This window comes from Nicotiana tabacum, chromosome 24 (genome assembly GCF_000715075.1).
Source record: "Nicotiana tabacum cultivar K326 chromosome 24, ASM71507v2, whole genome shotgun sequence".
NCBI classification, from domain to species: domain Eukaryota; kingdom Viridiplantae; phylum Streptophyta; class Magnoliopsida; order Solanales; family Solanaceae; genus Nicotiana; species Nicotiana tabacum.
In genome coordinates this window covers 36,513,944-36,581,978 of record NC_134103.1, presented here as the reverse complement: position 1 = coordinate 36,581,978, position 68,035 = coordinate 36,513,944, and the positions used below count along the sequence as shown (strand labels likewise).

At 39.3% G+C, this 68,035-nt stretch overlaps 1 protein-coding gene across 3 annotated transcripts; it reads left to right on the top strand.

The window, feature by feature from the left end:
* The first annotated feature begins 12,823 nt into the window (after nucleotides 1-12,823).
* Nucleotides 12,824-35,495, top strand: LOC107777178 (serpin-ZX). 3 transcript variants are annotated; one of them, XR_012706517.1, is made up of 11 exons: nucleotides 12,824-13,509; nucleotides 13,610-13,666; nucleotides 20,266-20,376; nucleotides 20,459-20,572; nucleotides 20,700-20,918; nucleotides 21,006-21,121; nucleotides 21,207-21,467; nucleotides 21,567-21,713; nucleotides 31,370-31,458; nucleotides 32,207-32,316; nucleotides 32,427-32,529. XR_012706517.1 is itself a non-coding variant. In XM_016597168.2 (8 exons), the coding sequence occupies exons 1-8, from the start codon at nucleotides 27,494-27,496 to the stop codon at nucleotides 35,397-35,399; spliced, it is 1,977 nt and encodes a 658-aa protein (XP_016452654.1). In that variant the 5' UTR covers nucleotides 26,899-27,493; the 3' UTR covers nucleotides 35,400-35,495. The 3 variants fall into 3 exon arrangements, 2 of the variants coding, with proteins under 2 accessions (XP_016452654.1, XP_016452655.1); XM_016597168.2 differs by lacking the exons at nucleotides 12,824-13,509; nucleotides 13,610-13,666; nucleotides 20,266-20,376; ... (3 more) ...; nucleotides 21,207-21,467; nucleotides 21,567-21,713 and adding exons at nucleotides 26,899-27,770; nucleotides 32,612-32,675; nucleotides 33,425-33,513; nucleotides 33,668-34,066; nucleotides 34,554-35,495; XM_016597169.2 differs by lacking the exons at nucleotides 12,824-13,509; nucleotides 13,610-13,666; nucleotides 20,266-20,376; ... (3 more) ...; nucleotides 21,207-21,467; nucleotides 21,567-21,713 and adding exons at nucleotides 30,822-30,961; nucleotides 32,612-32,675; nucleotides 33,425-33,513; nucleotides 33,668-34,066; nucleotides 34,554-35,495.
* Nucleotides 35,496-68,035: the final 32,540 nt, after the last annotated feature.

The following is a 68,035-nucleotide window of genomic DNA, read 5'->3' as shown; positions in this document are numbered from 1 at the left end:
GATGGATGTAATATCAGCTTTACAGAACATCAATAGGTCATCTGCAAAACATATGTGGATCACTCCTAGCTTTTTACATCTGGGATGGAATTTAAAATTTCTGTTCTTTGTCAGTTGTGCAAGTTCTCTCTGCAAATACTCCATGGCAATGACAAACAAGTAAGGGGACATAGGGTCCCCTTGTCGAATGCCTCTTCTCCCTTGAAATAGTTCCGTCAGTCGTCCATTCATGTTGGGGAAGTAAGTCACTGTGGTGATGCATTCCATTATCCATCTAACAAATTTATATGGGAATCCAAACTCTAACAACATTTTTTCCAGAAAGTTCCAATCAAGAGTGTCATAAGCCTTCCTTAAATCCACCTTTAATACACACCTTGGGAAAATCCCTTTCCTATTATATCCTTTGAATAGCTCATGAGTAAACAAGATATTATCTGTAATGCTTCTTCGTTCAATAAAGGCTGACTGTGACTCCCCAATGAGATCCCCTATTACACTCTTTATTCCATTGGTGATAACTTTGGTTATTATCTTGTATAATATGGTGCAACATGCTATAGGTCTATATTCTTTGACTTGGATAGGGTTGGGCACTTTTGGAATTACAATGACTACAGTACAATTCATCCCTTTATGCATCTTACCTGTCCCAAAGAATTGCTTGACAACATCACATACTTCAGAGCCGACTACATTCCATTGTGTTGTGAAGAACTAAATGGGAAAGCCATCCACCCCTGGGGCCTTGTCATGAGGCATATCTTTTATGGCAGCTAGTATCTCCTCAGTTATTACCTGCTTAATCAGTACCACCTTCTGTTGTTGGCCAAGGCATTTCTCTTGTTTCACCACTTCAACATTTGGACATCTATGAGCATCTCCACTTTCTCCCATGAGCTTGGTGAAAAATGATATAAACTCATTTTCTACTTGGAGAGGATCTTTTAACTTTATACCACACTCAGTGTATATGGATGCAATGTGGTTTTTGCTAGTCCTCATCTTCCATTGAGCATGAAAGTACTTGGTATTAGAGTCACTACATTTAATTCAAGTAGCCCTAGACTTCTGTTTCAATACATGTTCTTCTATATGACTCCATTTTGCCGTTTCTGTCAAGATTTCCTTTTCCTGGTTGAACATGCTCTGGTCTAGAGGAGAGTTTTTGAGTTCCCCCTGTATTATCTCCAGTTTCTGTCTAGCATGTTCAATTCTCTGTTGGTAGGAAGCCATATATTTATTTAGATCTTTAAGGCCATTTTTGAGCTTCTTCAATATCATCCAGATTATATTCATGGGATCTTCTTGCATCTCCTGCTGCCATACATGTTGCACTATGTTCTTGAAATCTGGATGCTCCATAACATTATTGTATAACTTGAAAGGTTTAGGATGCACGCCTCTCTTACTTTGGCTAATATGCATTAGGATTGGAGAGTGATCAGACACTTCAGGATTCATGAATTCAGCTTCTATGTGGCTATATTGCTGCAGCCACACATAATTTCCTATTGCCCAATCAATCTTGTTGTACACTCTTTTATCTTCCTGTTGCTTGTTACACCATGTAAAGAACCATCCAATACTTTTTAAGGGGGTCAGTTGCAACACATAAACTAGAGTCTGAAAACCTCGTGTTTCTGATTGAGTGACAGGTGCTCCTATTCTGTCTTCAGTATTTAGCACATTGTTGAAGTCCCCACTTAGCAACCAAGCATTTTGTACATTGATTCCCACTTGTATAAGTTTGTTCCATAGCTGATGTCTAAGGTTTGTATCATTTCTGGCATACACCACTATGAGTATTGTTTTGAAACTATCCCTCTGCACCTCACAATGGATGTATTGGTCTGTAGTCTCAATAATATGGATGTTTTCATTGTTTCACCACAATATCCATATTCTACCATTTAGGTGGTCTTTGTAATTGCAGCAACCATTCCACTCTATAGCCATCTTCTTCATGATTCTTGAAGTTTTTTTCTCCTTTACTCTTGTCTCCAAACAACCAATTACATCAATTTTGTACTTATTCAGAAAGAGTTTCAGCTCTTTCTGTTTAAAGAGCTTATTATGCCCTCTAATGTTCCAAGTACAAATGTTCATTAATGGGAAGAGCTGGTTGGCCCAACATCCCCTAGCTCTTTGTCTATGAGTTGTGTTTGTAAGATTGCAAACCTATTGCTAGAGGCAGTGGCAACATCTGTTGAGCTTTGTTGCATAAGGTTGCCATCTTCTGGATTGGCTCTAGCAATGGTATTCTGTTGTGCTTGCCCTGCTCCATTTATCATGCTATGTGATTTCCTTTGATCATCTATAATAGCTTTGTTAGTTATGGGCTATGCAGTACCCATATTATGCATTTCTAATTGCTTTTCATGTTGAACTCCAAATGGTTCTGCATCATTTGAAGTAGAGGGAATATGCTCCTTCTGCACCCATCGTTGGGTAATCTTGTTCCTTCTTCTTCTTCTTCTTCTTCTTCTCGGTTGCTACTTAAATTCCTCCTCATTTTCATGCTTCTCCTTTATCCAGCATTCTATTGTATCATGACCAAATCTAATGCAATCACAACAGAATTCGGGCCTCCAATCATAGACAATATGTTGATGTATGACTCCCTTAGGTGTTTGTATTTCAAAACTCTTAGGGAGTGGATGTGATACATCAGTTTCCACCAGCACTCTGGCATAAGAAGCCTTCTCCATTTATGCCTTTACCCTGTCTGTGTATAGAGGTTTCCCTAATACGCTTGAAAGTTTACCCAATGCTTCTGTGGACCAGTACCCTAACGGAAGGCCAGGAAACTTAACCCACAAAGGAATGATGCTCAAACATTCTGGGTTAAAAGTATAAGTCGATTTTCCAATGCTACAGAATGAATGGTTTGTTGTGGTAGGTGTAAGACCCTGCATGAAGTACTAGATCTCTATCTTCTATGCTCTGAAATTAGAAGATGTAGTAGCCCTCATCGTGATACAGAATTTTAGGTTTCACTACAAAGTTCCATACATTGGTCACATAGTTATCCATAGATTTCTCATATGGATTATCACCAAGGACTTACCCAATTAGGGCATTTTTAGAGATTCTTCCTGAACCCTAGTGTCCTTCTCCTCTATTTGTATCACAAAAGTGCCATCTCGCATAGCAGGGGGAATATAGGTTAGGGGCTTACCCATTTGGGAGCTTCTATTTTCTTGCACAATCCTTGCTTTTGCTCGTTCCTATTTGTCATCCTCTGTCTTATCCTTCACAATTGGTGCTATCTGAGTCGAGGTACTTGTTGCCGAGAATTGCAGCCTTCGGTGTACCAAGGAATCCTCCATTCTCAGAGTTTTTTGTTGTGTATGCGGTTCAGTTCCTTTGTTTGATGCCTCTTCATTGTCAATTTTCTCCAGAATAGGTTGAAATTTCAGTGGTAGAAAGCTACCAAAAGTTAGTGGTTGTAGCTTTTGTCGAATTCCTGTGTCCCGGGTGACCTTCAATCCCTCTATCTCCGTCGGTGGTTGATGCTGAAAGATCGTAGGTGCACTTCCCATGCCCGTTAACCATCGCCCCACTTGAGATGGGGCAGATGTTTCCATAGTTTCTTCGTTCCCCTTAGAATTAGGGTTAGGAAGCTTCTTCCATTGCCTTGTCACGGCGGCTGTCACGACCCGAAATTTTACCTTCGGACCGTGATGGCGCCTAACATTTTATTTGCTAGACAAATTAACGTTAGAATAATATTATCTATTTTTAAAATAATTTTTAAATTTAGTAATAATCAAAGAACAAATGCGGAAGTAAAGTTTGAAATATAGTGAATAATCCATAAAAATCACAGTGTCTAAATACCATCTCAGAATTGGTGTCACAAGTGCACGAGCTTCTAGAATAATACAAATAAAGGTCTGGATAAAATAAAGCTGTCTGGAAGTAAACACACAGCTAAAGTAAAATAGACGGGGACTTCAGAACTGCGGACGCCATACAATTATACCTCAAGTCTCCTCCGAGTAGCTGAAATCCGAGCAAGTCTATGGCACGCCACTAAGACCAACTCCGAAATCTGTACAAGAAGTGCAGAGTGTAGTATGAGTACAACCGACCCCATGTACTGGTAAGTGCTGAGCCTAACCTCGACGAAGTAGTGACGAGGCTAAGGCGGGTCACTTACATTACCTGTACGCAGTATTAGTAACAACAGCAATAATAGAAATAAATCAGGTAACTCGTTTATAATAATTGAAGCCAACTCAGCAGTCATAACCAATTATCATTTCCATCAATTCTGTTGCATCGTGCAACCCGCTCTCACAATATATTCACATTCAGTTCTGTTGCGGCGTGCAACCTGCTTCATTTTAATCAAGTCTGTTGCGGCGTGCAACCCGATCCCCCAATATATATATATATGTATGTCGACTTTTAAATAAGTCTGTTGCGGCGTGCAACCCGATCCTCCAATATGGACTTTTAATAAGTCTGTTGCGGCGTGCAACCCGATCCTCCAATATATTCATTATAATTAATTCTGTTGCGGCGTGCAACCCGATCCTCCAATATATTCATTATAATAAATTCTGTTGCGGCGTGCAACCCGATGCAACCCGATCCTCCAACATATCCATTTACCAATTCTTATAGAAGGAATTTTTCCAATAAATGCAACAATTAATATAAAATTATAAGACAACAAGCATACAATAATTATGACTTAATTATGAAACAAACAAGGCAAATAGCAAATTATTATAAAAATCATAGAGAAAATATGTAGTTTAATATTTAATATGCTAAATGTCAAATAATATTAAGCCACATAATTCAAATAGCATGTAACAATTAATGCAGGAATTCAAGAATTAATATTTGACAAAGAATAGGAGAGAAACAATTATTATAATAATTAATTCATGATTTAAAATAATTTGTGATTTTTCAAGTAATCAGGAAAATAATTAATTTGACGCCGTATAGACACTCGTCACCTCGCCTATACGTCGTTCACATGCAATTCACATAACAATTAATTTAAGGGTTCCATTCTCTCAAGTCAGGGTTAACCACGACACATACCTCGCTTTGCAAATTCCAATCAATTAGTCAACCACATCTTTTCTTTTTAAATTTGTCTCCGAAAGCTTCAAATCTATTCACAAATAATACAATATACTCAATACGAATCATAGGAATTAATTCCATATGAATTTACTAATTTTCCGGATAAAATTCAAAATTTATTAAAATATTCGACGGTAGGACCCACGTCTCAAATCTCGAAAATACTTACGAAATCCGAACACCCATTCCGAGACGAGTCCAATCATATAAAATTTATCCAATTCCGATATCAAATGGACCTTCAAATCTTAAATTTTTGTTTTTGGAAGAATTTATAAAAATCTGATTTTTCTTTCATAAATTTACGGATTCATGATATAAATGAGTATGAAATCATGACATATAATCAATATAGGATAAGGAACACTTACCCCAATGTTTTCCCGTAAAAATCGCCCAAAAATTGCCTCTTGAGGTTTAGGGTTCGAAAAATTGAAGAATGAATGAAAAATCCCGTCTAAGTCCAAAGTTATCAGCTGCGGATATCGTATTTGCAACCTGAGCTTCGCAATTGCGAGAACCTTCACATTTTCGCTGCCTTCGCAAATGCGAAGATTATGTCGCATTTGCGACAATTGGCCCTTCGCAATTGCGAAGATAAACTCGCAATTGCGAGAACTGCTTGCCTAGGCTTTCTTCGCAATTGCGATAAAAATCTCGCAATTGCCATATCTATTTGGTTCGCATTTGCGACAGATCAGAGGCCTGCAACAGGTTCAGTTATACCAGCAAAAATTTTCTAAATTCAAAACATCATGTGGCCTATCCGAAACTCACCCGAGCCCTCGGAGCTCCAAACCAAACATGCACGCAAGTCTAAAAATATCATACGAACTTGCTCGTGCGATCAAATCACAAAAATAACACCTAAAACTATGGATTTAGCACCCAAACTCATGAATTCCTCAAGAACATTTCAAAACTACTATCTTCTCAACCGGACGTCTGAGTCACGTCAAATCAATTCCGATTTCTACCAAATTTTACAAACATGACTTATATATTATATTAAACCTGTACCGGGCTCCGGAACCAAAATACGGGCCCGATACCAACGAGATCAAACATTAATCAATTTCTTTAAATCCATAGAATTTTAGTCTTACAATTTTCATCAAAAATTCATTTCTCGAGTTAGGGACCTCAGAATTCGATTTGAGGCATACGCCCAATTCCCATATTTTACTACGGACCTTACGGGAATGTCGGAACACGGATTCGAGTCCGTTTACTCAAAACGTTGACCAAAGTCAATTAAAAATTAATTTTAAATCCCAAAAATTATTACTTCATAAATTTTCACATAAAGGCTTTCTGGATTTACGCCCGGACTGTGCACGAAAATCGAGATAAGTGAAAATAAGATTTTTAAGGCTAACGGGCCCGAAATAGAGTCTTAATTTACAAGATGACCCTTTGGGTCATCACAGCGGCTGGCGTACATTAGCTAACCTCGCTAATCATGCGCCTTGGGTAGAATCTCAGCAATCGAAAAACTTCAAAATGGGCCCTTCAGTATCAGCTAAAAGTTTAGGACTTTAAAATCAACTAAAATTTGTTTATTAAATCTTTCCTTATTAAACTAGGAAGCAAATCCTAATATTTAGCACTTTAAATTATTAAACTTTTTTACCTTATATGAATGTCCTTATTTGACGTCTGTTAATATTAACGCTTTAAGACCTTATATGAATGTCCTTATTTGATGTCTATTAATATTAAAGCTTTAAAACTATATTAAACTATAAGATTTTCTTATTATTCAGAACTTTAGAAATTATGCGTAATATTTTCTAGAAGTAAAAAGCACAATAATTCTGGAAGCACAACAACGAATCAAAATTGACATACTAATGAACAATGATTTTGGAAGCACTAAAACGAATCAAAATTGACATACTAATGATTTTTAACTATTTGAAATAAAAAATTCTATTGAACAAAGTTCTAATTATAGTTAAATTTTAAAATTGGGATGAACTATCACTAAGAATTTGATAATAAAAGTTAATTTATATTCTTTAATGTTGAGAATAAATAATTAAAATTTTGAATTAACTAATGCAAAAGAGTTCAAGTTAATATTTTTTTAAAATTCATTATATAAGTAAGTTTATTTGTCACGTGGACAACTCTTTAAGGTATATAAATTAATTTTTGTAGGAAGAGCATTAATGGTGAAAGAAATTTAAAAGGTCAATTTATGATATAAAATTAAGAGTGAAATTGATAATAATATGAATTTGAAGCAATAAAGATGAAATAGTAGAATACCAAATATATTATAAATGAGTTATCGTTTTTTTTTTCTTTCTTGCATTCGGTTATTCAGACTTATAGGTGACAATGTCTCACTATATTATCTTTTTAAATTAAGTTAGTTGTAGTAAAATACTATTCAACATTAGTTATTTTTTAAACTTTATATTGTCACTATTACTTTTTAGGAAGTATAATGTCAACTTTCATCCTAAATATTTAGAAGACCAAAAGATTTAATTTTAATTTTCAAATTTTCATAAAAATCCCTTTTAAATCACAAATAAGGCATCTGAAAAACTTTTATGGTATATGGTATCTTTATTTATTGAGCTAGCTAAATGAGAACAATATTTATTATGTTAAAAAAATATCTTTATTTCTTTAACGTTTATTTTATAATTTTATATAACTCAAATAAATTCTATTCAGTCACAATTCAAAAAGTGATAAATCTTTTAAGAAGATATTATTGTCGGAAATACATATATAGCAGCTACATAAAGCTCTAATTCATGGCCAAAAAAGAAAAACTGAATTTAAATTCAATCCGCTATTTATCAAGATCTAATGGTTTGAATTGATTTCCTTACGAAAATATGTTGGTGTAATTTTAATTTTTAACATTCGAATGTAGTAAATTTTATTTTGACAGAAAAGTTGGAAAAAAAATACAATAAGTACATATTTGACTGCCCGTAGGACTACAATCTGAAATCAAATTACCTATTGATTTCATGTTTAGAAACCTCTTTTTTCTTTTTTTCGGTTTAAAACTTTCAATTATTTCTATACATGTATTGTTATTTCAATATTTTGTTTGTTCGTAAGCTTCCATGGTTAGTTATTAATTGTTGAATAAGCTTTTGAAAGTTATTTAGTTCTCTTTCTGATAAGTTAATACATAAAAGTTCGATTTTCTTCTATTATATATTTATATTTGATATTTATTTATCTGATGAACATAGTATTCATTTGATTTTGGGACGAGATTAGGAAGAATGAATTCTTTTAGTCTTTTAATTTTTTTTAATGTGTCATGTATTTCATAGTTCTTGTAAATTTTTTATTGGCATGATAACATAATACTATTAATTTATGATCTAAGCTTTAATTATTGATTTAAACTTCATGCCGCTTAGTATTTTTTATGTCCGTCTGTAACTTTATTCTCATATGTGATATTTATTTATATATTGTTCTCGTGCCAGTTTTGGTTGTACAAACTTTTATTAGATCAGAATAACCGGATGACTCAAAAGAAGGGAATAAAATAGTGAGAATAACCCTAAATTTTTTTAGATGACTAGATTCATTTTTCTTATTCCAAAACTCTAATTTTCCAGATTGTTTTCTAATTTTTCCCCCCTTGAAATTATAACAATTAAAAATGTAGTACAGGCTAAGGTTAGTATATATGAAAATTATCACAAATATATCAATGCTAAATTGATATGAAAAAATATAAAATCGAGATGAAGCATTTATAGTCAAACATATTGTTTTTGTACATATATTTACTTGACGCGAGACACACGTGTAACACACGTACACTAAACTAGTATATGTAAAAGGGACAACTGTTGTGATTTTTGTCTGATCTTACATATGCTTTCTCGTTTGGTAGGTTACTATATGTACCTGACCACGCACTTATTTCTATTTCTCCTCATTTAGTGCCTGGTAATAAGATAAGATGTCGTTGTAATATTTAACTTCTGGAGTGTATGTGTCACATTGTAAAAAGCAAGGAGGGTTTGTGTGATTTGGCTTCAGTTTGTATTATTTTTAACGAATAGTATAAGAGCATCTTTTGAGAATCTTTGAATGGGTCAAATGGTTGATTATCTTGGTGAATTAATTAGCTTTTTGGGTTAAAGCTAATTCTTTGTCATCTATATTGATATCATAAGGGGCGGATCTAGCCACCCGGTCGCTCGAATAAAATCTTATATATGTACTAGTATTTTTCTCAAAAATCCTATATAATGAATAAGTGGCACCCACGGCACTAAATGGATATAGATGTCATGGTTGAAGTGCTGATATTCCATTAAAAGGACCCTGGATTGAGACTCTCCGTGATTTGTTCCTAGTTATTCCTTTTGTTACCTTTTACCCTTTCCTTTCTTTTCTTTATGCTCCTTTTGTTAATTTTTCTTATTTTCTTCGTCTTTGTTATTCACTTTTTTGTGCAATCTCATTATTATTATTTATTTATATTGTTTATTTGCTTCCTTTATCTTTTTCTGGATCTTTAAATTTTATTTGAATGTAATTTAATTATTTTCTCTTTTTATCCATTTGTTGTTATTATATTAATTTTAGAGATTTTTTAGAGTGATTGAAGGGGCGTATGATATATTCGTTTATACATAATTTAATTTCTTTTAAATTGGATTGAATAAATTCAAAATGGACCGAACCGAACCGAACCGAAATAATTCAGAACGGATCGAATCGACTAAATATGCATCTTAATTTAATCTTCTTCGCCAGTGATCGTTTTGCATTTAATAGTGACACCATTAACTATCAAATCATGAATCCGCCTCTAGCTACCATCATATTATTTCACAATGTTGTGCCACACCTTGTCATCTTAGTGAGCTTTTCAGCGTAAAAATGTCACTGTGAAATGGTCATTTGGCTATCACATATGCTTAAATATACTGTTGTTTATATTTCTTTTCAAATATATTATGCTTGCGAATTAAATGTCCAAACTATTATCAACTTTTAATTTTTAGAAAAAATTGCATACAACTTGTCTATTCTTCTATTTCTACTTTTATTTAGAAAACACTAATATAGCTAATTTTCAAATTTTATTTTGAACATTAAAGTGAATGACTAAGAGTACATGATCATTCTCGGCGATTTCTTTCACATAAACAATTGCAAAACGGCAATGAGCTTTCATTTTATATAATGAATTTAAGTTATATGTATTAAAACTATAAATAACTTTTACACTATCAATGCAATATGTAACTAATTATAACATATTATTAGTCTAATTTGTAGTTTACCATATCAAGCTTGCGATGAAGAGTTATTTCCAATCTTTTTGATGTTAAAAAGTTTATACACTATCATTGTACATAATTAAGCTTTACAAAGATAAAGAAATACGATTATAGAAAATACAAATGATAGCTTGCTAACCAACAGGGTTATAGTGAAGTGGTAAATATTCCTTTATCCTTAACCAAATGTCTTAAGATCAAGTGTGGATATGGAGTCGCCTTTGTTAGGAAGCGTTTTACCCTCAATGTGGTACTTTTCGGTGGGAATTCGGATTTAATCGTGCCCCAATGAAGGTACCAGACACCGGGTGAAAAACAAAAAAGAACAATATAGCGGAATGGCTCTCAAAGCGAAGCAGCTCAAGCCAAACATGGACTCCGAAGTTAAGCTTAAAATAAAAAATGGCTATATTTGTAACATTTTTTTAAACTGTGGCTAATATTTTAAAGGCATGCCTTTGACTATACCATGTAATGTTTCCCAATCCTTAAGTTACATATGAGATCTGCAATTGGAGCATTATAGCAGCCCAGAGCCCCAGACCCACTTGTTGCAGGATCTACAATAGTTTCATTTCGAAAACAACCTCTCTACCGTCATTTGATAGGGTTAAGATCTGCGTACACTTTACCCTCCCCAAACCCCACTTGTGGAATTTCACTGGGCTTGTTTTTGTTGTTGTTGTTGCTACCTAAGAAGTTTAGTTAGAGTCTTTTCCCAGTCACTGAACTTTCCAAACGAGTTCTTAGGTGGTTTTTACACCAAATCAAATATTTATTTTTAAAGAGTTTCAAATTAAAGTCAAAATGCATATCGCTTGACTATGGTTAAGTAATAAAAGTTCATACCGAATGCACATAACTTGCATTTAGTGGGTTAATATAAACACCGGGTGTATGTAAATTTTTCGTTTGTTATCCCTTCCCACATGTCTTAATTCTTTGGAAATAAATTAGGTAAAATTCCATCAAATAGGCCCCCAGAAAATAAAAATAATGGAAAATACAATGTCAATGCCGGAATAGATCCATGTAGAATTGAATTTTCAGCATAAAGTGCCCTACGTGCAAGACGAATGCAGGTTCATGTATTAAACATTCATTCTCATAATAAATAAATAAGATATTACATTTAAGGAGCAGGTTCTTCTTTAAACTTCTTTATTTGTCCCAAAGACTGTTCTATGATCCACCATTATACTTTATGTACTACTCTATTTCACTTGTAAAAACAAGTTAGTTGACCACTCCTCTGTAAGTACATAAATTTTCACTAATTAAAGTTAACACATCTTATTCCATATATCTAAAATAAGGAAAGCAAATTAAAATGAAGTACTATGATTAATTAAAATCATGACAGACTCAATGTTTCTTTAGTATATAACTAGAGGATTGCTTGCATTTTTTAATTTTCTTTCGGTTTATGTTTTTTATTTCCAGTCTTTTTCCGTTTAGCAACAAAACATTGTATAACCATGGAAGAAGGAAAGAGAACGGAAGAAAAAACAATAAAACGGAGAGTGTGTTTGGTCTGACCCAAGTGCTTTTTTATGAAAAATATTTGATTGATAAGTGGATTTTTTTTGCTGGAAAAAGTATACTAAAAATTAAAACTGTATTAGTAAATGAAAGAATGTTTGAATGAAAATTTTGAATTTATTAATAATAATATCTAAGTGTTAACGGGAGCAAATAATATAAAATTTAAAATTTAGATAGTTGAGGAAAATGAATTCCGTCATTGGTGAAGGAAGGCATTTTCCCCTCTTATAGAAAATACTTTTCTTGAAAAATATATTCTGGTAAATAATCACCAGAAGATGACTTTCTCATGCAAAATATTTTTTTAAAAGATAACTTTTGCCATACCAAACATATATGGAGGCCGGAGCATTTTCCTTTTTATTTCTTTTATTTCTTTTATTTCTTTTAATCTTTTAAATGCAAAATGATTATTGCTTTGCTTCTAAGTTCTAACTATCAAATAAATATAATGCTTAACTAGTTTAGTTGTTGCTAGAACAATTGATTTATTTTTTCCGGTGTAAGATTGAGTCCTTCGTCAACCAAACACTACAACACAAGGTGACATCAAATTTCAATATTTTCCTGATTTTGCCATGTCCGGCATTTGTCTTTTATCGTATCTTACTTAATGTTACGAATCTACAAATGCTAAAATCAACAAATTATCTTAGATTTTAAATGAACTTTTCCAAAAAAAAGAAAGAAAGTTGTCTTATGTCATCTAATGATGGATTAAATAATGTTATGCTCTACAATTGGAAACAAGAAAAAGACCCTTATTAGCCAGCCATTTGGCTTCTCTTTGTTACTTGAACTTTTCTCCTTTTTTCTTTATGAAGAAACATTATATAGCCTACATTGATTGTGTCAATATATGAGCAAATGTTTAATGGTTCCACCCTTAATTTAGAGTACCCTTTAGCATTTCAAGAAATGAATTGCTTCAAAGTACCAGTGTTAATTATGTACATCATGGTTTTCTCCATATCTTTGGACTTAGTTTTTTCTGAGACTAGTAGCTCCAATAACTGTGTCCTGAGTATTAACATTTCTTCATCATCTGGGGAGGATTGTACTACTTTGGACAGAAATTGGGATGGTTTCTTGACCCAACCTTGTTGTGGATTACCTTTCAATAGATATTTACAAGCATTGGCACGCTGGACAAACCAAACAGGACATATCTTTCTTAATTCCACACAACAGATGGACTGCTTAACTTCGATGAAGAACACTAGTTCTGATACTTTTAGCTGTGGCATTGAAAAGCTGACTAGTGGTGCAGGGGGCTGCTCTGATTATTCAGAGATCGACGTAGTGAACGAGTTAGGAAGCAGATTGAAAAGTCTGAGAGATGATTGCAGTCTAATGGATTCAGAAGGAGGACTCGCTAAAGGCTGCAATCAGTGTTTGAGGACATGGAGAGCATTAGCTTCACCATCGAAAAATAATTCGATGAAACTTGAAGCTGACATTTGTAGATTTAGTATGCTGATTTTATTAACAAGCCAAAGAATATCTGATGAGAGTTGGATTGATGAACTCTTTCATTGCCTAGGAGATAACTCTCTCCCTTTAGGTAATACTTGTCTACTTTCTATTATAAGAAGATTTATGTTTTTCTCTTCCAAGTTTTTGAATATTAAATTTTGATATTGACATATCATTGTACGGTGCAGTGTCTTCTGCAGATGAGACTAGAAGTGAAACTAGACATAGAACTAAGTTTAAAAGAGGTAAAATCTTGAATCCATATTCACAATGATTATTGCTATTGCTGAGTTTCAGGACAAAAGAATGTTCATATGGTTAAGCATGTTGAGGTTTTATTTTTAAGATGTAATATTCTTAAAATGAGGGTGAATGGGAAATGGAGGGAAAATGAAATTTTGAGTAAAATTTTAAGTTTCCCCCTCTTAACAATGAGACATTGTCCCATATTGGAAGTGGAAGACATTTTTGGTGGGTATATATATAATTGCTCTTCTTGTAGCTCTTAAAGAGTTAAGAAGAAAGCAAGGCTCGCGCCGTCGTCGTCGTCGCTCGGCTTCGGCTTCGGCTTCGGCTTCGGATATTGATTAATTTTTTTGGACCAAATTTATTTGTTAATAGTAAATATTAACGTAAGATTATCCGTATTTGTAAACGGATATTTTCCGGATAATGGTCTTCCCACCATGAAGTGCTTGCTCCACAAATATGTAATGCTTGATCCACCATGAAGGGTGGACGTTTGGTCTTGCACTCCTTCTTGGCTGCTATATATATGAGCAGCAAATGTTGAAGAAAAATACTCAACTCAACATACAATTCGCTCAACAAATTGGCTATACATTGCACTCCTTCCTCTCAGAACTTCCATACGTTTTTCTGAGTATATACTCCTTCGTTCTGCATTGTTTTTAACTTCAAACAAAGCAACTGTAAGTGTGATTTGCTACCGAACTTTGTGTTCGCCGAAACACTGGGGTTTGAAGTACCGCTACACCAGTGTGTTATTCGTTCTATCCTGGGAGGAAATAATCCATTACCTTGGGTACTAGGAGGGGATTAAATTCCTTAAGGAAACACTGTGAATTCAGTGAGCTCGAATTTATTATTATTGTTTCATTACGTTAACTTATATTTTGCAGAATTAATATTTACAAATACAGCAATATTGACCGGGAATAACAATCTTAAGGAATTTAATATTTATTTCTGTACTTGTGTTATTCTTATTATTCTGCAAACTAAAACCTTTGTGGTTTGTGTACTCCCGTTTTGGAGAGTTAAGCCTTCGTGGCGTTTTGTTGGATATTAAAATCTACGTGATTTTTACTCCAGTTTGAAAACGTGTATTAAACGTTTGTTTGTGTCATTCTTTTCTGAAAAAGATGATGACTGAAAACGAAAACCAAGCTGTTCCGATGGCGACTGCCAACGCAACGACAAGCCGAACACCGGCGTTGGCACCGGCAGAAAAACCCGAAAAATTTTCCGGGATTGATTTCAAACGCTGGCAGCAGAAGATGTTCTTCTACTTAACTACGTTATGTCTACAGAAGTTCATCAAGGAAGATGTTCCTGATCTGCCGGATAAAACTCCAGATAATGAACGCTTTCTCGTGATTGAAGCGTGGAAGCATTCTGATTTTTTATGCAAGAATTATATTCTTAGCGGACTGGATGATAATCTGTATAATGTATACAGTAGCATGGAGACATCCAAAGAATTGTGGAATGCGCTTGAAAAGAAATATAAGACTGAAGATGCCGGGATGAAGAAATTCGTTGCCGCAAAATTTCTGGACTACAAAATGATAGATAGCAAGTCTGTTATTACTCAAGTCCAAGAATTGCAAGTGATTATTCATGATCTACTTGCTGAAGGTCTTGTAATCAACGAAGCATTCCAAGTAGCAGCAATGATTGAGAAGTTGCCTCCGTTGTGGAAGGACTTCAAAAATTATTTGAAACACAAACGAAAGGAAATGTCCCTTGAAGATCTCATTGTTCGGTTGAGAATCGAAGAGGACAATAAAGCTGCTGAAAGGAGAGGCCGTGGAAATTTAACAATAATGGGAGCAAATATTGTTGAAGCTAACAAAAAGAGGAAGAAGGCTTCTGGTCCGAAATACAACCCAAGTAAGAAGCGGTTCAGTGGAAACTGCTACAACTGTGGGAAAACCGAACACAAATCTACGGAGTGTCGTGCTCCGAAGAAAGACAAGAAAAGGGGTCAAGCAAATATGGTAGTAAACCATGATGATGTTGATAACTTGTGTGCCATGCTCTCTGAATGTAACTTGGTGGGAAATCCTAAACTGTGGTGGTTTGATTCAGGAGCCACTCGCCATATTTGTGCAGTTAGAGAGGCTTTTGCTACCTATGCTCTTGCTGAACCCGGAGAGACAGTTTATATGGGAAATGCTTCAACAGCAAAAGTTGAAGGATATGGGAAGGTATTTCTAAAAATGACTTCTGGCAAGGTCATGACTTTGAACAATGTCCTTCATGTTCCCGAAATGAGAAAGAATTTAGTCTCTACTGGACTTCTTGTTAAGCACGGTTTTAAGTGCGTTTTTGTATCCAACAAGGTTGTAATTAGTAAGAATGAAATATTTGTGGGAAAAGGTTACCTCACCGAGGGCCTTTTCAATCTAAATGTAATGGTTGTTGAAAATAATAATAATATTTCAGCTTCTTCTTACTTACTTGAGTCAAATGATTTATGGCATGTACGTTTGGGTCATGTCAATTATAAAACCTTGCGGAAAATAATTAACTTGGAAGTACTGCCCAAGTTTGAATGCGAAAAATCAAAATGTCAAATATGTGTGGAATGTAAGTATGTTAAACATCCTTATAAGTCAGTTGAAAGGAATTCAAATCCTTTAGACTTAATTCACACAGATATTTGTGACATGAAGTCAATACCATCTCGCGGTGAAAAGAAGTATTTCATAACTTTTATTGACGATGGTACTCGATATTGCTATGTTTACTTACTGAATAGTAAAGATGAAGCAATAGACGTATTCAGGCAATACAAAAATGAAGTTGAAACGCAACTTAACAAGAAAGTAAAAATGATAAGAAGTGATAGGGGTGGTGAATATGAATCTCCTTTTGAAGAAATATGTTTAGAATATGGAATTATTCATCAAACAACAGCCCCTTACACGCCCCAATCTAATGGGATTGCGGAAAGAAAGAATCGCACATTAAAGGAGATGATGAATGCGTTGTTGATAAGTTCTGGTTTGCCACAGAACTTGTGGGGGAAGCCATTCTTACGGCTAATCGAATATTAAATCGAGTGCCCCATAGCAAAACACAATCCATTCCTTATGAACAATGGAAAGGAAGGAAGCCCAACTTGAATTATTTTAAAGTGTGGGGGTGTTTGGCAAAAGTGCAAGTTCCTAAACCCAAAAGGGTAAAGATAGGACCGAAAACCGTTGATTGTGTTTTCATAGGATATGCGACAAATAGTAAAGCATATCGATTTCTGGTTCATAAATCAGAAAATCCCGACATTCATAATAATACGGTTATAGAATCAGATAATGCTGAGTTTTTTGAAAATATATATCCGTATAAAAAGGAATGTGAGTCGTTTGGTGAAGGATCTAAACGACCTCGGGAAGAAACAAAAGAAAGTAGATGTAATCAGGAGAATCCAAGACGTAGTAAACGTCAAAGAACGTCTACTTCATTTGGACCAGATTTTGTGACTTTCTTATTGGAGAATGAGCCTCAAACATTTAAAGAAGCTATGACTTCTTCGGAATCATTGTTTTGGAAAGAGGCAGTCAATAGTGAAATAGAATCCATATTGAACAACCATACATGGGAATTGGTTGATCTTCCTCCTGGAAATAAACCTTTGGGTTCTAAATGGATTTTTAAGAGAAAAATCAAAGATGATGGCACTATTGATAAATTCAAGGCAAGGCTCGTAGTCAAAGGGTATAGACAACGAGAAGGTCTAGACTACTTTGATACATACTCTCCAGTTACAAGAATTACGTCCATACGGATGTTAATAGCATTAGTTGCAGTGTATGGTCTTGAAATTCATCAAATGGATGTTAAGACGGCCTTCTTAAATGGAGAGTTGGAGGAAGAAATTTACATGGAACAACCTGAAGGGTTTGTGGTTCCAGGTAAAGAAAAGAAGGTATGTAGACTTGTTAAGTCTCTTTACGGACTAAAACAAGCACCCAAACAATGGCATGCGAAATTTGACCAAACAATGTTGTCAAATGGTTTTAAGATAAATGAATGTGATAAATGCGTGTACATTAAAAATGTTCCAAATCACATAGTCATTGTTTGCCTATATGTGGATGATATGTTGATAATGAGTAATGACATTGCCAACATAAATGCTACTAAGCGTATGCTCAATAGCAAGTTTGATATGAAAGACTTGGGAGTTGCTGATTTAATTCTGGGAATTAAGATCAATAAGACTCCTCAAGGTCTGGCATTGTCACAATCTCATTATATTAAGACAGTACTTGAAAAATTCAAGCACTTGGGCTTTAAAGTTGCAAAGACTCCAATTGACGTGAATCTTGCATTAGCAAAGAACAAAGGCCAAAGCATATCACAATTGGATTATGCTCGTATATTGGGATGCTTAATGTATATCATGAATTGTACACGACCAGACATAGCTTGTGCTATAAGTAAACTGAGTCGATATACGAGCAATCCAGGCCAATCTCATTGGATGGCAATGAAACGAGTTTTGGGATATTTAGAACATACCCAGAACTTTGAATTGCACTACAGTAATTTTCCTGCGGTGATTGAGGGATACTGTGATGCAAATTGGATCACCGGTTCAACTGATTCTAAGTCCACGAGTGGATTTGTATTCACTATTGGTGGAGGAGCGGTATCTTGGAAGTCGTCCAAACAAACATGTATTGCCCGCTCTACAATGGAGGCTGAATTCATAGCCTTAGATAAAGCCGGTGAAGAAGCTGAATGACTCCGGAATTTCTTGGAAGACATTCCATTTTGGCCCAAACCGTTGGCACCAATATGCATACATTGTGATAGTCAAGCGGCAATTGGAAGGGCTGGGAGCGTCATGTATAACGGTAAATCTCGTCATATACGACGAAGACATAAAACCGTTAGGCAATTACTCTCTAGAGGAATTATCACAATTGACTATGTAAAGTCAAGTGATAATGTGTCGGATCCACTTACAAAAGGCCTAACTAGAGAGGTAGTTGAGAAATCATCAAGGGGAATGGGGCTATGGCCGAGAACAAGTCATTGTGGCGGTAACTCTACCTAGAAGACTGGAGATCCCAAGATCTAGGTTCAAAGAGATCAAACAAAGTCATTAATGACGGTTCAACATTGTCAAATAAAATTTTAGTCCATTCTCGTGATGAGACAATGTTCAGTACCAAGGATAAAGCATTAAGGCTTTTTAATGATTTCTAAATTTGATACGGGGTATATCAAATAGTGTATCTACAGGATGACACGTTTAGGAATCACCTATTTAAGTGTGAAGTGTGAGCCGCTTCAAGGAGAACTTTGTAAGGCCAGTTCTCTACGCACTTATGAAACCAGGCGGTGTTCATGGCTGAAACGAACACAACAATGAGAACCAAAGACGGTTAAGGGTTGATTGTGTGACTTATGGTTGTCTAGGTATACACCAAAGATCGACGGTTCAAAGATATCAAATCTACCGATTGACCGAGTATATCCGACATAAGTTTACTACGGAAAGTTCAAAGGGAAACCTACTTATCCAGATGCAATTAATCCTTGCTTGTAAATCACACAGTTTTTCATGCATACTTCCGTGATATAGCCATTCCCCATTCATGTGGGGGATTGTTGAGGTTTTATTTTTAAGATGTAATATTCTTAAAATGAGGGTGAATGGGAAATGGAGGAAAAATGAAATTTTGAGTAAAATTTTAAGTTTCCCCTCTTAACAATGAGACATTGTCCCATATTGGAAGTGGAAGACATTTTTGGTGGGTATATATATAATTGCTCTTCTTGTAGCTCTTAAAGAGTTAAGAAGAAAGCAAGCCTCGCGCCGTCGTCGTCGTCGCTCGCTTGGCTCGACTTCGGCTACGGCTACGGCTTCGGCTTCGGATTTGGATTTGGATTTGGATTTGGTCAAATGATCGATTGATTGATTAATTTTTTTGGACCAAATTTATTTGTTAATAGTAAATATTAACGTAAGATTATCCGTATTTGTAAACGGATATTTTCCAATCCGTGTATTGATAATTTGGCAGCCGGATAATGGTCTTCCCACCATGAAGTGCTTGCTCCACAAATATGAAGTGCTTGCTCCACAAATATGTAATGCTTGATCCACCATGAAGGGTGGACGTTTGGTCTTGCACTCCTTCTTGGCTGCTATATATATGAGCAGCAAATGTTGAAGAAAAACTCAACTCAACATACAATTCGCTCAACAAATTGGCTATACATTGCACTCCTTCCTCTCAGAACTTCCATACGTTTTTCTGAGTATATACTCCTTCGTTCTGCATTGTTTTTAACTTCAAACAAAGCAACTGTAAGTGTGATTTGCTACCGAACTTTGTGTTCGCCGAAACACTGGGGTTTGAAGTACCGCTACACCAGTGTGTTATTCGTTCTATCCTGGGAGGAAATAATCCATTACCTTGGGTACTAGGAGGGGATTAAATTCCTTAAGGAAACACTGTGAATTCAGTGGGCTCGAATTTATTATTATTGTTTCATTACGTTAACTTATATTTTGCAGAATTAATATTTACAAATACAGCAATATTGACCGGGAATAACAAAGCATTGCTTAAATATGCAGATCTTGAGATTCTAATTGGTGCTATAGTGGGGCTTGTGGCAATAATAATCATTGCGGTGTGGATCTTATTGAAAAGGAAGGCTGAAATTAAACCCTCAAGTGGAAGATATAGTAAGCTCTCTACACAACAATCATAGAAAAGATCATTGTTCTGAATGTTTTAGCTTATACTAATTCTGTTTCCTGTTAGTAGTATCAGATGGATCTTACTCTGAAGAATCAAGCTATCGTAAACTATCACTTAAAGAAATTTACTCTGCGACTGACAATCTCAGTATGTCTAACTTCATAGGTCAAGGCATAGCTGGTAAGAACAAAATCGAATTATGTACTAGTTGGTTTAGTCTACTTATCGTTTATCTGTTAAAGGCACTCACTTGTATATAGATCGATTCCTTTTGAAAGCTAAATTTTGAAATGATCATGTTCTACAGGAAAAGTATACAAAGGAATTTTGGCAGATAGACAACATGTAGCAATTAAGCACATAATCAAGGATGAACAGATGGAAACATTTGTTAGAGAAGTTACAAGCCTCTCACATATCAAACATCCGAACCTTGTATCCTTGCTAGGCCACTATGATGGACCAAATGAGTGTTTTCTAGTTTATGAGCTATGCTACAATGGAAATCTTTCTGAATGGCTTTTTGGTAAATTTTTTTTTACTCTTTGAACATTTCTGCTCTCTTTTGACCTGAATTGTACTGTGTCCTGATTTCTACACACTAATTGAGCAGGTAAAAGTAAATATCTTTCGTGGAGACGAAGACTAGAAATTGCACTTGATTGTGCCCGCGGTCTCCTGTTTCTCCACTCGTATCCTCAAGGCTCCATCGTTCACCGGGATATCAAGGTAAAATCCTATTTTACATCCATAATCTGTTCTCCATTTTCTAAATATTCTCAGTTATGTTTCTCTTTTTTGGTGAAATTTGCAGCCAGCAAACATTCTTCTATCTGCCAGCTTTGAAGCCAAACTCTCAGACTTTGGTTTGTCCAAAATTATTAGCATTGGCCACTCTTATGCTAGCTCAGAAGTGAGAGGAACCTTTGGTTATGTTGATCCTGAGTACCAAAAGAACCGACACGTTAATTCTTATGGTGATGTCTATAGCTTTGGGATAGTGCTGCTACAACTATTATCTGGACAAAGGGTTATCAACTTGGATTTGCAGAATCCAATGCCTCTAAGTAAAATGGTAAAAAATAAATACTCTCTCCTCCATCCTCCCAGAAAGTTATCTTCTCTTGTATTTTTTTCAACCTTCCTTAATTTAACATATCGTTTTGAATCTTAGGCGAAAAACTTGACTAAAGGTGGGAACATCAAAGAATTTGCTGATCCCAAAATGCAGGGGAAATTCTCAATGGAGGCTTTTGAACTTGTACTTAAGCTAGCTTTGGTTAGCATAGGGCTTAAGCAGCAACGGCCATCCATGGAACAGGTGGTTGTTAAACTCGAAGAGGCTCTTGATTTATCAACAAGAATTGAGTCAGACCATCTTTAGTGCATATACACTTTATCTGGTTAAGTCCAGATTGAATCTGATGAACATAATAGCTTACGTACAATTCACTTTTATTTAAAAGCCTACCCAAGATCAAAGGCGAATCAAGCTTTTATAGTCAGTGAATTCAAAATGAGTTTAATACACGAGTATATATTTTTTCCGCATATGTACTGTCATGGGCTGCTTTCCATCATCGACCCATGACCCCTTGGACGCGCCCCGTGGCGTCCCGGCAAGCCTACCAACGCCTAGCGCCACGGTCGGCCCCGTGGTCTCGGCAGCGCCAAGTGACAAGCGAGCATGCGCCTCTGTCGCCCCACCAATAATCAATGCCAGCGCCCAGCGGCTGGCCAATGCCATCAGCGCCGCGCGCACCGACAATGCCGCGCGCACAAATCATCATGTTGCCAACAGCGCCGCACACCCAGACAGTGCCCCGCGCGCAGACCCAATGCCAAGCACCAGCGCCCAGCCGCTGGCAGATCCAAATAGTGCCGCGCGCGCCCACAGCAATGCGCGCGCAGACCCTGCTGCTCAAGACAAAGTTGCTGCCATCGGACTTGCTTCCATAGAAGACTAAGTCCTTTTCATTGTAATTATAGAGTAGTTTTACTTCATTCATTTTCAGTGTGCTTCTACAGCTTTCTTAGGTCAACTCATGTAACTTTGGTTTATTTTTTTAAAGCATTATTAAGGGGGACCAAAGCATTCAAACATTCAAGCATTCAAACAATTCTCTGTACTGGTGTCTCTCCCCCCCGACACCGCATTGTATCTTATAATAGCTTTCATCATCATCATCATCAATACAATCATTAGCTTTCATCATCAGTTGCTCATTTTCCGCTGCTCAATTGCTCACGACATTGGTTTTCCCGTACGACACTGACAATCTAGTCTAGCGTACGGCGAAGACCTCAGTTGGCGCATAGCAACCGCACTGACATCGGTTGCTTAGCCTTACGTCGCCCTTCCAAGGAACTTCAGGGAGGCGCCGCGTAACAGTTGGTATCAGAGCCTAGGCTCGACATCGGACGATGGAACTCATTGGCTTCATCATCACCATTTCCGACCATGGTGAATTACGGGGATCGCATCACGACCCTAGAAGAGACGGTTGACGCATTACGGCCCATCGTGGATATGTTGCATGATCTAAAAACCAGCCTAGTGCAAAGGTTGGATGACCTGGGCCGCAGAATGCGGCAGGCAGAAATTGACATAGTAAACATCAGTCAAGACTTTGAGGAAGACCGGGAAACGGCTGCCGTCGAGGCAACCAAAATTCATGGCCAATTCGAGGACCTCCAACAGGAGCGTGCCGGGGATTTAGCCCATCGGGAACTAGAGGCAGACAGACTGACCGTCATGCAGCAAACCATAGACAACTTGACAGGCCAGCTCAATGTTGTCAATGCTGCCCTTCAAAGCCTGCTCAAAGGAGGCGAAAACCACATCAGGGGTGCCATGAACATTGTCCCCATTCCACAAAAGCTGAAAATTCCGGAGCCCAAGCCATACAACGGAGCCCGGGATGCTAAAGAAGTGGAAAACTTCATCTTCGACATCGAACAATACTTCGATGCCGTTGGACAGTTGGAGGAATCCAAGAAGGTAGCAACTGCTGCCATGTATCTTGAAGGCGATGCAAATCTCTGGTGGCGAGTCAAATACGAAGCCATCAGGGCCGGTGAAGATACTCTCCAGACATGGGCAGAACTGAAGGCCGCCATACGCCTACAGTTCTTCCCCGAAAATGTGGAATACAATGCACGAAGAAAGTTGCGTGAACTTCGCCACACCAGGTCGGTGCGGGACTACGTGCGTGAATTTTCCGCACTCATGCTAAACATACGGGATATGGGGGACAAAGACAAACTGTTCGCATTCATAGAAGGTTTGAAACCTCATGCTCGTATGGAACTGCAAAGACAACGGGTAGATACCCTACCCAAGGCCATTCAAGCTGCTGAGTGCCTTGGGGATTATCAGTTGGAAACTCAGAAGGATAGGCCCCAGCCGCCTGTCCGAGGGGGATACAACGGGAGCCAACCTAGCAACGGTGGCCCCAACAGAAACGGAGGAGATCGAGGTGCATCCAAATCCAAGACTCCTTCCTCAAGCAGTAACACTACTGCATCAGTCAACAACCATCAGGGGAGAAAGCCCCCATCAGAATGCCGTCATTGCGGCGGGGAACATTGGAACAATCAATGCCCAATACACAAATCAATGCTCAACAAACTGTTGACGATGACAAGTCAGATACCGACGACTCAGACGGCGCCGATCAAGTAGGTGCCTTCAATGCATTTGTCGGCTCCATTCATGAAACCTTGGCGGGAACCAGTGCTGGCAACCCCAAGAAGAAGGCATTCCCAATCGACAAGAAAGGGAAAGGAAAGGCGGACGAGAGGCCTCCCACATCACAAAAGAGGACCTTAATGTTCGTTGACATGAAAGTAAACGGCAGACCTATTCGGGCATTGATAGACACGGGTGCTAGCCACAACTACCTGGCCTCAACTCAGGTGCAACGCCTCGGTCTAGCAGTGCAAAAATGCAAGGGTCGTGTCAAGGTTATCAACTCTCCATCTCAGCAAGTGAGTGGAATAGCCAAAGAAGCGCCAATCCAGCTTGGCCCATACAAGGGAATATTCGACCTACGCATAGCTATCATCGATGACTTCGAACTGATAGTGGGATTGGAATTCCTCAGGTAGACCAACACCATCTCGGTACCATATGCCAACATGCTACTAATGATGGGAGACAACGGGGCCAAACCCCACACCATATCATGCATATCCAGGAAGATGGCCGCTGGAAACATCACGGCCATGCAGTTTAAGGAGGGAACCAACAGACATGAACTCACGGTTCCGGCTGCCCTCAACATCATCAAACAGGCATCACATCATCGGGGTCCAACAACTCATGGCGCCCCTCATTGTGTGAAGACTTGTCAAGCATTCCCAAAGGACAAGTCGGATCACCCAGCACAAGCGGGACTCTTGGAGCCGCTACCTGTCCCACAGAGACCTTGGGAAAGTATTTCCCTGAATTTCATCACAGGATTACCCAAGGTCGGAAATCATGCAACCATCATGGTGGTAGTAGACCAGTTTTCCAAGTATGCTACCTTCATCGCAGCCCCACAGAACATATCAGCAGAAGATACAGCTCGACTCTTCTTCTCTCATGTTGTCAAACATTGGGGTATGCCCAGCAACATCATTAGTGACTGCGACCCACGCTTCACTAGCAAGTTTTGGACCCAACTCTTCAGTTGCCTCGGATCCAAATTGAGTTACAACTCAAGCCATCATCATCGGCAAACACATGATCAAACAGACCGGTTCAATGACATGCTGGAGGAATATCTCCGCCAATTTGCTACCGGGTCACAAACACATTGGGTGAAGCTTCTGGATGCTGCTCAGCTGTGTTTCAATTCACAAAAGTGCGCCCATACAAACAAAAGCGCTTTTGAAATTGTTACCGGATAGCAACCACTACTCCCACATAATGTGAATGCACCAAACATGCCATCATCTCATCGAGCTGCCAGTTTCTCGACAGAATGGGAACAAACTTTGAAGATAGTGCGGAGCTATCTTGTCAGTGCCCAAGACAGGGCAACGAGGCATGCCAAACAAAACCGTCGCTTTGCCCAACATCAAGCAGAGGACAAAGTGATGGTAAGAACCCCGAGGCGGAACTTGTTTGCAAAGAGGACCCAAGATCCTCGCCTATTGCCAAGCTACATCGGGCCTTTTTCCATTGAAAGGCGCATCGGGAAATCCACATACCAGCTGAACACACCAGCCTGGTGGAAAATCCATCCAGTCTTCCATGTCAGCCGCCTCAGGCCATTTCAGAAATGCATGGAAGATCATTTAGAAAGACATCTCACAACACCGAGGGGAACAGACCTCCCAGCTAACAAAAGCCTGACCAATCATTATCATCTTGCAGGTAAGGCTCCGAGGACGTCGCCAACTCAAGTGGGGGAGAATGTCATGGGCTGCTTTCCATCATCGACCCATGACCCCTTGGACGCGCCCCGTGGCGTCCCGGCAAGCCTCCCAACGCCTAGCGCCACGGTCGGCCCCGTGGTCTCGGCAGCGCCAAGTGACAAGCGAGCATGCGCCTCTGTCGCCCCACCGATAATCAATGCCAGCGCCCAGCGGCTGGCCAATGCCATCAGCGCCGCGCGCACCGACAATGCCGCGCGCACAAATTATCATGTTGCCAACAGCGCCGCACACCCAGACAGTGCCCCGCGCGCAGACCCAATGCCAAGCACCAGCGCCCCGCCGCTGGCAGATCCAAATAGTGCCGCGCCCGCCCACAGCAATGCGCGCGCAGACCCTGCTGCTCAAGACAAAGTTGCTGCCATCGGACTTGCTTCCATAGAAGACTAAGTCCTTTTCATTGTAATTATAGAGTAGTTTTACTTCATTCATTTTCAGTGTGCTTCTACAGCTTTCTTAGGTCAACTCATGTAACTTTGGTTTATTTTTTTTAAGCATTATTAAGGGGGACCAAAGCATTCAAACATTCAAGCATTCAAACAATTCTCTGTACTGGTGTCTCTCCCCCCGACACCGCATTGCATCTTGTAATAGCTTTCATCATCATCAATACAATCAATACAATCATCAGCTTTCATCATCAGTTGCTCATTTTCCGCTGCTCAATTGCTCACGACATTGGTTTTCCCGTACAGCACTGACAATCTAGTCTAGCGTACGGCGAGGACCTCAGTTGGCGCATAGCAACCGCACTGACATCGGTTGCTTAGCCTTACGTCGCCCTTCCAAGGAACTTCAGGGAGGCGCCGCGTAACAGTACTTATGGATCAAGTGGAAAGCAATGGTTTCCATTTAACTCACTGAAGATCTGCCTCTGCCTAAGATTGTATAATGATATAACTTTCCTCTAATACACAGTTTGATCTTAATTAGGTGCCTACATGGGGATTGTAACAGAACAATCAAGTTAAAACAAGTATACTGATTGTGCCAACTGAATCAGATAAAACAAGACTTATTATTTAGTCAAAGAGTGCAAGCTCTTTTATTCACTTGAAGAGTACAAAGATTGATGTTTACATACTAACAATTCACATTAACATCACAAAGTGTAAAGATACAAGTAAAGTTATACAAAGCTTCATTCAAAAAACAGAAGCTGCAGAAGCGTACTGACTAGCTCTTAATAACTTGAGCCAAGATCACCGGTCAAGGAAAATACAGCATCCTACACCATGGTGTACATATACATGATGGATGCTTGTAAAAATCGAAATAAACAAAAAAAAAAGAAGGAAAAAATATAATAATTACCACACATTGATGAATTGATCCTCTATAAAAACTGGAGAGATCAAGCCACTAGAAGAGGTCTCTTGCTTGCTCTAGAGGTGCCATCGGCGAGGAGGGAATATAAAGGTCCCATAAGAGATGAGTTCTTTACTAAAACAGGAACTGCATCTGCCCCACCATTAATGCACAAAACCAGCAACAATGAGACACAATGCTCCTTTGCTGTCCTTGAATCGCACGAATTCAAAACATCGATAATAATAGGTAAAGCTCCAGCATAAACAACAGCCATTGCTCCGTCAAGCCTTTCACAAAGACCTGATAAAACCGCTAAAGAAGAAATTATCACTTTTCTTCTTCTTCTTCTTCTTCTTCTTCATCTTCATGGCTGAAGGAATCGGTATACCCTATAATTGGCCAGATGAACCAGATGAACCACAACAACATCAAATCTGGTTACCCTGGCGAGTAATAGACGGTGTCCCTCCCGCTATTCCCATTTCCTCTTTAGACGAACTGAATGACTGCATAGAGAGATTGGGGAATTCTTTTATTGTTCTAATAGACTCTGAATTCCCTCCGCCCGTAAATGTAAAGTTGAAGCTGCTCATCGCCGCAAGAGCCCATGACCTCACCGTCATTTCGGAGTTGCCTCCAGTCGGTAATAAAATATCTCCTTTATTAGGGTGGTCTTTTTTTTGGGGGGGGTTTCGGCGGTGGGGGGTTAAGGGTAAAATGGTGTAATGGATGGGGCTATAGACTAAGTTTTATTATTTGTAGTTTGACCCTCCTTAGTTTACTAGTATTTGTTTAGCCTTAGTTTATAACCTATTTTCATTATTACCCCTGATAGCTTGCTTTATATTTTATCGATGTTGACTGAAAAATCTGAATTTTTATCTTTCGATTTCTTTTCTTTTTCTCTTAATTTCTCTTTCACGTTTCAATGGCGAATCCACCGTGGTGTGGATGACTGCCGCTGGGTTGGATCACTTGTTGAACTCTGGTGCTAAGTATGTGGAGAACAATTTCTCGCAGACGGATTTTCAACTATTTAAAGCACCTCTAGAATCAATGGGTGGAATTGAAATGGGTTATGATCATTTGGAGACTAGTCATCCTCCAATGGAAGATGAAGATTCAGTAAAGGAACATACAGAAAATAGTGAGTACCAGATGTTCGACAAATTGCCCCAAAAGAACGAAACAGAATCGCTGGTTAACCTTCAGTCAGCAAACGAGGAGAGAGAGATAATGGTGGATGTGGTAGGTTCTGATTTGTTTATTGATGGGGTCTGTGGTGACGGTAGTGACTTGAGGCAAGAGTCGGGAAAAGGAGCCAACGCTATACACGAGAATATGGATATTCAATCAAAGGATGCTGAGGAATCTTCTGATCGAGCTAGTCAAAAGGATTCGCCAATGGAAGTGAAAAATGAAAAGGGACCTGCAGGAAATGAAGCAGGTAAGATGTTTGACGTTGGTCCCGAAAAGAATTGGAAGACTCCTTTATATGATTCTTGTTCTGCTCATGAGGATAGGGAAGGTTCAAAGAGCGATGGAGGAACAATTGTTGATAAATCCATGCGAGAGGAATTGAACGAAATTAAACGGCTCAAGGTAATTACTCACAGGAACTTCAACAACAATTTGAAAAGTTGGTTCGAGATAATTAAGCTGGTTCTTGAGAAGTTAGTTTATGAGATTTGTGACAGTGTGGTAAGTCGAAAAGAAGCTATAGCTAAGGATTCAAGTCTAGGAGAAATCTTTGAAGAAGTGTCCAGTGATAATCCATACATTTGGTGGCTCCAACGTGATTTCGACATGTTTAAATGTAATTTTTTTGACACAGGGCAAGAAATAATAATACCAGTGAATGTAGATAGCGATTTGCTTGACACAGTGCAAGAAACAAAGTTACTGGTGAATGTTTGGAGGGATGAGATTGTGGCGTTGCCAGTGGCAAATCTGGTTATCAACTATATTGCAACTTCTGGGGTTGGTTCTCAAAGTAATTTTGTTATTGAATTTTTTCCTTCATGTCTAGGGAGATATCCCTTACCTGTTGTTTGAAGTAAAGTATTCAATCATAATGAACGCCGAAGTTGGAGTTGCAAGAAATATTGACAATGGAGCAATCTTGGAGCAGTCGAATGCCCTAGTTGAACACTGGAATCCTTCATATCCTGATGGCCTTAACTATAATGGCAAAATCTTTTTGGTGCATAAAGGCCTTCGAAGTGACGGGATGAAGCTTGTCAGCATTGCGTGGGAACTTGTTATGAGATCACATGTTTACATTATACATGAACTTGTTTATCAACTTGACAATGTTTCTACACTACTGATCGTTACTTCCATTAGGCAAGGAATCCTCTGGTGCAGCTTAACTTTAATGTCCCGGCTCGTGATATTGATGATTTCTACAGGGGTTTTAAGAATAAGAAGTGCTATGCCAGAGACCAAGAAACATGGGCATCATTTGATTGAAATCACAGAGATATATTGTGGTATTCAACCTCACGTAGCTCACTGTGATTTCATGTTTTATCTCCTTGGTAGAGCTAGTTGTTTAAGAGATGCTTTCGAGCTCATTAAGGTTATGTCAGTTTGCTTGACTACTGTTGAGGTGTCATGTGCTGTTGGGGAAGATGATCACGGAAAGGTAGTAGCTGAAGCTATTGCCTTTAGGTTGGATGGGGAACAAGTTTTCACATTTGATCCTGGAAAATGCTATGGACTTTTGAGTGAGAATGCTATTGTTAGCCAATTTTTAAGGCGGAACATAAGATATGAGAGCCATGGATTTGCGTATGGTAGTAACTTAATAGTTGAAGATGTTGCTACAGTAGATATGCAATCAGGTGCTTATTGGAATATTTTCAATGAAGAAGGAACTACTACCCGTTCATTCCTTAGAGGATGTGTTCAAAATACCTTTGTGGAACTCTTGTGTGAAGGCCTGTAAGTGTGCGAGCTACACAATGGGCAGTACTGCATTCCTTAGGTGTTCAAAGAAGATTTTCATTGATAAAGAAGTGCTTATACTAGAGGCACCTTATGTTATTGCAATTACTCCAAATTGTGCAGCATCTCGACAATCAAATGCATTTTGAAGCTACTGGCAGGACCTGAATCGTGCCAAGAACTTTTATCTTCAGAGGTGGCCTATCCTGAGATTGAAGTTAAGGGCAATTCTGGACCAATTCTGCGGGTGCAAATGGAAGGCTTGGTTAAATAAGTGTATCCACATTGTGATTACCCGAAGAAGGCTATATTCCTTGCTGAAGAGATGGTGGAAAACAAGCAGCTATCGATTGGTTCTGTTTCTTTTCTCAGTCATTATGTATTAGTTCAAGAAAGAAAAATTTATTGGTTTGTTCAGAAACATTCAAGAGGGATCTGTGTTCTCCTATTTGCAAATGGGGTAATAATTCAATCAAAGCTTTTGAACTAGTTAAAGCTGGAGAATTGGTGGTGGAGTTTGCTGTTCTACTGGTTTGTTCATTGTTCATTGGTGGTGGAAGCACAATTGTCTTGGTAGTTGTTGGTTATACTCACCCTAAAAGTGGGTGGCAGATAGCTTCACTAGAAGGAACTTATAGTGCTGCTATTCAAGATGCTCGACTTTGCAAAGAAGTTAGTGGAGACGTTGCAAGACTATCTGCTCTTAGCTCCTTATTAGTGATATTTTGTGCAAAAGCAAACCATGGCGTTGTTACTTTCTTGACTGATGGATTCAAACAAAAACTTGAGGAAACAATTTTGATTTTTGACCCGGGATATGGCACATTAATTGTTGGGTCTCCTATGGGGTCAAGAATATTGCCTATGAAGTGTCTTCAGCTCCATGTAATGCCAAATTGCTGCAGTACCTTTCTCTTCTTTTGTGGGTTGTCCGGCATTTACTTTTCCAACCTTGAGGACAAGGTTGTTATAAGGGGGATGGAATGTAATGGATGGAGCTATAGACTAAGTTTTATTATTTGTAGTTTGACCCTCCTTAGTTTTACTATTACAGTTTAGCCTTAGTTTATAACCTATTTTCATTATTACCCCTGATAGGCTTGCTTTATATTCTTTATAAGCAGAGAATTATCGAGGCATGTTGAATGAAAAATCTGAATTTTATCTTTCAATTTCTTTTCTCTTTCTCTTAATTTCTCTTTCACGTTACAATGGCGAATCCACCGTGGGATTTGCTACAATTGGTGATTTCATAATGTTTGTTTAATATTGTATTTTCCTTTTCCGAAGCAGAATCTGAATCATCGCAAGAATCATATTCATCATCTCCAGAAAACCTACACTACGCTCCATCAGATGACGAAGATCACTCATCTCCCAAGGTTTTTCTTTCTTCTTCTTCTTCTTCTCCCCATTCCCATTTCATAATTTTTGGTATTTTTCATGGAGAAAATCAAAATATACCCCTTGATATTGTCAGCAAAAATCAAAGAGTTATGAACAAAAAACTTTTTTTAGGCTTTGTTAGAATAGGCTTTTGGACCAAATTGATCACCTTTTTCATACATTAAGGACTATATCAATCAAGGGCTATAAATCAAGGACCAAAATAAAGCACCCACTATACATTAACAGCTTGTTTGGATGGTTGCTATGTATCATTTCGTAATGTATCATATAGTATTGTATTGTATTTTACTGTATCGTTTTGATGTATACAATGTTTAGTTAGATTGTATTGTTTGCCGTCGTTTCATGATGTCATGCACCAACAATATGAAGAATAAATTTGCAATATTATAAAGAAAAAGTAAGGTACGAGGTAATATTATTATATAAAAAGGTAGGATAAAGAATAAAATAGGATTATTTAATAATAAAAAAAGGCAAGATGAGAGAAAAAATAAGGAAACGACGCGACCAAACCAAATTGGTCGTTCCATAAAGTGGCACTTTTTGTCGTTACGTAACGACAGATTTGAACGATACAATACAATAAAATTTAAGTAACAATCAAAACAAACATTGTATATAATACGACAGGTAACAACCATCTAAACAAGCTGTAAGGACCATTTTGATCGTTTTCTCGTATTTCATGCGTGATTTTGATTTTTATACTTAATTCAGAATCAGACACTAAGCGAGATGGCATGCAATCGACTCCATACAGAGCTAGGGAACTGGCAGGTCAATCCCCCGTCTGGCTTCAATCTTGAACCCTCCGATTATCTTCAAAGGTCTTCATTTTTCCTGTTTGTTGTTAAGTTTTTTGTCGTTTTCCAATAAATTTCTAATATTGAATTCGAAGTCCCATGCTATTATTACTGAACTTTTGATTTTTGAAAAGGTGGTTAATTGAAGTGAATGGTGCTCCTGGGACGCTGTATGCTAATGAAACTTATCAGCTTCAAGCCGAATTCCCTGAACATTATCCTATTAAAGCTCCCCAGGTGGATATAAGATGTGGTTTCTTGTTAAAGTTCTTGATTGAAATTCCTATCATACTAATTAGGGCTGACTACATTGATGCAGGTGATATTTTTGCCTCCAGCTCCTTTGCACCCTGATATCTATAGGGACGGGCACATTTGTTTAGGTATTTATTCAACAGCTCAAGTCTCCTCTATTTCTTATCACCAACAGAAATTTATTTATTTGGTTACTCTTCGAGCTTAATGGCTTGATTTAGAATGCATTAGATGAAGCATTTAACGAAAATCCTTGGCAATTATGGATGATTTGTGATATGAACTCTTAATAAAGATTAGATGACAGGTATTATAGTTTTGGAAATGCTCTATGCCAACTTAGTTGATGATGGGTATGATGGTAGATTGTCTCGCTATATCCGTGAGCTTTTTACTTGGTCTTGGTGTTTTTGTTATTGATTCTTTTCCCCTTTCATGTCCCGATAATATTTGTTGATTCGTATCTAATTATGGAGTAATAGTCAATGATGGTTGACGGATGATTAAAAAACACAGTTGTTTACTGATTCAGAACTCTTAGCCCTAGTAGAATAAACTTTGGATCTGTTTTTTGTTTGTCTGTGGGTCTCGTCAAATTTGTCATTTCATCTAAGAATTGCAGAGATCATACTAGTTTCTTTTCCTGCATAATTTTGGTTTCTGCTCTATGCCTATGGCTTGCTTATTAATCTCTTAAACTTTCTATAGTTACCTGCCTAATAAAGTGAAAGCAAAACGCCTTTCATTCACAGTTATTCCTCTCATCTTCCAGAATAAGTTTTTTTTTTTAATAATTAAGATTTTCTACCGGACTCATGAAAAAAGTTAGAATGCATCTAATAAAAGCAGCAGTTGACAACTATTTTCTGTCTTGCAGATATTCTGTATGACTCGTGGTCGCCTACCATGACTGTTAGTTCTATATGCATCAGCATTCTCTCCATGCTGTCAAGTTCAACTGTGAAGGTACCTTAGTTTCCCTCGTCAGAAATTATGGATTTCCGTTCTCCGTTTCAGTTTCAGTTTCAGTTCCCCTCATCAGAAATTATGGATTTCTGTTCTCCGTTTCAGTTTCAGTCTCCCTCATCTTATGGATTTACGTTCTCTGTTTCAATTTTAGTTTCCCTCATCAGAAATGATGGATGTTCCATTGATTCTTTCAAAGCATGTATTCTTCAGCAAGTTTAAAGCCGACGAGGACGAGTCCAACAACGCAAACATGGTGTTTTCCCCGGTCTCCATTCAAATAATTTTTGCTCTTATTGCAGCAGGCTCCAGTGGTTCCACATTGGATCAACTGTTGGCTTTTCTCAAATTCAACTCTGTTGAAGAACTTAACTCTGTTTATTCTCGGGTCATCACCGACGTCTTAGCCGATGGCAGCCCCATGGGAGGTCCTCGTTTGTCTGTCACTAATTGGGCCTGGGTTGACCAATCTTTGTCTTTTAAGCATTCTTTCAAACAGGTTATGGACAATGTTTATAAGGCTGCTTCGGCTTCTGTTGATTTTCGGAACAAGGTTAGTCTTAATCCTTCACTCACTAGAAAAGAAATTGATGTTTGAAATTACATGATACTCCCTCCATCCCAATTTATGTGACACCTTTTGGATTTCGAGAGTCGAGTTTTTCTTGACTGCGATTTTTCTTATATTCCTTATAAATGACTTATATTACTTTTACAGTCTCTAAATATGTGACTTTTATGTCAAAAATTAAAATTTCATGTTCGAATTCACGGTTAAAATTGAAAAGTTTGACCCTCGAAGTACGAAACAAAGGGAGTATTATAATGTATAACAAAATATTATGGGCATGTTGGTAAACAGAATATTTTCAAATTAGTAAGCACATTAGAAACGTTTATTATGCTTTTCGAATAAGATTACAAACAAACGAATCTAATGTCATATAGGACATCTTTTTTGTTTCTTTTACTTTCAACTCTATCCTGTTACTAGCCTGCTGATTCTATGTTCTCTGTTTGTTTTAATTTTTCTTATGTAGGGTGATGAGGTTACTGGTGAAGTCAATAAGTGGGCTGAAGAGAAAACGAATGGTCTTATCAAACAAATTCTTCCTCCTGTTGCAGTCAATAGCGGTACAAGTCTGATCTTAGCGAATGCACTATATTTCAAAGGAGCATGGACTGAAAAGTTGAATGCTTCAGATACAAAAGACCATGAGTTCCATCTCCTTAATGGAGGATCTGTTCAAGCACCCTTAATGACCAGCAAAAAAAGGCAATACGTGAAGGCCTTTGATGGTTTCCAAGTGTTAAGGCTTCGTTATAAACAGGGCGAGGACAAGCGATTTCTCAACATGTATGTGTATCTCCCAAATGCCCGTGATGGATTACCAACTTTACTGGAGAAAATTAGTTCGGAACCTGGATTTTTGGATCGCCATGTTCCATATGAAAAAGTTAAAGTGCACGAGTTTCTTATCCCTAAGTTCAAAATATCTTTGGGGATTGAAGCTTTAGAAGTTCTAAAAGGACTCGAGCTCACATTACCTTTTAAAGGTGGTCTCACTGAGATGGTGGGCGAGAATTATCCTCTGGCAGTTGCAAACGTTTTTCACAAGGCCTTTATTGAAGTAAATGAGGAAGGTGCAGAAGCTCCAGCTGCAAAAGCTTTTCACAAGGCCTTTATCGAAGTAAATGAGGAGGCTCCAGTAGCTCCAGCTGTTACTGTTGCTACAATGATGTTCGGGTGCTCGATGATGAAGGTTGAAGAGGAGATAGACTTTGTTGCTGATCATCCCTTCATGTTCCTTGTGAAAGATGAGACTGCTGGTGTTGTTTTGTTCGTGGGCACTTTGTTGAATCCTCTTGCTGTTTCGCCTTCCTGAGCTTTAATTGATATAATAGCAGTTGAGCCAAGTGTGAGTTGACAAACTACCCCGAATACCGCTTTTATAAAATGTGAAAGATAAAAATTTGCGTGTTTACACCAAGCCATTCATAATACTTTCTCCGTTTTTACTTGTCCATATTTGACTTGGCACACTCCTTAAGAAGTAATTAGTTTAATATATCATCCTTTGAATATAATATTCACTGCTTTGAGAAATACATTAGAAATGATTAAAGTAATTAATAAGGATAAATTAGGAATTAAGTGATACATTATGTCTTGGTTTTTCAAATTGAACAAGTAAAACTGGACATCTACGTATGTGTTTACACAAAAAAACATAACTAGGCAATATTTTAAAAAAATTACAAAATTATAGCAACATTAGTTAATTATCATCCAAGGCAACTAAATATCAATATATCATAATAGCTTTCAAATAAATATTCGTAAAATTCAGCGGAACAAAAATCAACCCCATAGAAAACTGTTTCTATTTTTTCTCTCAAACTAGTGTTAGAACCTGCGCAATGCACGGATAATTTGACAGAATATTAATCTTATAAAATTGTGATCTAATATATCATATTATTTAAATAAAAATATTTTAGTTTTTATTTTATTATTTAATGCAGTATGCAGAAATATAACAAAATCTATACAAAATCAAAGGATACACATCATATAGTAATCAAATAAATTATTTGTTCCTTATTTATTCTTTATTAAATTAGCAAGTACTTAGTACTATATATTTACTAATGTGACTTTTACACACACACACACACACACACACACACACACACACACACACACACACACACACACACACACACACACACACACACACACACACACACACACACACACACATATATATATATATATATATATATATATATATATATATATATATATATATATATATATATATATATATATATATATATATATATATTATTCTTACTCTAAAATATTTTTTTAAAACTTATGTTATACTGTTCAAAATTCTTCAATTGTCTAAATTTATCAATAATTTTCTTCAGTGTTATTTATCTATCTTTTGTTTTTAAATTAATTCAAAATATAATTATCGTAAAATTATTTTATCCCCCTAATTTCGTACATTCTTTTCTGTTGTAATATTTGATTAATTTTCTCATTTTGTAGTTTATTAAAAATTTAAATAATGTAATATTTTTTACTAAATTATAATTTTAAATTTATCAAAAGTATAAAGAGCTAATTCTTTTATTATTTTTATAAAAAACCTACCAATATTTTTAATAATTATTAATTTGTGTTATATATATAATAAGCCTATCTTATGTATAATATCCTAATAGTATCTTTATATTTTTGTATTTTTCATTTTACATTATGAGTTCTATTTATTAATTAAAATTTCCTACATGAGAAATTTAATTAGTATGTACATTTTTACGCTATCGCTTGAAACTCTTTTTTCATTATTTTTTATTTTTAATATATTAGTATTCTTTCTTTATAAGCCTCTCTACTCCCTCAGGGTAGGGGTAATGTCTGCGTACACACTACTGTAACGATCCTACCGGTCGTTTTGAGAGTAATAGCCCCGATCCCCTATTTACTGCTTCTCCCATATCTATTTCTGCTAATGTGACTTGCCGGGAGGTTTCGTTTTGGTTTTTGGAGTGTTTTAGGACACTTAGTCCCTAAAACGGGAGCTTAAGTCTTAGGATTTTGACCATAGTTGGAACTGTGTGAAGACGACTCCAGAATGGAGTTCTTTCGATTCCATTAGCTCCGTTGGGTGATTTTGGACTTAGGAGCGTGTCCAGATTGTATTTTAGAGGTCCGTAGCTCATTTAGGTTGGAAATGGCGAAAGTCGAATTTTTGGAGTTTTTGGGCCGGTAGTAGAATTTTTGATATCGGGGTCGGATTCCGATTCTAGAAGTTGGAGTAGGTCCGTAATGTTGAATATGACTTGTGTGTAAAATTTGGGGTCAATCGGACGTGGTTTGATAGGTTTCGGCATCAGTTGTAGAATTTTAAAGTTTGAAGTTCTTTAAGTTTGAATTGGAGGGTGATTCATGATTTTAGCGTTATTTGATGTGATTTGAGGGATCGACTAAGTTCATATGGTGTTTTAGGACTTGTTGGTATGTTTGGTTGAGGTCCCGGGAGCCTCGGGTGTGTTCCAGATGCTTAACGGATTGAATTTGGACTTAGGCTAGTTGCTGAAGATTTTCTGGTTTCTGGTGTTTTCGCACCCGCGGAGAGGAGACCGCAGGTGCGGGATCGCATGTGCGAAGGAGGAGCCGCAGATGCAGTCAAGATGGAGTTGGGCAGGAACCGCAGGTATGAAGATTTCCCCCACCTGCGAGAGTCGCAGATGCAGGCAGCTAGGGCGCAGGTGCGAAGGGAAGCCGCAAGTGCGATGCATTTCTGCACCTGCGATAGTCGCAGATGTGACAGAGAGTCCGCATGTGCGAAATGTCTGAACAGAACACTTAAATGCAAGTGTTCGCGATTTTTGCTCATTTTCAACATTTTAAGCTCGGGTTTGGCGATTTCTTGAGAGTATTTTGAGGGGTTGCTTGAGGTAAGTCCCTTGTGCTTATTTTTGATCAATAATCTTACTTCCCCATGTATTTTCCCACCTAGTTAGTGTGTATTTAAGGTGAAAATTGGGAATTGGAGGTTAGAGATTTGGAAGTTTGATTTGTGGATTTGGAGGACCATTTGGTGTCAGATTTTAGTAAATTTGATATGGTTAGACTCGTGAGTGAACGTGCTTTCGTATTTTATGACTTCTACCTGATTCCGAGACGTGGGCCCCACGAGCGATTTTTGAGTTAATTTTGAAATTTTCTTTAAAATGTTTATTTCGTTAATTAGATGAGTCTATTATTGTTGTATTTATGATATGTAATTACTTTTGGCTAGATTTGGACCATTCAGAGCTGGATATTCATGGGAAAGGCATTGTGACCGATTGATTGAGCTTGGTTCGAGGTAAGTGACTTGCCTAACTTTATGTGAGAGAAATCCCCTTAAGATTTGGAACTATTGTGATATGTGAGTGCCGTGTACGTGAGGTGACGCGTGCTAGTTGTGGAAAAACCCGGTTTTCTTACTGAGCAGCAACCCATTTTCCTTTTATTTTGAGTTATACCATTTTTATGAGTATTAATCTATTTTCATTCTTAATTGAGTTATTCCCATTTGCGTAGCTATCCTGTTTAGTCTAATACAACATGTCTACGTGTCTTAATTGCCTATGTGAACTCTGTGCAACATGCTTAGTGAATTTCCTGCTTCTTCCCCGACTGGTACTTAGTCTAAATCGTAAGATTTCGTGATATAGTTGCATTTCTATTGTTTGCGCTGCATATTTACTTTGGGACTACAGTACGGTATTCCGGGAGATCCCCCTGTACTGCATATTTACTTTGGGACTACAGAACGGTATTTCGGGAGATCCCCCTGTACTGCATATTTACTTTGGGACTACAAAACAGTATTCCGGGAGATCCCCCCATGTCTTGCATATTTACTTTAGGACTACGGAACGGTATTCCGGGAGATCCCCCTGCACATTTACTTTGGGACTACGGAATGGTATTCCGGGAGATCCCCCTGCACATTTATGTTTGGGACTACGAGACGGTATCTCGAGAGATCTCCTATTGTGTTTCTGTGTATTGAGCTGTTACCTTCTATGATTTCATTGTTGTTAAATTCCAGCCTTTATGTTATTGCGATATTACACCCTATATTGTTTCATTATATATATTTACCAGTAGGGCCCCGACCTGACCTCATCACTACTCGACCGAGGTTGGGCTTGGCACTTACCGGGTACCTATTTCTTGGCTTTTGGAACAACTTTCGGCATGTTCGAGGACAAATGTATATTTAAGTGGGGGAGGATATAATGACCCGGCCGGTCATTTCGGGAGTTATAGCCCCGTTTCCCCCATTTCTGTTTCCTTTATGCTCTTAAGCTATATTATGATATACCAGGTTAGTTGGTTCGGGTCCGGAGTGATTTCAGAGTGGAATGAGATACTTAGTCTCTAAAGTAGAAGCTTAAGTTGAAAAAATCAACCGGATATTGACCTATATGTAAACGATCTCGGAATTTAATTTGGATGGTTCCATTAGCTTCGTTAGGTGATTTTGGATTTAGGAGTGCGTCCGGAATGTGATTTGGAGGTCCGTAGTAGAATTAGCCTTGGATTGGCGAAAGTTGGAAATTTGGCGATTTCGGTCGGCAGTGGAAAATTTGATATCGGGGTTGGAATGGAATTTCGGAAGTTGGAGTAGGTTCGTAGTGTCATTTGTGACGTGTGTGCAAATTTTGAGGTCATTCGGACGTGGTTTGGTTAGTTTCGGCATCGGTTGCCGAATTTAGAAATTTAGAAGTTCTTAGGCTTGAATCCGAGGGTAATTTGGTGTTTTGATGTTGTTTTGAGTGATTTGAAGGTTCGACTAAGTTTGTATGTTGATATATGACTTGTTGGCATCTTTGGTTGAGGTCCCGAGGGCCTCGGGTGGATTTTGGGAGATTAGCGGAACAAGTTCGAATATTGGAGGATTGCTGAAGTTGGAACTCAGCTGTCATAATCACACCTGCGGATGTCTCATCATAGGTGCGAGCCCGTAGAAGTGAGCGGGATGTCGCAGATGCGAGATTGGAGGAGCTGGGCAAAAGGCACAGGTGCGATGAAGTTCCCGCACCTGCGAGGCCGCAGAAGCGCACAAGAGGTCGCAGAAGCGGAAGTGAGGAAGTCAGGCACTGGCCGCAGGTGCGAGGTAATTTCCGCACCTGCGTGGTCACAGATGCGGAAATGGAGCGCATGTGCGGAGTCCGGGCGTTTAAGTGACTTGTGCAGGTGCGGTTGTTTGGACCGCAGGTGCGGTGGCACAAAAGCGTGAAATCGCCTGCGGGTGCGAAAAACCTGGGCAAAAACCATAAATAGAACCCTTCGCGAATTTGGTTCATTTCCACCATTTTCAAGTCGGTTTTTGGAGCTTTTGGAGTGATTTTCGAAAGGTGATTCAAGGGCTATCAGTGAGGTAAGTTTCTTGAGCCCTAATACTCGTATATCTGGTGATTTCCTGTTGTTTAATAATGTAATTAGTGAAAATGAGGGGTTAGGGCTTGGAATTTTTAAGAGTTAATTTAAGGATTCGAGGGACCAAATGATGTCGGATTTGGATAAATTTCATATGTATGGACTAGTGAGTAAATGGGCTTTCTAGTTTTGTAATTTTTTTTGGATTTCGAGACGTGGGCCCAGGGCCCGGGTTTGAGCCAATTTCGGGTTTTGGCCTAATTTTGTATTTTTCTTGTGGAATTCATTCCATTAGCGTATATTGATGGTATTGTACTGATTGTGTATAGATTCAGAGCATTTGTAGGCCGAGTCGAGAGGCAAGAGCATTGCAGGGTAGAGATTTGATCGGTTTGAGGTAAGTAACGATTGTAAATCTAGTCTTGAGGGTATGAAACCCCGGATTTCGTATCATTCTACTATTTTGAGGTGACACACATGCTAGGTGACAAGCGTGTGGGCGTGCACTGTTGGGGATTGTGACTTGGTCCGTCTTGTAGCAACTGTAAAGTTGCATATTATGTTGAAATTATATGATACTTATATGTTTTAAAAAGAGTTTCTGTGAATTGGGCTGAATGCCATGTTTTGGGCCTTGTGCCAGTGCTGTTTGGACCCTTAGGGGCCTTTTCTTACTATCCTCTCACTGTTTTCGATTGAAAATCTATACTCAGTCATGATTATACTTGTTTACTGCATAACTCAGTTTTTCTTACTCTATTTCGATGCATATAAGTGTTGTTTTGGGCTGAATACCCTGTTTTTACTGAAATGCCCGAGTGGCTTGAGAGGTTTATGACTGAGTGAGGCTGAGGGCTTGATTTGTGAGGATATTTATGGGATCGGGCTGCACGCCACAGCATGTTCGATATAGGCCGAGGGCTTGAGTGATTTATGCCATGATTTGGCTTGATATATCGCTTGGGCTGAAGGAGCCTCTCCGGAGTCTGTACACACCCCCCAGTGAGCGCATGTACCTACTGAGTGCGAGTGCCGAGTGCCGAGTGGTGAGTGACTGGGAGGCATGAGTGATTGTGAGGTATGCCTGAGTGGAAAGAGTGATTGTGAGGTATTCCCGAGTGGCAAGAGTGATTGTGAGGTATGCCCGAGTGGCACGAGTGACTGTGAGGTTTGCCCGAGGGGCTGTATATGAGTGATGTTTTTCCCGAGGGGCTGTTTATGGTTTTATCATTTTTGCTCACCTTTGCATTTAGTCTCTGTTTGAGAACTGTTGAAAAATATCTTTAAATGATTTTAATGGAACTGGGTTTAAACGAGATGTTTTGATTCAAATCCTGATTTTAAAAGCATGTGGTATTTTACTGAGATTTCCTGATATGAACGTTATATGCTTTATTGCTCGTCACTACTGCTCAGTCTTTATTTATTGTTGTTACTTACTGAGTTGGCGTACTCACGTTACTCCCTGCACTTTGTGTGCAGATTCAGGTGTAGCTGGACACGGTAGTGGTTATTGATTGTTCTAGTTGTAGATTTTCTTGGAGATAGCAAGGTAGTTGTTTGGTGATCGCAGCCCCTGCTCTTCTCCCTCTTATCTTCCTTTAGTTATATTTAGCTATTTTCCAGACTATGTTAGTCTTGATATTGTCAGACAAATGGTAGTAGATGCTCATAACTAGTGACACCCCAATGTCGGGTTTTTTCTTTTCTGCACTTTTGTTTTCTTTTGATTTGAACTCCTTTACGAAGGTTTTATGTTAAATAGCACTGAAATTATCTTTGAAATGAAAATATCAGTTTGTTTTGGAAATGAGTCAACTTGCCTAGTTCCACGATAGGCGCCATCACGACAGGGGTTAGTTTGGGTCGTGACAGATTAGTATCAGAGCCTAGGTTACATAGGTTTCATGAGTCATGAGCGGGTTTAGTAAGGTATTGCGGATCGGTACGGAGACATCTGTACTTATTTTCGAGAGGCTGCAGAACCTTTTGGAAACTCCATATTCTTGAATTCTTGTCGTGCGAATCTGTTGATTCTAGTAACTAAACATATGTTGTTTCATTCTCTCACAGATGGTAAGGACTCATGCTACCGGTCAGGAGGGCCAGCCACCAGTACCACCAGCCAGGGCCGCGGTAGAGGCCGTGGTAGGGGCAGGGGTGCAGCCCGTACAACAGCTGGGGCAGTACCTGCAGATCCACCAGTTGTCCCAGGTCAGGACCAGGTTCCAGTTGTTGATGCACCAGCTCAGGCACCACCTGTGCCTATAGTGATTCCAGGCCTTCAGGAGGCCCTAGCTTAGATTCTGACAGCGTGTACCGGCCTTGCTCAGGCGGTCTCTATCTCGACGGCCGCAACCACTTCTCAGGCCGGGGGAGGCACTCAAACTCCCGTTGCTCCCACACCCGAGCAGGTTATTTAGGGAGTTCAGACACCGGAGGCACCACCAGCCCAACTGGTTGCAGCTGCACAGGATTATGTGGTTCCTTCTATGCCTGAGGATGATCAGCGTAGGTTGGAAAGGTTTGGGAGACTCCAGCCACCACCTTTCAGTGGCACAAAGAGAGAGGATGCTCAGGACTTCTTGGATAAGTGTTAGAGGATACTCCTTACTGCTGGTATTTTGGAGACTTGTGGGGTCTCATTCACTACTTTTCAGTTCTCCGGGGCTGCACTCATATGGTGGGTGACTTACGAGAGGTGTAGGCCCGTTGGCGCAACACCCCTTACTTGGCAGCAGTTCTCCGTGGTCTTTTTGGAGAAGTTCGTGCCTCGATCCCGCAGAGAGGAGCTGTGCAGACAGTTTGAGCGGCTTTGCCAGGGTGATATGTCTGTGACACAATACGAGATGCGGTTCTCCGAGTTGGCCCGTCATGCGATCTGGTTGGTTCCCACGGTCAGGGAGAGGATCATGAGGTTTATTAATGGTCTCACTTTTCAGCTACAGTTTCTTATAACCAGAGAGAGGGTTTTTGGTGTTACCTTTGATGAGGTTGTCGACATTGCTCGGCAGATTGAGATGGTTCGCGGTCAGGAGAGGGTTGAGAGGGAGGCCAAGAGGCCTCGTGGACATGGTGGATTCAGCGGTGCTCTATTTGGGGGTCAGTTTCAGCACGGTAAAGGTTGTCATTTCAGACATGCTCAGTCAGCTCGGACATTTTACCGTGGTGCATCATCTGGTCATGGTTTTCACAGTTCTCATCAAGGCCACTCATCACTTTGTGCTCTTCCAGCTCAGAGTTCGTCCCGTGCTAAACCAGTTCAGGGCTCCTCTATGCCATGTTCTTCTGCTGGTTATCCCGGTGCTCGGGGCTCCCTTCAGTTCCCGCCACCAGCACCAGGGAGTTGTTTTAAGTATGGGGAGTTTGGGCATATGTGGAGGCAGTGTCCTCGTCGTCATGGAGGTCTATCTCAGCAGAAGGGTCAGCCTTCGACTTCAACACCAGTTACTTCACCACCCGCCCAGTCAACTCGGGGTGGAGGTCAGTCAGCTAAGGGTCGCCCTAGAGGGGGAGGCAGATCAGGGGTGGCCAGGCCCGTTTCTATGCCCTCCTTGCCAGACCAGATGCTATTGCTTCAGATGCGGTGATTATAGGTATTGTCTCAATTTGTCACAGAGATGCCTCAGTATTATTCGACCCTAGTTCCATGTATTCATATGTTTTCTCATATTTCACCTATTTTCTGGATATGCCTCGTGAGTATTTAGTTTTATCTGTTCATGTATCTACTCCTGTGGGTGATACTATTGTTGTGGACTGCGTATATCGGTCATGTGTGGTGACTATTGGGGACCTAGAGACCCAAGTGGACCTTTTCTTGCTCAGTATGGTTGACTTTGATGTGATATTGGGTATGGATTGGTTATCTTCATGTCATGTTGTTCTAGATTGTCATGCTAAGATGGTGACATTGGCTATGCCGGAATTTTCGAGGGTTGAGTGGAGCGGTTTTGTAGATTATGTACCAAGTAGGGTGATTTCATATTTCGGTGGTACGTGATTTTTCGGATGTGTTTCATGCAGATTTGCCGGGCATGCTGCCTGACAGGGATATTGACTTCGGTATCGATTTGGTGCCGGGCACTCAACCCATTTCTATTTCACCGTATCGTATGGCACCGACGGAGTTGAAGGAATTGAAAGAACAGCTTCAGGAACTCCTTGATAAGGAGTTTATTCGGCCTAGTGTGTCACCTTGGGGTGCACCAGTGCTATTTGTGAAGAAGAAGGATGGTTTCATGAGAATGTGTATTGATTACAGGCAGTTGAACAAGGTCATAGTCAAGCACAAGTATCCTTTTCCTCGTATTGATGATTTATTTGACCGGCTTCAGGGAGAGAGGGTGTTCTCCAAGATGGATTTGAGGTCCGGTTATCACCAGCTGAAGATTCGGGATTCAGATATTCTTAAGACAACTTTCAGGACCCGATATGGCCATTATGAGTTCTTAGTGATGTCTTTTGGGCTGACCAATGCCCCAACAACGTTCATGCATTTGATGAACAATGTATTCCAACCCTATTTGGACTCATTCATTGTTGTATTCATTGATGACATCCTGGTGTACTCTCGTAGCCAGGAGAAGCATGCACATCATTTGAAGATTGTATTAAAGAGATTGAAGGAGGAGGAGCTTTATGCAAAGTTCTCCAAATGTGAGTTTTGGCTCGGTTCAGTAGCATTCTTGGGGCATGTGGTGTCTAGTGAGGGTATTCAGGTGGATCTGAAGAAGATAAAGGCGGTGCAGAGTTGGCCTAGACCGTCCTCAGCCACGGAGATTAGGAGCTTCCTTGGTTTGGCGGGTTATTACCGTCTCTTTGTGGAGGTATTTTCATCAATTGCATCGCCCTTGACCAAATTGACCCAAAAGGGTGCTCTATTCAGGTGGTCGGACAAGTGTGAGGAGAGCTTTCAGAAGCTCAAGACTGCTTTGACCACAACTCCAATGTTAGTTCTGCCATCAGCTTCAGGTTCTTACGCCATGTATTGTGATGCCTCGAGGATAAGCATTGGTTGTGTTTTGATGCAGGAGGGTAAGGTGATTGCCTATGCCTCGTGCCAGTTGAAGACCCATGAGAAGAACTATCCTGTCTATGATCTTGAGTTAGCAACCATTGTTCACGCCTTGAATATTTGGCGTCATTATTTGTATGGGGTTCATTGTGAGATCTATTCTGATCACCGGAGTCTGCAATATCTGTTCAAGCAGAAGGATCTTAATTTGCGTCAGCGGAGATGGTTGGAGTTTCTTAAGGACTATGATAACACTATTCTATACCATCCGGGGAAGGCTAATGTGGTGGTCGATGCTTTGAGTCGCCGAGCGGAGAGTTTGGGGAGTTTAGCATACCTTCCAGCAGCAGAGAGACTTTTGGCATTGGATGTTTAGGCCTTAACTGTAATACCACAAAATATTTTAAAATACTTAAGTGGTAAGCCCGGTAAATTTTACAAAGAAAATAATGTTTCATGGTATCGGACTAGGCTTACGTGTTTGAGGATTGTAGAAATTCTTCACGGCTCATACTTTTTGGGCTGAACAATGCACCGGAAAGTAAAGAAAACTTTTTGGCGGAAAAGAGCATTTCTGCGGTTCATTATGCGACGACAGAATCACTCTGCAGACCGCATAATGGCCGCAGAGTGAGGCAGTTAATTGGACCAATTAGAAGCAATTATGCGGTTGACTATGCGACTGCATAACTGTTATGCGGTGCATTATGCGACCGCATAACGGTTATGCGGACCGCATAGTGACCGCATACACAGATAGTTCTTTTGGCTATTTTGTAACCAACTATGCGACCGATATGCGGTCCGCTTATCGGTTATGCGATCACTTATGCGATCGCATACCTTGTTCCGGAGCTCCATTTTTTGGTTTTTAAAACCTGACCCTATTTCATTAAATACACTCTTTGGGTCATTTTTGAGCTATTATCTCATATTTTGGAGTGAGAGAGGGTGCCCCAGAGTGAGAAGGTATTCTCCAATATTTGTCCTTCAATTCTTGCCCAAGTTTTGGAAGATTAAGAAGGGAAAACTCACTAGGTCTTCATCCTAGAGGTAAGATTCTACACCCTAACCCTCACTTTCGAATTTTGTGTAGAATTGGACAATTAGCAAGATAATTTCTGGGCAGTAGGGTTGTTTATTTACATGCATGTGATATCAAGGGGTGTAGGAAGATTGTTGAACTAGGCATGGTAAATATTGGGTTGTGGGATGATGGAATTCTCCATAAAAAGGGCCTTGAAACCGTAATGCACACCGAGTGTTTGATAAAATTCTCAAATGAGCTAGAACCATAATCATCTTCCTAATTTTGGTTCAATTTGTTATATTTCTAAAATAGATAGAAGTTGCTAAGAATTCTGGAACATTTAGAGTGTAAGGAAGCTCAAGTGAGGTATGTTGGCTAAACTCTTCTTTAAGAATTAGAATTCCCAATATCCTTGTAAGTTCCGAGATGTTGATTATAAATGGAGTATTCCGATAAGTTTTGTGATGAAGATATATGTTCAATTCGTGTTTCAAATGCTCTTATCATATTGCATTATAAATTGAGGATGTGTCCCAAACTATGGATTATGTATCCGCATGTTATAATTTCTAGTCGTGATTTATGTGAACATTATTATGCCAAGTTGTGTAGAGATTGTGATTGTGATACACCTCCACCCACATATATTGGGGTGAGGCGGCATGACCGCTTTGTGTGGGGATTATGGTATAGGGATTGTGATTGTGATACACCTCCACCCGCATATATATTGGGGTGAGGCGGCATGACCGCTTTGTGTGGGGATTATGGTATATATATTGTGGGGTGAGGCGGCATGACCGCTTTGTGTAGGGATTATGATATTGTGGGATTGCAGCTCCACCCGCTTACATTGGGGTGAGGCGGTACGACCGCTTTGTGTATGGTTTTGAAATTGTTGTGGCACCATCACCCGCATACATTGGGGTGAGGTGGCATAGCCGCTTTGTGTTGGTATTGGTATCGTTGATGCATTTCCATCCGCATACACTAGGGTGAGGTGGCATAGCCGCTTTGTGTAGGTTCTTGGTACTGTGGTTATATATCCACCCACATACATTGGGGTGAGGTGGCAGGGCCGCTTGATTAGAGTTATGGTATTGTACGTACACCTCCACCTGCATACATCGGGTGAGGCGGCGGGGCCGCTTTGTGTGAAGATGGTTATAGAGGATCTCATCTTAAATCCTATAAATGTTGTTGATAGCTTTTAATAAGCTTGCTATGGTTGAGACGGTTATCTATATTATTCTATTGCCGCACTGGTTCATCATAATTATCTTGTATTTCTAAATTCTTAAATTGGTGTTTAGTTTTCATACTAGTACTATTCGACGGTACTAACGTCCCTTTTGCCGGGGGCGCTGCATCTTTAAATGGATGCAGGTGGTTCCACAGCAGGAGACATTGATCAGTGATAGCAGTACACCTTCTTCCCAGCGACTTGGTGAGCCCCACTTCATCCCGGGGTCATGTATCTTTTGTTCTTTATATATTATGGTTGAGGTATAGCCGGGGCCTTGTTGCTGGCATTATCATTGTACTCTTCTTTATCTATAGAGGCTCCGTAGACATAGTGTGGGTTATGTATTGGTACTGGGAAAGACAACCTATGCTATGTTGGGTAGAAGAAATCTAACAGGCTTGCTAGGTCGGGTTCACTCGGTTGAGCGCCGGTCGAGCTCCACGGATTTGGGGCGTGACAAACTTGGTATCAGAGCCTAAGGTTTTAAAGTGTCCAAGGATGTCTCGGAGCCGTGTCTAGTAGAGTCCTTATTATCGGTGTGTTGTCGACCACATCTATAATTAGAATGCTACATGGGCATTTAGGAATAATACCCTTCTTTCATGTTCTCGATCGTGCAATAAAGCTAGTTGTAAGACTATTCCTCCTTTAACTTCTGGCACCTACGAAGAATGCAAGAACTGGCCAAAGAGCCAATGTCACCCCAGGAGTGACAGTTGACCCTATAGTTGATGATGCGGGTGAGCACCCGAGGAGTGAGAATATTCCTCCAGTTACTACACTGCATGACTCTACTACAACTAATCAGACCGCACATGTCCCTATACCTACAGAAGGTGCAATAGTTCCTCCAACTGATATTCCAGTTCCATCTCCAGCTCCCGCTTTCGATTCTGGTGTGTTTGATATTTATATTAGGAGAGCCACACAAATGTTGACACAGATAGTGGCTGCTCAGACCCAGAGATTGAGTGTTGGGCCTACTCCTTCCAGTCATCCAGGAGAATCCGCTAGTTCCAGGGTGAACAAGTTTCTTCAGTTAGATCCTCCAGTGTTTACGGGTACTGATCCCGAGGAGGACCCCCAGGACTTCATTGATGAGATGCACAAAACTCTCCGGGTTATGCATGCTACAGAGACAGAGGGAGTAGAGTTAGCCTCTTACCGCCTGAAAGGGGTGGCCTATTCTTGGTTTGAGTTGTGGGAGGAATCCCGTGAGGAGGGAAGCCCTTCTGCAAGGTGGGGTAAGTTCACAGATGCCTTTATGGATCATTTCTTGCCTGCCGAAAGTAAGGCAGCTCGTGCCGCTGAGTTTGAAAGCCTGAAGCAGGGTAGTATGAATGTGTGGGAGTACCATATGGAGTTTGCGCGCCTGTCCAAGTATGCTATTCACATGTTGCCCACTATGGAGGCTAGAGTACGTCGGTTTGTACAGGGCCTTGGCCCCTTGGTTATCAATGAGGCCTCTATAGCTGCCTTAAATTCCGATATGAACTATGGTAAGATGGTGGCATTTGCTCAAGCCACAGAGACCCACAAATTGAAGAATAGGATGGAGCATCAGAGTAGCAGCAAGGCTCGGTCCGCGAGCAACTTTGGTGGTTCTTCCGGTGGTAGTGGTGGTAGGTCGGCATTCAGGGGAGCATCATCAGGACCATCTCAATCATTCGCCCAGTCTTCGATGGGTGCACAATCATCTGGACCAAGTCAGGGCAACATGGGAACCTACCAGCAGGGTCGGCCCGACAAAAGGTTTCAGCAGTGGAGGTTTCCATGCCCTAAGTGTGGGAGGATGCACTTTGGGTCCTATTTTATGGACCTACCAGTATGCTATGGGTGTGGTTTGCAGGGTCACATTCAGAGATATTGCCGCTCGTCCCGCTGAAATATGGCCAGAGGCGCAGCACAGCCAGCTAATTCTACAACTACTACATCCACAACACCTCCAGCTCGAGGCACCCCAACACCTGCAGGGCATGGTGCAGCTAGAGGTGGTGCACAAAATTCGGGGGGACCCAACAGATTTTATGCTATGCGGAGACGTCGAGAATCAGAGGCTTCTCCAGATGTTGTCACAGGTATATTGACTGTCCAATCTCATGATGTATATGCTATTATTGATACCGATTCCACTTTGTCATATGTCACTCCTTATGTTGCTATGGAATTTGGGATAGAACGAGAACAACTTTATGAGCTGTTCTCTATATCTACTCCGGTTGGTGAGTCTATTTTGGCCGCGTGGGTTTATAGGGATTGTGTTGTCACATTGCATGGTCGAGACACCGTGACCGATCTTATTGAATTGAGAATGGTCGATTTTGATGTGATAATGGGGATGGATTGGCTTTATTCTTGTTTTGCCAAGCTTGATTGCCGAACCAGGACTGTAAGGCCACAAAGATGATAAACAAGGGATGTGTTTATCATTTGGTCCGGTTACGGACACCGATGCTGAGGCACCTACACTTGAGTCCGTGCCTGTTGTGAATGAATTTCCAGGAGTTTTTCCGGATGAACTCCATGGGATCCCACCAGACAGGGAGATTGATTTTGGGATTGATGTGATGCCAGACACACATCCTATATCCATTCCACCGTACAGAATGGCACCGACAAAATTGAAGGAGCTAAAGGAACAATTGAGAGATTTGTTAGAAAAGGATTTTATCAGGCTGGGTGTGTCGCCTTGGGGCGCACCGGTCCTTTTTGTAATAAAGAAAGATGGGTCACTGAGAATGTGTATTGACTATTAGCAACTTAATAAGGTCACAATCAAGAATAAGTACCCACTGCCAAGTATAGATGACTTGTTTGATCAATTGCAAGGTGCCAGGTACTTCTCCAAGATTGATTTAAGATCCGGGTATCACCAATTGAAGATGAGGGAGCGGGATACTCCGAAAACAACTTTTTGGACCCGGTATGGTCATTTTGAATTTCTGGTAATGTCTTTTGGGCTAACAAATGCCCCAGCAGTCTTCATGGATGTTATGAATCGTGTTTTTAAGCCGTTCCTCGACTCTTTTGTGATAGTGTTTGTTGATGATATTCTTGCATATTCACGAAGTCGAGAAGACCATGCCGATCATCTCAAGGTAGTTCTGCAAACCCTACATCAGCGCCAGTTATATGCAAAGTTCTCAAAGTGTGAATTTTGGCTTGAATCAGTCATATTCTTGGGTCATGTAGTTTCTAGTGAGGGAATTAAGGTTGATCCTCAGAAAATTTCAGCTGTGAAGAATTGGCCGAGGCCTACAACTCCAACAGAGATTCGCAGTTTCTTAGGCCTAGCTGGATATTACAGAAAGTTTGTGGAGGGGTTCTCTACTCTTGCCTCTCCATTGACTAAATTGACGCAAAAGGCAATTAAGTTCCAATGGTCAGATGCTTGTGAAAAGAGTTTCCAGGAATTGAAAGCAAGATTGACTACAACGTCGGTGTTGACTCTACCAGAGGGTATTGATGGATTTATGGTATATTGTGATGCTTCAAGAATCGGGCTTGGATGCGTATTAATGCAACATGGGAAGGTGATAGCTTATGCTTCTAGGCAACTAAAGAATCATGAAAAGAACTATCCAACATATGATTTAGAACTTGCGGCGGTGGTATTTGCATTGAAAATTTGGTGTCATTATTTATATGGGGTCTATGTGGATATATTCACGGACCATAAGAGCCTTCAATATATTTTCAAATAGAAGGAATTGAATCTGAGGCAGAGAAGATGGCTTGAATTACTCAAGGATTATGACATTGATATTTTATACCATCCGGGGAAGGCTAATGTTGTGGCGGATGCTCTTAGCCGGAAATCTATGGGTAGTTTGGCTCACTTGGAGGCATATCAGAGGCCATTAGCCAAGGAAGTTCACCGATTGGCTAGTTTGGGAGTTCATCTTGCGGCTCTAGTAAAGGAGGGGTAATTGTGCAAAATAGGGCTGAATCATCGCTTGTTGTGGAAGTCAAAGAGAAGCAATACAACAATCCATTGTTGGTGCAGTTAAAAGAGGGATTCAAAAACATAAGACCATGGCCTTTTCTCTTGGCATGGATGATGGTACACTAAGGTACCAAGGGCGACTGTGTGTTCCAAATGTGTATGGTCTCCGGGAAAGAATTATGACTGAAGCTCACAATTCTAGGTATTTCGTGCACCCAGGTAATACGAAAATGTATCATGATCTTAAGGAAGTCTATTGGTGGAATGATATGAAGAGGAATGTGGCTGATTTTGTGGCAAGATGTCCAAATTGTCAGCAAGTGAAGGCCGAACACCAAAGGCCCGGTGTGTTGGCACAGAACATAGAAATTCCAATGTGAAAATGGGAAATGATTAATATGGACTTTGTGGTAGGATTACCGCGCACTCCGCGCAAGTTTGACTCAATTTGGGTGATTGTGGATCGGCTCACGAAATCAACACACTTTTTGCCGGTTAAGTCTACCGACACTGTGGAACAGTATGCTCAGTTGTATATCAAAGAAATAGTCAGGTTGCATGGCACCCCAGTTTCCATCATTTCTAATAGGGGGCACAATTCACTGCTAATGTTTGGAAGAAATTTTAGCAAGGTTTGGGTACTCAAGTGACTCTTAGTACAGCCTTTCACCCACAGACTGACGGGCAGGCAAAGAGGACTATTCAGACGCTTGAGGATATGTTGCACCCTTGTGTTATAGACTTCAAAGGTAGCTAGCATTCAAATAGTACCGTTCGAGGCTTTATATGGTAGGAGATGTAGATCTCCCATTGGGTGGTTCGAAATTGGGGAAGCAGAGTTGATAGGGCAAGACCTCGTGCATCACTCTATGGAAAAAGTTAAAATCATTAAGGAGCGGTTGAAGACTGCTCAGAGTCGTCAGAAATCCTATTCGGATGTTCGTCGTAGAGATTTGGAATTCAAAGAAGATGATTGGGTATTTTTGAAAGTTTCCCCCATGAAAGGTGTAATGCGATTTGGTAAGAAAGGGAAATTGAATCAGAGGTATGTCGGACCGTACAAAATCATTCAGAAGATCGGTGAGGTAGCATACAAGCTTGAGCTACCACCTGAGATGTCATTAGTACACCCGGTGTTTCATGTGTCTATGTTAAAGAAAGTAGTTGGAGACCCGAAAATCATTGTTCTGGTTGAGACTATTGAGGTAAGTGAAGAATTGACTTATGAAGAGATTCCAGTTTCTATTATTGATCGACAAGTCCGAAAGTTGAGAAACAAAAAAATTGCATCCGTGAAAGTGCTATGGCGAAACCAACAGGTTGAAGAGGCTACTTGGGAGGCCGAAGAAGAAATAAAGAAAAAGTATCCTTATTTATTTGAATAACCATGTAATTATGAGTTGTGCCTTATGAAAATGCTAAGGGATATTCCTATGAAATATGTATGACTTGTACATTTGGTGTTAAGGGTGTTCCGTTATGGTAAAATAATTGCCTGTGAGGCCACAGTTGGTGTTGTTTTGTATTATGTTACGTTGTTGGATTATGTATATGCTGTTAGGATGTATTTTTGGGGTTCTCTGACAGGTGGATAGGCCTAATCACAAGGGAAATTGTAGCGAAATGTTTGGAAATTTAGGGAGTTAGTCAAATTTGGGGCTGCTAGTTTGTGGTATAAAACAAACTAAGTTGCATAAGATGCTAATGACAAATTTTTACCCTCATTCGAGGACGAATGATCCTAAGCGGGGGAGAATGTAACACCCTGAAAAATTTTGAAGTACTTAAGTGGTAAGCCCGGTAAATTTTGCAAAGAAAATAATGTTTCATGGTGTCGGACTAGGCTTACGTGTTTGAGGATTGTAGAAATTCTTCGCGGCTCGAACTTTTTGGGTTTAACAATGCACCGGAAAGTAAAAAAAAATTTTTGGCGGAAAAGTGCATTTCTGCGGTCCATTATGCGACCGCAGAATCACTCTACGGACCGCATAATGGCCGCAGAGTGAGGCAGTTAATTGGACCAATTGGAAGCAATTATGCGGGCGACTATGCGACCTCATAACTGTTATGCGGTGCATTATATGACCGCATAACGTTTATGCGGACTGCATAGTGACCGCATACACATACAATTCTTTTGGCTATTCTGTAACCAACTATGCGACCGATATGCGTTCCGCATATGCGATCGCATACCTTGTTCCGGAGCTCCTTTTTTGGGTTTTTAAAACCCGACCCTATTTCGTTAAATACATTCTTTGGGTTATTTTTGAGCTATTATCTGATATTTTAGAGTGAGAGAGGGTGCCCTAGAGTGAGAAGGTGTTCTCCAATATTTGTCCTTCAATTCTTGCCCAAGTTTTGGAAGATTAAGAAGGGAAAACTCACTAGGTCTTCATCCTAGAGGTAAGATTCTACACCCTAACCCTCACTTTCGAATTTTGTGTAGAACTGTACAATTAGCAAGATAATTTCTGGGCAGTATGGTTGTTTATTTACATGCATGTGATATCAAGGGGTGTAAGAAGATTGTTGAACTAGGCATGGTAAATATTGAGTTGTGGGATGATGGAATTCTCCATAAAAAGGGCCTTGAAACCGTAATGCACACCTAGTGTTTGATAAAATGCTCAAATGAGCTAGAACCATAATCATCTTTCTAATTTTGGTTCAATTTGTTATATTTCTAAAATAGATTGAAGTTGCTAAGAATTCCGGAACATTTAGAGTGTAAGGAAGCTCAAGTGAGGTATGTTGGCTAAACTCTTCTTTAAGAATTAGAATTCCCAATATCCTTGTAAGTTCTGAGATGTTGATTATAAATGGAGTATTCCGATAAGTTTTGTGATGAAGATATATGTTCAATTCGTGTTTCAAATGCTCTTATCATATTGCATTATAAATTGAGGACGTGTCCCAAACTATGGATTATGTATCCGCATGTTATAATTTCTAGTCATGATTTATGTGAAAGTTATTATGCCAAGTTGTGTGGAGATTGTGATTGTGATACACCTCCACCCGCATACATTGGGGTGAGGCGGCATGACCGCTTTGTGTGGGGATTATGGTATAGGGATTGTGATTGTGATACTCCTCCATACGCATATATATATATATATATATATATATATATATATATATATATATATATATATATATATATATATATATTGGGGTGAGGTGGCATGACCGCTTTGTGTAGGGATTATGATATTGTGGGACTACAGCTCCACCCGCTTACATTGTGGTGAGGCGGTACGACCGCTTTGTGTATGGTTTTGGAATTGTTGTGGCACCGACACCCGCATACATTGGGGTGAGGCGGCATAGCTGATTTGTGTTGGTATTGGTATCGTTGATGCATTTCTACCCGCATACATTAGGGTGAGGCGGCATAGCCGCTTTTTGTAGGTTCTTGTTACTGTGGTTATACATCCACCCGCATACATTGGGGTGAGGCGTTAGGGCCGCTTGATTAGAGTTGTGATATTGTACGTACACCTCCACCTGCATACATCGAGTGAGGCGGCGGGGCCGCTTTGTGTGAAGATGGTTATAGAGGATCTCATCTTAAATCCTATAAATGTTGTTGATAGCTTTTAATAAGCTTGCTATGGTTGAGACGGTTATCTATATTATTCTATTTACGCACTGGTTCATCATAATCATCTTTTATTTCTAAATTCTTAAATTGGTGTTTAATTTTCATACTAGTACTATTCGACGGTACTAACGTCCCTTTTGTCGGGCGCGCTGCATCTTTAAATGGATGCAGGTGGTTCCACAGTAGGAGACATTGATCAGTGATAGCAGTACACCTTCTTCCCAGCTGACTTGGTGAGCCCCACTTTATCCCGGGGTCATGTATCTTTTGTTCTTTATGTATTATGGTTGAGGTATAGCCGGGGCCTTATTGCCGACATTATCATTGTACTCTTCTTTATCTATAGAGGCTCCGTAGACATAGTGTGGGTTGTGTATTGGTACTGGGAAAGACAAACTATGCTATGTTGTGGTTGTATCACTTGTCCAATTGAGACTTTAAAAATGGTGAAACTTATGCTAAGAAATTGGTAATTGCAGAAACGACCACTTTATTGTTTAATTAATGAAAACATATATAGCCAATTTTTATTCTATGGACCCCTTCCATCAAATTACTTTACTGACTGTAATTCATTCAAAAAGAGTAAAGGAACTGGTTTAACAAAAGGGCTCTCAAAAGTGATATGATACCTTCTTACTTTGGTCTGGGAGGTAGGTTATGTAGGCGACAACTGTTCATAGGTTGCTCGATCAGGCCAAATATCTAATTTTGAGTATGCCTAAGATTTCCATAAGACCTTCTCCCTCTTTCTCTTTATTCATGAATGAGTTTGGGTAGAAGAAATCTAACAGGCTTGCTCGGTCGGGTTCACTCGGTTGAGCGACGGTCGCGCTCCACGGTTTTGGGGCGTGACATTAGCGGGCCAGCTTGTGAGATTGGATATTTTGAAGCCTAGTAGGGTATTGGCTTGTGTGGTCTCCAGGTCTTCTCTTTATGACCGTATTAGGTAGCGTCAGCATGATGACCCCCACTTACTCATTCTTCAGGACATGGTTTAGAGAGGTGATGCCAAGGATGTGACTATTGGTGATGATGGCGTGTTGAGGATGAAGGGACGGATATGTATGCCTAATGTAGATGGGCTTCGGGAGTCGATTCTTGGGGAGGCCCACAACTCGCGGTATTCCATCTATCCGGGTGCCGCGAAGATGTACCACGATTTGAGACAACACTATTGGTGGAGGCGGATGAAGAAGGATATAATTGGGTTTTTAGCTCGGTGTCTCAACTGTCAGCAAGTTAATTATGAGCATCAGAGATCGAGTGGCTTGCTTCAGAGATTAGATATCCCAGAGTGGAAGTGGGAGCGTATCACCATGGACTTTGTAGTTGGGCTCCCACGGACTTCGAGGAAGTTCGATGCTATTTGGGTTATTATAGATCGATTGACCATGTTCGCGCACTTCATTCTAGTTGGTACTACTTACACTTCAGAGTGGTTGACTGAGATTTATATCCGAGAGATTGTTCACCTGCATGGTGTCCCAGTTTCCATCATTTCAGATAGGGGCACTCAGTTTACATCACAATTTTGGAGGGCAGTGCAGCGAGAGTTGGGTACCTAGGTTGAGTTGAGCACAACTTTTCACCCTCAGACGGACGGGCAGTCCGAGCGCACTATTCAGATATTGGAGGACATGTTGCGCGCTTGTGTCATTGATTTTGGGGGTTTATGGGACCCGTTCTTGCCGCTCGTGGAGTTTGCATATAACAACAGTTATCAGTCGAGTATTCAGATGGCTCCATACGAGGTTTTATATGGGAGGAGTTGTAGATCTCCAGTTGGATGGTTTGAGCCGGGTGAGGCTAGGCTCTTGGGTACAGACTTGGTCCAGGATGCATTAAATAAGGTGAAATTGATTCATGAGCGGCTTCACACGGCGCAGTCTAGGCAGAAGAGTTATACGGATAAGAAGGTCCGTGATGTATCTTTCATGGCTGGGGAGAAGTTTTTGCTGAAGGTATCAGCCATGAAGGGTGTTATGAGGTTTGGGAAGAGGGGCAAGTTCAGCCCCCGGTTCATCGGGTCTTTTGAGGTGCTTCAGAGGATAGGGGAGGTGGCTTATAAGCTTGCCTTGCCACCCAGCTTTTCGAGTGTATGCCTAGTGTTTCATGTTTCCATGCTCCAGAAGTATATTCGAGATTCGTCCCATGTTTTGGATTTCAGCACGATTCAGTTGGAGGGTGATATGACTTATGATATCGAGCCAGTGTGTATTTTGGATCGGCAGGTTCGAAGGTTGAGGTCAAAGGATATAACTTCATTGAAGGTGCAGTGGAGAGGTCAGCCTGTGGAGGAGGCCACCTAGGAGACCAAGCGGGAGATGCGTAGCAGATATCCACGCCTATTCGAGACTTCGGGTATGTTTCTAGACCCATTCGAGGACGAACGATTGTTTAAGAGGGGGAGGATGTAACGACACAGCCGGTTAATTCGAGAGTTATAGCCCCGTTTCCCCCATTTATTTTCCTTTATGCTCTTAAGCTATATTACGATATACCGGGTTAGTTGGTTCGGGTCCGGAGTGGTTTCGGAGTGGAATGAGACACTTAGTCTCTAAAGTAGAAGCGTAAGTTGGAAAAGTCAACCAGATGTTGACCTATGTGTAAACGATCTTGGAATTTAATTTGGATGGTTCCATTAGCTTCGTTAGGTTATTTTGGATTTAGGAGTTCGTCCGGAATGTGATTTGGAGGTCCGTAGTAGAATTAGCCTTGGATTGGCGAAAGTTGGAAATTTGGCGATTTCGGTCGGCAATGGAAAATTTGATATCGGGGTCGGAATGGAATTTCGGAAGTTGGAGTAGGTTCGTAGTGTCATTTGTGACGCGTGTGCAAATTTTGAGGTCATTCGGACGTGGTTTGGTTGGTTTCGGCATCAGTTGCCGAATTTGGAAATTTAGAAGTTCTTAGGCTTGAATCCGAGGCTTGAATCCCCGAATTTCGTATCATTCTACTATTTTGAGGTGACGCACATGCTAGATGACAGGCGTGTGGGCGTACACTGTTGGGGATTGTGACTTGGTCCGTCCTGTAGCAACTGTAAAGTTGCATATTTTGTTAAAATTATATGATACTTATATGTTTTAAAAAGAGATTCTATGAATTGGGCTGAATGCCATGTTTTGGGCCTTGTGCCAGTGCTGTTTGGACCCTTAAGGACCTTTTCTTACTATCCTCTCACTATTTTCGATTGAAAATCTATACTCAATCATGATTATACTTGATTACTGCATAACTCAGTTTTTCTTACTCTATTTCGATGCATATAAATGTTGTTTTGGGCTGAGTACCCTGTTTTTACTTAAATGCCCGAGTGGCTTGAGAGGTTTATGACCGAGTGAGGCCGAGGGCCTGATTTGTGAGGATATTTATGGGATCGGCCTGCACGCCGCATCATGTTCGATATAGGCTGAGGGCTTGAGTGATTTATGCCATGATTTGGCTTGATATAGCCCTGGGCTGAAGGAGCCCCTCCGGAGTCTGTACACACCCCCAGTGAGGGCAAGTACCTACTGAGTGCGAGTGACGAGTGCTGAGTGACTGGGTGGCATGAGTGATTGTGAGGTATGCCCGAGTGGCAAGAGTGATTATGAGGTATGCCCGAGTGGCAAGAGTGATTGTGAGGTATGCCCGAGTGGCATGAGTGACTGTGAGGTTTGACCGAGGGGCTTTATATGAGTGATGTTTTTCCCGAGGGGCTGTTTATGATTTCATCATTTTTGCTCACCTTTACATTTAGTCTCTTTTTGAAAACTGTTGAAAAATATCTTTAAATCATTTTACTGGAACTGGGTTTAAACGAGATGTTTTGATTCAAATCCTGATTTTAAAAGCATGTGGTATTTTACTGAGATTTCCTGATATGAACGTTATATGCTTTATTGCTCGTCACTACTGCTCAGCCTTTATTTATTATTATTACTTTCTGAGTTGGTGTACTCACGTTACTCCCTACACCTTGTGTGCAGATCCAGGTGTAGCTTGACACGGTAGCGGTTGTTGACTATTCTGGTTGCAGATTTTTCTCGGGGATAACAAGTAGCTTCTTGGCGATCGTAGGCCCTGCTTTTCTCCCTCTTATCTTCATTTACTTATATTTATCTATTTTCCAGACTATGTTAGTCTTGATATTGTCAGGCAAATGGTAGTAGATGCTCATGACTAGTGACCCCCCGATGTCGGGCTTTTTCTTTTCCGCACTTTTGTTTTCTTTTGATTTGAACTCCTTTATGAAGGTTTTATGTTAAATAGCACTGAAATTATCTTTGAAATAAAAATATTGGTTTGTTTTGGAAATGAGTCGGCTTGCCTAGTTCCACGATAGGCGCCATCACGACAGGGGTTAGTTTCGATCGTGACACAGTATCAGTGAGCCAGGACAGCTTTGGAGACTTCAAGGTATATCTGCCGCGTCCGCAGACCTCGGAGTCCCCTTCTACTCTTTCTCATGTCCATTATCTTCTGTATTTTTCCTTGTTAGACTCTGATGTATAGAGACACTAGATCTTTCCTTATGTAGTTTGTGATTCACGATGTTCCGGGTTTTGGAATTTGTTGTGTATTTTTGAATAGTTGGTTAAATTTAGATTTTTATTTCATTATTCCGCAAAATGTTAGGCTTACCTAGTTGTAGAGACTAGGTGCCGTCACGACGTCACACGAAGGGAAAATTGGGTCGTGACAACTACCCTCCCCAGACCCCACTAGTGGGATTCACTAGGTCGTCGTCGTCGTCATTGTTGTTGTTGTTGTATTCTTCCTTTATAACTATTTGTTTATTATGATTTTAGTTATGTGTATATGTACGACTTTTCCCATCATAATTGTAATTATAAGTATATATTTTTCTTTTTTTGTTCCTTGTTTATCTAATTGTATTATTCATTACTTAATATTATTAAATTATCATATGAATTGGAACTAAAATACCAGTTTAATATAATACAATGAATATAATTTTGTATTACTCTTAAAATTTTACTTGACTTTATCCTGTATGACTTTCTCATAATTATTTCAATATTTATTTTTATCAATAATATTTTTGAGTATTATTTATTTACTTAATTTTATCAAATAAATTTAAAGTGTGGGTAGAATCACATTATATCTATTCTTCTCTTTATACATTAGGCTTTGTTCTACAATATTTTGATTTTTTTTCATTTGGTGTTTATCTATAATATGAATATTATTGTGTTATTTTTCTAAATGGATAGTGTTGAATTAGTTCAAAGGTTAAAAAGAGTCGTTCTTTTATTATATGTCATAAATCTACTAATATTATAAGAATTATTATTTTTATATTATTATCAATAGGAAATTAAATTGAATTATTTTTCCCATTTGAATTTAATATGAAAGTTTAATTTTTTTTACTAAGAGTACTACATAAGAAGTTAAATTATATTTTTACATATTTTATTTATTTCTTGAAATTATTGTTCATATTTCTTTCTTTAGTTTTATCTTATTCATATATCATTTAGTATGACCATATGAATTATTATTCAAAAACTTTCTCATCTCAATAAATAAATATGTGTCACGGCCCAAAATCCCGCCACATGCGTCATGATGGAACTTAGTCTCTAAGACCAGGTAAGCTGATTATAATAATAATTCAAGCTATTTTTTTTAATATAAACCAACAACGGAAATAATTACAAATATAACAACCTCCCAAAGACTGGTAATACTAGGTCACGAACTCTAGCTGAATACATGAAATGATCTCAAGGATCGAATATTCAATACTATTTGATTAATAATTAACAGTACAATAAAATGGAAAGACTTCAAGGGACTGGGACGACCAAGAAGCTCTACCTTGAATCCTTGCGATCACACTTTAACACTGTCCGAGTCCGATAGCTCCAATACCTTGCTCTGCACAAAAATATGTAGAAGTGTAGTATGAGTACACCAAGGTCGGTACCCAGTAAGTATCAAGACTAACCTCAGTGGAGTAGTGACGAGGTACAATCAAGACACCCACTAGTCTAATAACCTGTGCAATATAGTATACAAAATAATAGGAAACAAATAACAATAATGTAATGACCCAACCAGTCATTTTGACTTTTAGAACCCCGTTCCCCTAAATAAAACTCCCCGTATGTGCTTTTATTAATTTATGACTTGCGGGAATGGTTGGTTCGGGAATTGGAAGTGTTCGGGTTGAAATCGGAACACTTGGTTCCTTAAGTTGGCCTTAAAATTCTAAGTTTGACTTCAATCAACATTCTTTAGAAAACGATGTCGGAATACAATTTTGATGGTTCCAACAGCTACGTATGATGATTGTGGACTTAAGAGCGTGTTCGGAATTGTATTTGGAAGTCCGTAGTCAAATTAGGCTTGAAATGGCTAAAATTGGAATTTAAGTTTGGAAAGTTTGACAGGAGGGTTGACTTTTTTATATCGGGGTCAAAATCTGATTCTCAAAATTTTAATAGGTCCGTTATGTCATTTATGACTTGTGTGCAAAATTTGAGGTCAATCGGATTTGATTTGATAGGTTTCGGCACCGAATGTAGAAGTTGGAAATTTTAAGTTTCATTAAGCTTGAATTGGAGTATGATTTGTGGTTTTAGCATTGTTTTATGTGATTTGAGGTTTCGACTACGTTCGTATGATATTTTAGGACTTGTTGGTGTATTTGGTTGAGGTCCCGAGGGACTCGAGTGAGTTTCGAAAGGTTAACGGATCAATCTTTGGACTTTGAGTTGCTGAATTCTGGTGTCTGGTTTCCTTCTACGTGATCGCGTAGACTTAATTGGGCAGCTGGAAAATTTGTTCTATGCGATCGCGTGGGAAAGTTCGCGATCGCGTAGGTTTGAGCGAGCTGTGCTATGCGAACGCGTGACTAAGGCCGCGTTCGCGAAGAGGAATAGAGGGAGAAGCTGGGCCACGCGCTTAATGCTTCGCGATCGCGTAGGTTTGCAAAGTTAGTGCTTCGCGATCGCATAGAGTTAATTTGGGCAGTGTTAAAATTGTGCTTCGCGATCGCGTGAGAAAGTTCGCGATCGCGTAGAAGAAATTACTGGGCAGAGAGTTTAAGTTCTGAAAATGGGACTTCGTCCCATTTTCCATTTTTACCCATTTTGAGCTCGGATTGAGGCGATTTTTGGGAGATTTTCAGAGAAAATAACGTGCTAAGTGTTCTTAACTCAATATTCGTTAAATTACCCGAATCCATCATTGTTTATATCATTTAATTGGTGAATTAAGTTGGAAAAGTTTGAAAACCCTCTTGGATAGATTTGAGGGCGGAATTGTTATCGGAATTTAGTAATTTTGGCGTGAGTAGACTCGTGGTTGAATGGACATTCATATTTTGTAACTTTTGCCGGATTCCGAGACGTGGTCTCCACAGATGAATTTTGAGTTAATTTCGGAGTTTTATTTAAAAATGTAGTATTTTTCTTATGAAATTGATTCCTATATTTTTTGGTGATTATATCGAATTATTTTTGGCTAGATTCGAGCTATTTAGAGTTGGATAATCGAGGAAAGGGCCTACTAGTAGATTAAATTGGAGCAAGTCGAGATAAATCTCTTGTCTAATCTTGTGAGGGGAAATTTACCCCATAGGTGATTAAATTAATAATTGTTGCTAATTGTGAGGGGTCTACGTACGCACGAGGTTACGAGAGTCCGTGCGTAGCTACTATTTATGCTAAAGTTCGGGTAATTTAGGACTCAAATCATGAATTACTTGTGTAAATTATATTCTTTATTTAATTAAATTATTTTAAATATATTGTGAATTGTTAGGGAAATATAGTAAAAGTTGGAAATCTAATATACTTAACTTTTCCTGTATAAATTATTTAATTGTTAAAAGAAATTGTGCATCCTCTAGTATTAATCTATCAATAAATAAACTCTCATTCCGGAGGCACATAAGAAAATATCCTCCTTTCTTGTGGAGCTGGCCGAACGCCTCGGCAGTATAGATGCATCTATGGATCACGCCACACGTCTCTCGACAGTGTACACGACACTCTGGATCGGGCCGTACGACCTCGGCAGAAATCGTGCCTAATAATAATAATAATTACACGATCTCTTGATATTTTTAGTTGCATCTTGTGAATTTAATTAGTAGATTGGGAATTATTGCATTTTAAGGAATTTAATTATTTCTGTTGGTTAAATAAAATTATTGTTAACTCTGTGAATCAATGTGATTTAAATATTTCTATTTCTATTTTATTTATTATTATTGACCCTTAGTGGATGTCAAAGTCGACTATCTCGTCTCTACCTCTTCGAGATTAGGCTTGATACTTACTGAGTACACGTTGTTTACGTACTCATGCTACACTTACTGCACTTTTGTGTAGGACCTGAGACATGTGCTATAGTTGGACCTATCGGCGCGCACCCACGATATCCAGAGGCTTAGTGGTGAGCTGCCCTTCTGAGCCATTCTGCAGCAACCAGTGCTTCTTCCTGAAATTTTTATTCTATCTATTTTATTCCAGATAGTATTTGAAATTTTTGTATAATCTACTAGATGCTCATACACTTGTGACACCAGGTCTTGGCACACACACTAGTAGAATGTTTGGATTTAATTGTGTTCTTGATTATTTTAATTTACTAAATCTTTTTATATTGTCTAAATTCCTACAAGTAAGAAGAGTTTAATTACTCGGTTAATTTTAAAAGGATTGAATATGTGTTTAAATTACTAGTTGGCTTGCCTAGCTATAGTGTTGGGCGCCATCATGACCTATAGGTGAAATTGGGTCGTGACAAATAATGGCAACACTAATCAACCAGTGATACACACATCAGGGCAACAAGAACACCATTAATATTGTTCAACAGATAATAAATACAAGTACACCCAATTAAATCAAGTCTTTCAAATATAAATCTTTCGCCTATATGCTTCTCAAATAATAGTCTTCAGGATATAATACTTTCCAATAAATATATTTCGAATATACTCTCTTCAAATAAATATCTTTCAAATATAATTATTTCAAATAAATCTCTTTCAAATATAATTCCTTCAAAATAAATATCTTTCGAATATAATTCTTTCAAATAAATCTTTTTGAATAAAAATCCTTCCAAATAAATATTTTGAATATAATTCTTTCAATTAAAAGTCACCATGTGACACCTCATTTCATAATCATAAAATATGGGTCTCAGCCCACTTTCATATTTTTACCGCACTTCGTGCCCATAATTAAATCATCATATTTTTCCGGCACCTCGTTCCAACTTTTTATATCACATTTGCACGGACGGTTCATGTGCCAATAATAAAACCATCATATTTTCTCCGGCACTTCGTGCCCATGCTTCATATCTGTTGCAGCATGCAACCCGATCCCATATAACATTACCTGCCCGGCAATAGCCGCAGGCTCACAATTTCAACATAGATCAGGCTATTATCAGGTTTACCGAAACAACAAGACAATTTGCACAAGATATAAAAATAAACACAAGGAAAATCCTAACATCACACGAAAATTACCAACACAATAACTCCACATCATCACATATCATCCCTGATAATAGCCACCCTTATCTCTCCTATAGCCACCCTTATCACTCATATAATAGCCTCCCTTATCCCTCTGCCCTGACAATATCAATAGCCACCCTTATCTGTGATGACCCAAAATGTCATCTTTAAATTTGATAATTAATTCTGTGTTCTAAGACCTCAAAAAGCACTATTTATCACTCCTCGACTTGTGTGCGCAGTCCGTAAAATTTTCCGGAATGTTTTTGTGTGAAAAATGGATTAAAATGTGAAATAGAGCTTTAAAACTCAACTGAGTTGACTTTGGTCAATATTTTGAGCAAACGGACTCGGATCCATGTTTTGACAGTTTCGGTAGGTCCGTATTGTGATTTGGGACTTGGGCGTATGCCCGGAATTGAATTTCGAGGTCCCTAGCCCGAGATATAGAATTTTGATAAAAAATTAAAAGTTTGAAAGCTTAATGATTTTTAAGTATTTACTAATGTTGGATTTATTGACACTGGGTTTGTATTTTGGTTTCGGAGCCCGGTGTAGGTTCACTATAATATTTATGACTTGTCTGCCGAATTTTGTGAGAAACAGAATTGATTTGACGTGATTTAGATGTCCGGTCGTGAAAATATAAGTTTTAAAGTTTCTTGAAAATTTCATTCGATTTGGGATTCAATTCTTAGTTCTAGGTGTTATTTTGGCGATTTGATCACGCGAGCAAGTTTGTATGTTGTTTTAGGACTTGGGTGCATGTTTAGTTTAGAGCCCTGAGGGCTCGGGTTGGTTTCGGGCGGTTAACGGATCAGTTTTGGACTTGAAAAAAACTGCAGAAATCTACTTCTAGTATCCTTCTTCGCGTTCGCGAGAGGGGTCTCGCGTTCGCGAAGAAGAAACTGGTGACAGATGGAATTGTGCTTCACGTTCATGACAGAAGGAACGCGTTCGCGATCGAAGCCTCGCGTTCGCGAAGGGGAAATGACCGGTGTGGAATTTGCCTTCGTGTTCGCGAAGGGCATCTCACGTTCGCGAAAGCCAAGCCAGGCAAGCATCGCGTTCGCGAGGTAGCCCTCGCGTTCACGAGGTAGCCCTCGTATTTGCGAAGAGTAAAACTGGACAACAAAAATTTATGTTTCGCGAACGCGAGACACTAACTGCGTTCGCGAAGGGTAAAAATCCGAGAAACAAAACTTAAGTTCTAAAAAATGGGATTCGTCCCATTTTCAACCATTTCCCATTTTTGCGCTCGGGTAAGGCGATTGTTGGGCGATTTTCACGGGAAAATATTGGGGTAAGTGTTCCTTATCCTATATTGATTATATTTCATGATTCCATACATATTTATTGTCACGACCTGAAATTTCCCACCGACGGGACCGTGATGGCGCCTAACATTTCACTTGCTAGGCAAGTCAACGTTAGAGAATCATTAACCAATTACTTATTTCCATTCACTAATTAACAATAATTAACTAAGATAAAATATAATAAGTGCAGAATATTATAAAAACTGTATTAACTACTACCACCCGGATCTGGAGTCACAATTCACGAGCATTCTAGAATTTACTACAAGTAATAGTCTGAAAGAAATACAACTACCTGAATGAAAGAAAACAGTAGGACATAAAAGATAGACGTGGACTTCAAGGTCTGTGAACGCCGACAGATCTACCTTGAGTCTCCGGACAACGAACCAGTAGCAAATCTCGATCAACCTGAGTCGGTATCAAAATCTGCATAGAAAGTGCAGAGTGCAACATCAGTACAACCGACCCCATGTACTGGTAAGTGTCGAGTCTAACCTCGACGAAATAGTGACGAGGCTAAGGTAAGGCACCTACAAATCAACCTGTACAATTTAACAGTGTATATGAAAATAACAGAAATGAAGAACTAAATAGGAAATGTCGGGAGGGGAACATACTGAGGGAAATACAAGATAAAGAACTACAACAGAGTGATCACCGGAGTAGTCAATATACCATGAATCAACAGGAATAGTGAATACAGTAAGGAAAAATGCACGGCATCACCCTTCGTGCTTTTACTCTCAATCTCACCATAAAATAAATAGAAACGGCACGGCATCACCCTTCGTGCATTAACTCTCATATCATGGCACGACATCATTCTTCGTGCATTAACACTCACAATATGGCACGACATCACCCTTCGTGCATTAACACTCACAATATGGCACGGCATCACCCTTCGTGCATTATCACTCACAATATGGCACGACATCACCCTTCGTGCATTATCACTCACAATATGGCACGACATCACCCTTCATGCATTATCACTCTCCCTTACCATAATGCAATGTATAAATATCAACAGGGAGATAGAATAACAAGTACAAATATTTACCTCAACATTTGGTTCCAAAACATCAATCTCAACTTTGAAATAAAAACTCAATTATCACCAGAAAATCCGTAAACATGTTAAGAACGATAAATTGAACAACACTAGTATAACACATCGCAATTAGGCATAGGAATGAGACAATATAAGAAAAAAACTGAGAAACATGGAAAACAGGTAAATTTGGCGGCGCATAAGTACTCGTCACCTCACATATACGCCGCTCACATGAATTTCACTTAGCAAGTAATCCAAGGTTCCTAATTCCCTCAAGTCAGGGTTAGAAACAATACTTACCTTGCTCCGAAAGCCACTTAATTCTCAATCACAGCTTTTCCTTTGGAATTCACCTCCAAACCACTCGTATCTATTCAAAAATGACTTTATAATATCAAATATTGCTAAAGAAATCAATTATATTGCATAAATTAAATTTCCCTCCAAAAAGTCGAAAAATCGACCCCGGGCTCGCTTGGTCAAAACCCGAGGTTCGGACCAAAATTCTTTTACCCATTCACATCCGAGCCCGAATATATAATTAGTTTTGGAATCCGACCTCAAATTGGGGTCTAAATCCTCAAATTCCCGAAATTCCTAGTTTCTACCCTAACCCCTAATTCTACCATGAAAACTCTAGATTTTAGGTTGAAATTTCAAGAAATGTAATGGGTAATTGAAAGAAAATGGTTTAGAATCACTTACCAACAATTTGGGGAAGAAATGACTCTTGAAAAATCGCCTCTCACCGTTTGGTTTTTGAGAAAAATGAGTTTTTGGCTAAAATCCCGTTTTTGGATTCTGTTAAATGATGGGCGACAGTGTTCATCGCGTTCGCGA

Excerpts from the sequence above, each read along its gene's own strand:
- LOC107777178 (XM_016597168.2), top strand. The coding sequence starts at position 27,494 with ATGGCTGAAGGAATCGGTATACCCTATAATTGGCCAGATGAACCAGAT. Across the intron at positions 32,317-32,426 it reads CCCTCCGATTATCTTCAAAG|GTGGTTAATTGAAGTGAATG; the intron begins GTCTTCATTTTT and ends ATTTTTGAAAAG. Across the intron at positions 33,514-33,667 it reads TGTCAAGTTCAACTGTGAAG|TTTCCCTCATCAGAAATGAT; the intron begins GTACCTTAGTTT and ends TTTCAATTTTAG.